Source organism: Canis lupus, chromosome 8 (assembly GCF_003254725.2).
Source record: "Canis lupus dingo isolate Sandy chromosome 8, ASM325472v2, whole genome shotgun sequence".
Lineage (NCBI taxonomy): Eukaryota > Metazoa > Chordata > Mammalia > Carnivora > Canidae > Canis > Canis lupus.
In genome coordinates, this window is record NC_064250.1 from 69,791,675 (window position 1) to 69,861,542 (window position 69,868).

At 58.3% G+C, this 69,868-nt stretch overlaps 2 long non-coding RNA genes across 2 annotated transcripts; both read right to left on the reverse strand.

Annotated features, from left to right (window-relative positions):
- Positions 1–9,791: 9,791 nt before the first annotated feature.
- LOC118355548 (uncharacterized) lies at positions 9,792–27,226 on the reverse strand. Its single transcript, XR_004818240.2, has 4 exons — positions 26,882–27,226; positions 26,573–26,643; positions 25,227–25,404; positions 9,792–11,450 (listed from the first exon to the last, which is right to left on the reverse strand). It is a non-coding gene; the product is annotated as an uncharacterized LOC118355548 (long non-coding RNA).
- Positions 27,227–30,227: 3,001 nt separating this feature from the next.
- Positions 30,228–32,457, reverse strand: LOC118355533 (uncharacterized). The gene is made up of 4 exons (XR_007412571.1): positions 32,380–32,457; positions 32,155–32,208; positions 31,321–31,447; positions 30,228–30,414 (listed from the first exon to the last, which is right to left on the reverse strand). It is a non-coding gene; the product is annotated as an uncharacterized LOC118355533 (long non-coding RNA).
- Between the last annotated feature and the right edge of the window lie 37,411 nt (positions 32,458–69,868).

Below are 69,868 nucleotides of genomic sequence, written 5' to 3' on the forward strand. Positions count from 1 at the left end.
GTGTTCGGACTAGAAACGGTCACCACTCTTGTCTGTACTGCCGGTGTCACCTGGGGCAAGCAAGCCACTCCCAAGCCTCTGTTTGGCCATCTGCAGAATGGGAATCATCCCAGCCCTCACTCCCTGGTGGCGTGAGGGTCAGAAGTCACCCGTGTGTACTCCCCGGAAAGCTGACACCCCCGGTGGACAGGGGCGGTCCAGGGAGAGGGTGTGATGCGGCTGGACCGTCAGCAGACGCCCGAGGGGGTGAGGCGGGGGCGAGGCGGGGGGGAAGGTGGCAGGTGCCCCGGTCGCCTCTGCAGGCCCAGGATCCCGCGGCGGGGCGGCCGGTGCTGCGCAGAAGGACGGCGGAGGCAGGGCCCGGCGGATCCCGGGGCGCAGCGCCCGCTCCCACGTGTCCTGCCTCAACATAAACACAGTCAGGGATATCTCAGGCTGTAGGAGCAGGAAAAACAAACCCGGGGCACCCAGACAAAGAGTGCAAATGCTAACTTTCATGTCACATCCAGAAACCACGTGTTCATCAAGCCACCTGCAGGCTCGGGGCTCGGCGGGAGGCGCAGGGCTGTTGTGTTTAGAAACCAAGCTCGCGGGACAGCTGCAGGCGCCACCTCCCTCCGTCCTCCCGGACTCCGCGCCCGCCACTGAGCCGCCCCTGGGCTGCCCGGGTCTGGCGTGGGGACCGGCACTGGGGCCTCTGGGCTTTACACCCCCCGGGGCCGGCGGGCGAGCGCGAACTCCCCGTCCCCGCGGTACCACCTGGGCACCTGGGCACGCACAGGAGGGCTGGGAACGCCCCAGGTCACCTGGCCAGGGCGCGGCAGACCTGGAGCTGGCCCCGGGCTCCCTAACCCCCCGGACACGCTCTCCTGCCGCGGCCCCCACTCACCAGCCGCCGTCCTGCTCGTGCAAACCCACTACCTATGGGCTCGGGGAGGGCTCCTTTGACACAGCGATGCTGATGCCGTGTTATTTTTATTCGTCCCCGAGCCTTGCCAGGTTACACCGTCAAGGCCAGCACTTTGGAGATACTCCCTTGGTTTCGCAATTCACGCAGTGACTAACACATGTGTTGCATCTGAAACCCTCTCCTGGTAAAAATTTAAGCTGAATTGTAAATACATAAAAGTCTCGATGTTAATGGGGCGCACGATTTCTCGGCGGCCGTTTTGTAATCCCGAGATTCCGAGAGGATGTGGAATTCTATAAAAATGGATAACGAGCTCCCGCTCAGAGCCGCCCTTTGAAACCGTCTCTACGGGCAGCAGAGCGGCCCTTCCATCTGCCCGTCGTTACAGAAGTTACAAAATCACTCGGAGTTTCCTGCCTCTGATGGGGGCCAGGATGCTTCCGTGGGGTGAGCCGAGCGGGGTAGCAGGAGTCCGCAGCAGAGGATGGAGGCCCTCCACGGGGCGCGAGCTCACATAGGCAGGTGGGGTGCCGGGCATACCCACCTGGGGCATGGGGATGCGAAGTCATGCTCAGGGACATACCCCATGATAACGGGTAGGACGGGACCCCACCCCAGGCCCCAGGCCTCTCTGCAGCATGGGAGGCCCCCGGCTGTGCCCATCATGCCCACCGCCCCTGCTCCTGAGCACCCGTGTCCCAGATCATTCACCACCCTGCACCCACCTCAGCTATTGCACCAGAGTGGTCCCCACCTGGGACGGTGGATGCATAGACGGACGAGCAGGGTCTCTGTTGGAGCATCCGAGCTAGGAGGGCAGCAGGACGACCCATGTGCCTGTGCACACCGGAGTTGGTATGAGAAGGTGACAGGGAGAGGAAGAAGGGAGGAGACGGGTGGAGAGTGGCAAGGAGAGGCCACCCACTGTGAGAGAGGCCCTGTCAAGAGTGGGCCCAGGGCCGCCCCGGGCCCTGCAGGCTCAGGTGGGTGGCAAGCTTCCAGAGTGCGGGCAGCGCTTTCTGGCCCCACCAGCACATCCCTCACACCCTCGATTTATTGCCTTGGTGGATAACACTTATCAGTCTGTAGTTACCCTGTTTCTTGTTTCACTTACCAACCCAGTGCTGGTCCCCACGCTGGACTGTAGACTCCGTGCCCTAAGTGGCCTGTCTGGCTGGCTCCCTGCCATATCAGCAGAGCCCGGCCCAGCGTCTGGGCAGAGTGGGCACTCAGGAACTACTTGTCGAATCCATGCACCTCTGGGAGAACCAGGGAGCCACCCTACTCTGCCCCACCCCTGCAGGTAACGTGGGTGGCTTTCAGCACGGAGACACAAGGGCTGCTCTTGCTCCTCAGACGGGCGATACGGTGTGGGGCAGATGGCTCCCCAGTTTGCAAAACGCTCACCTGGGTCATGCAAGGGCCAAGAAGCGGCTGTGCAACTCAAGACAGGTTGGTGATTCTGTCAACTCCAGGATGAACACTGACTTTTCTTCCAAGTTCATGGCCAATCTGTCTGGGTTCCTCCTGGGGCCCTGCCCACCTCCACCCCCGAGCTGCCTACCAAGCCCAAAGCACGGTCTCCTTGATGCTGTGGGACCCCCAGTCAAGGCCCTTGTTGCCAGCATTCCAGTGACCTGGACGTGTGCAACCCCACGGTTGTTGCAATAAAGCTAAAAAAAACCACGTCCAGCCAAAGATAAAACATTGCGAAGGTGCTTTCTGCAGAAACGTTTGCGGCTGTGGAAAAACTCAGTTCGGGAGTGTCACATGTGCCTTTTTTTTGTTGTTGATACCTAAGTGGGCAAGATGTAGGCCGAGCTCTCAAGACACACATGTGGGCGGTAAAAGAGTGTGAGACAGACCCAGAGAAAATCACAACACAGTGTGGTTGTGATACGAGCACAGAAACAGCAGCACGTGCAGGGCCCAGGAGGGAAGGATCGGCTCTAAATAGGGGTCTTCAGGGGGTCCCCAAAGGAAAGAAATTTCCATGGTCTCTTGCAAGTTTAATTCGGCATCTCTAGAACACCTGTTACATTAGAGCCAACTGGGTGCTTAATGGAATTACTCAGCTTTTGGTAATAACGAGTTTGTCTAGGTCATGTGGGGAAGTGCTCTAAAGTTATTCTTTCTTTTTTCATTATAGCAACGACGTACCATGCTTGAAAGGACATTTTCCCTAATTCAATTACCAAGTGAGCTAAATGCATTTGCCGGAGATAATTAAGAATCTTTATAAATATAAAACGATTATTCCATCAAAATACAGTGCTAGACGTTATGATTCAAGCTAACTTTTCAATCAAGCCCTCCCTCCTTTCAAAGCCATTCCTCGGCACTCCAGGCCCGTCTCTGCTGGTCTTCCCAAGCAGAGCTGCCTGTGTCCAGGCCACGTCATCCTGCGAGCTTCTCACCACGATGCGAGCATTTGCCCACGTCCACCTCGCCCCCTGGACCACGAGCCGCCGGCGGCCAAAGCTCTCCCCACTCACCTCTAGGGCCCTCGCCTTGGCCCAGAGCAGGTATTAAACACCAACGTGGCATGGACCAGAGGAGCCTGTGCTGTGGAGACAAGACTACCACATACAGTGCATCGGTGGGATAACTGGGGAAATCTAGATCAAGTCTGGAGTCAAATTAATAACAGACCAACGTCACCTTCTTGGTACTGGCACATGTACCATGGTGACGCAGGGGAACTGGCTGAGGGGTGTATGGGAACTCTGTACTCTCTTTGCAACTTCTCTATAAATCCGAAATTACTCTAAAACCACGTGTTTATTGGGGCACCTGGGTGGCTCAGTCGGTTGAGCATCCGACTCTTGATCATGGTCATGATCTCAGGGTCCTGGGATCGAGCTCCGTGTTGGGCTCCGTGCTCAGAGGAGTCAGCTTGAGGATTCTCTCTCTCTCTCTGCCCCTCCCCTCCACTCCTGTGCTCAAGCGTACACATTATCTCTCTCTCTCTTTCTCTCTCAAATAAAATAAATAATTCATTTTTTAAAGAGCTTTTAAAATTCAACATTTATTAAAATAACAAAGGCGATAGTGTGACTGAATGCACAAGTGGAAGGGCAGATTCTCTACTGCTCAGGACTCCCCATCTTTAGAAGCCTGCCTTGGACCCTCCACCCCCAACTCCAGAGCAGGAACTTCAATGTTATGTCGCGTGTGGGGGCTGGAAAAGGGGGGAACCCTTCTAATAGCGCGTGTTTGATGTCAGGGGCACCGGAGCCAGCCACAGCCCTGTAGTGGCAAGCATCATCCCCAGGCCTGTCCCAGACCTCCCGAGAACTTGGCCTCCAGAGGGGCCAGGCCAAGTTACAATCCCTCGGAGCTGCGCTATGACTTTCATGCCCACACTGTAATAATATCTATATTTAAAAAAAAAACAATCTATAAACCTTCAAATACATTTTTCTGCATTAGGCAAAATCGAACAGGTGTTCGTGAGCCCCAAGGAATGGCGTTGACACATTCTTGCTCCGTGCCTGCCATTCCTAATGGAGAAGCAGCGTCCCCAGGCCACACTTCTCAGCTAAGTGACCCGGAGCAACTTCCTTACCCGTCGCATCTTCGATCCCTCATGTGAGAACCAGGGATAATGATGCCCGCTTTGCAGGCTTTTATGAGGATTGCCTTAGTTAAGTTAATGGGTGTGAAAGCACTGACTCCAGCCCGGCCCCCAGGAGAAGATCGATAGGGACGAGCTGCCCTTCTGAAACATCCCAGCCGACAACGATATTTCCATCTTCTAAACGTTCCCAGGAGGGCCTCAACTGGTGTCTGCCAACAAGGCCTCTTGATTTTATTCCGCAATCTCTCTCATTACCTGAAACTGGAAGTACTTGAAAGGCGTCTGCTGCACCCCCTGCCCTGGGTGCTGTGTGGTGCCCCACTCACCACCTGAGGCCCCCACGCTAGTTTCCCTGGACGGTTGCCTCTGGGGGCCTTTCTGGATCTCATCCTTCCTGCAGGCCAGAGACTCAAGTCCCCTCCCGCACTAAACCAAGGGAGGGTGTTTATGAAGGAGCTCTGACCGAAGTCCAGGCTCAACCCAGAATTTCCCTGTTTGCTTTCTCTCCCCCCAGGGTGAGCTGGCGGGACGGCCCGGGGACTCGAGCCACCACGATGACAGTCTCGGCGTGGGCGCCAGGGCTGACCTCCCAGCTGGGTCCTCTTGTGCTGCCTCTGCTGAGAGCTCAAACAGGCTTGTCCTTTTAGGTAACTGCACGGCTGAGCCTGCAAGAGAGACTCACTCCCTGGCACTCCCACAAGTGCTTCCCGGTTTGTTTAGCTTGGGAAATTAGGCAAGAGCAGGTAGGAAAACCGTGGGTCAAACACGAGCCACTGCAAGAAACTGACTCACACTTTACCAACAGCATTATTCATCCTCTTTCCTCTAGCTGGCTATTTATGTATTCATTTATTCAGCAAATATTTATGGAGCGGCCAACATGTGTCTCTGGGTCTCTTCACACCCCGACCTCACATCCTTGCAGACCAGGTCAAAGGTTGCCTTCTCTGAGAAGCCTGCGCCAGGTCTCCGTGCCAGACACCATCCCTCCCTGTCCCAAAGAAGGCCAACGGAGGAGTTAGCTGTGGGGTCAGAAAGGCCTGGCTGAGAAGCAAGGCTCCAGGACCTCAATGTGTATCCTTGGGCAGGTTACTGAAGCTTTCTGCCTGTTTCTTCCCCTATAAAGTGTGGATAATAAGAAGAATATTTACCTCCTGAAATGAAATGCCTGGGAATGCTACATAAAATGCAATAAGCATCATTTGCAATATGCAACTGAGCTTACAGAAGGTAGAGGAGTCACCCAGGGACCCAAACTAAGGGGAACCGGAAGGGAGACTGACGAGCTGTCCCTGACACTGAAGCCACCGCAGGGCATCAGGCAGTCCCAGCATCCTAGCAGAGAAGGTCCTCAGGAACCGGAGAGGGCCTTGGGCATGTGCCAGGTGGGGTGTTGGGACCAGCATCCATGCCCAAAGCCAGGCTCAGAGGGCTCCCACTCCTAGGAATGGGAATCTAGGTGAATTCCACCTGCTGGAGCAAGGATGACTTCTAACGCCACCCAGGTTCAACATTCCTCTTACTACAGGTGCAGATGAATGGGCTTCCTGCCCCTTCCAGTTAGCCTGTTCTTGAGACGGGGTCTGGCCAAAGCGTGCTGAGAAAAAGAGATGTGATCCACTTCTAGACTAACGCAATCAACAGCCGATGCCAGACCCTCCTGCGCTATCTCTAACCCCTGTCCCCAGGTGCCTGGGGATGCCACACGCTCAGAAGGCAGAGCTGTGTTGAGATTGATGAAACCTGGATCATTGACTGGTCCCATGACAGTTGCCTGGAGAGTTGCTCAGATTCCCTGTAAACTTTCCAAGAACAAGAAATAAGCCTTTGTTCGTTTCATCAGTGAGAGGGCCTGTTTGTTACTGAAGCACAACTTTGACCACCCTGGCTAATACAGCTGGCAAAGAGAGACAGCAAGCAAGGGAGCAAGTAGGATAACAGGGTAACTTGTTCATCTCTATCTAGAAAACCAATGTCCTCTGACGATTCATATCCACAGTCCTCACTTCACAAGAGTTTGGGGGTTGGATTTGCATCACCTTTGTGATCCAGAAAACCCCAAACTGTCAAATCAACTTAGAGATATTTCTGGTAAGCTTCAGCTACTGGAAGCAAACTCAAATCCCCCTCAACCTGGCGCCATAGGATTTCCACAAATATAGAACCAACAAACAGGCAATCACAATCCCAAGTTTGAAGCCCTATGTTCATAAAATAAACACAATTCTGAGTAGGAAACTTAAACTTTTTTTTAGTGTTTTAAGAAGGGAAACCAAGAAGCCAAACTATAGGCAGTTGGCACAATACTATCAAAAAAGATTAATAAACTTGAAAGAACCAAAACAACTGGCTATGAAAACATTCCATAGTACTAAAACCTCAATTTTTGGTAAAACAGCAAATTAGATGTAGCTGGAAACAGAATTCATGAAATGAAAGATATAATCAAAGAAATTACCCAGAGACACACAGAAAGAAAAAGATATCAGAGAAAAAGAGATAACAGATAAGGATAGGATTAACAGTGTATTCTGCATCCAGTTGATGTTCCAGAAGAAAATAACAAAAGAACAAGGCTGTAGAGGGGAGGTACTTGAAGGTATAATGGCTAAGAATTTTCCAGAACTGGTAATAGACGGGAATCTTTAGATTCAAGAACCATGTTGAGTGTGCAGCAGGATACATAAAAATAAATTCATGCCCTGACACATCATAGTAAGATTGCAGGATATTAAAACCAAAAACAAAAGCATTAAGGTGGCCATATTTTCATTCCCTGATTTATAAAAGGGATATTTGTGAACATCTTCTAGGTGCCAGGTACACTGAGGACACTTGGGACACATCAGTGAAAAAAAACAATTTTTGCTCATTCTCACAGGAGAGAGAAAATGAAAAATAAGCCTACGTAAACTTCGCAATGTGGTAGCAAGTGATGAGTGCTATGGAAAAAGGAAAAGATTGACACACTGGAGGTGGATCCAGGGTATGTGTGTGGTTGGAGAGATCGGGACAGAGTATAGTAGTCACTGCTGGGGGGGTGGGGGGTGTCCCTGAGAAGGTGAAATCTGAACAAAGACTTCAAGGAAGGGAGAGACTTAGTGAAACAGAGCGTGGGGGGAGCACTCCAGGAGAGGGCACAGCTGGGGGATTGGTCCTTTGCACATCTTCTTCCGTGGAGTAGCTGTTCAAAGCTTTTGTCCGATGTTGCATTGTTTGTCTTATCGTAGAGTTGCAAAAAAATGTTCTTGTATTTTCTGATAAAGTCCTTTCTCATATGAATATATTGCAAACCTGGTCTCCCAGTCTGTGATTTGTCTCCTCGTTTTAACAGGTCCTTTGATATGCAGATGTTGTTCATTTCCATGACCTCCATTTTCCCAAGTTCTACTTTCATTTTTTTGGTTTTCTTTGGTCTTATTAAGAAACCTTCACTTGGGATGCCTGGGTGGCTCCGTGGTTAAGGGTCAGCCTTTGGCTCAGAGAGTGATCCCAGGGTCCTGAGACCAGGTCCCAGGGTCCTGAGATCGAGTCCCACCTTGGGCTCCTCCCTCTGCCTATGTCTCTGCCTCTCTCTCTGTGTCTCTCATGAATCAATAAAATCTTTAAAATAAAAAAGAAAGGAAAAAAAGAAACCTTCACCTACCCCAAGGTCACAAATATTTTTTCCTGTATTTTCTAGAAGTTTTATAGTTTTGGCTCTTATGTTTAGGTCTGTAATCTCTTTCAAGTTAATTTTTGTGTATGATGTAAGGTAGGGGTTGAGGTTTATATTTTTATATACAGATATCCAGTTGTTGCACCAACATTTGTTTTAAAGATTTTGCTTTTCCCAGTGACTTACCTTGGCCCTTTCAAGAAAATCAATTGGTCATATATGCATGGATCCCCTTCTGGATTCTCTATTCTGTTCCATTGATCTGGGTATCTATCCTTATGTCAATACCATAGTATTGCTTTATAATAGGTCTTAAAATTCAATAATATAAATCCTCCCACTTTGTTCTATTTGAAAATTCCTTTAGCTATTCTAGGTCCTTTGCATTTTCATTTAAATTTTAGAATCACCTTGTTAATTTCCCCAAAAAGACAAGTTGTAATTATAATTGGGATTATGTTGAATCTATAGATCATTGAGGACAAGATTGACATCTAGTAATATTAAAGTCTTTGGATTCGTGAACATGATATATCTCTGTATTTCTTTATCTTTAATTTCTCTCAGCATTGCTTTATAGATTTTAGCATGCAGGTCTTACATATATTTTGTTAAATAAATCCCTAGGCATTTCATAGATCTTATGCTATTGTAAATGGTATTATTTGTTAAGCTTTTTTATTTTGAGATAATTTTAAAATATCAGAAGAGTTGCTAGAAGAGTACAGAGTTATCATATAACCTTCACTCAGCTTCCCTTAATGTCAATATGCAAATCATGGTACAATTATGAAAACTAGGAAATTAACATTGGTATGATACTACTAACGAAACTACAGACCTTATTTGGATGCTACCGGATCTTCCACTAGTGTTCTTTTTCACTCCAGGATCCCACATCATATTTACTTGGAACATCTCCTTATTCTCCTACAATCTGTGGCAGTTGCTCAGGATTCCTGTCTTTCATGACTTGACACTTTGGAAGAGTGTTTGGTAGGTCAGGTGTTTGGTAGACTTTCCCTCAATTTTTCTTTTCACTAATAATTTTGGAGTGGGAGACACTTTGCAACTAATCAAATGCTCTGTTACTTCTTAAACTTTTGCTCACTAATTTTAACATCCACTGGTGTAGCTTGCCTTCATTACTTCTGTGGAACTCTGTGGCAATTTTTCTGTTTCCCTAAATCCTTTGATATTTATTAAGTAGAATTCTGTAAGGCGGTGTTGTTTCCTTTCTCCCATTTATTACTTTATTAATATATATCAGTGTGGACTAACATATTTACTTATTCTTTGGATTATACTTTGACATTACCATTGTTTATTCTCTTGCTCAAATTGTTCCAGCTTCGGCCATTGGAAGCTCTTTTAGCTTGACTCCAATGGCTTTTCAATATGCCCCCTTCCTTTTGTCTTTTGATTATATGAGTCTCTTGTAGTAAAGTACGTTTTTATTTTGATTACCAACTGTTCTTTTCTAGTATATATATACACACATATATACATATATATACATATATATTCATCTGTATACTATATGTACATATTTATATTTGTATGTATACTATATATATACACAATTGACTTTTGTGTATTTAAAATGGGTTTCTTGTAGGCAACATATAGTTGGGCCTTTCTTTTTTATCCTGTGTTACAATCTCTGCCTTTTATTGGAGTATTTAGACCTTTACATTTAATACAATTATCAGCATCACTGATGCTGTTTAATTCTAGCATATTTCTGTTTGCTATTTGTCCCACGTGTTCTTTGTTCCTTTTTCCATTTTTTCTTCCTTCTTTGGAATTATTGTGGGGGTTTTTTTGTTGTTATTTTTGGGGTTTTTTTAAGTATTGTGGTTTTTTAATTCCATTTCCCCCACTAATACCTAATAAGCTATATCTCTTTGTTCTAATTTTTAGGAGTTGCTCTGGGATTTAAAATATGCATATTTAAAAAAATAAAATAAAATATGCATATTTAACATCTCACAGTCTGGTTTCAAATGTTATACCATGTCATGTGTGACTCAAGTATCCTACAACAGCATTCTTCGTTTCACTTCTCCTGTACATTGTGCTATAGTTGTCATAGATTATACTTTTTAATATGCAATAGGAGCCACAATGTCTTGTTGATATTTTGTTTTAAGTAGTCACCTGTCTCTTAAGGAAATTAGAAATTGAGAAAAAATATTTTAATAAGTTTTTTCAATGTATATGGCAGAGTAATGTGAACATTTCACATACAGTAGCAATTTATAGTTCATATAAATTTTATATACTTATGTTTAATCTACAAAATGTGTAGAAGGATATGTATCAAACAAGTTAGAATGGTTTATTATTATTATTGTTTCTATTTGTATTTGGATGAAATGAGTATATGTGACATCTATAATTTAAGTATATTTAATCAAGTTTTAATCTTTAAATAACATTTATGAACCCACCGGAATGCCACAAATATCATTACAAAAAATCACACTTAAAGTGGGCTTTTGTTTAAAAAGAACATTTTTACATTTACTTTTTTTTACATATTCACCAGTTCCAATATTCTTCGCTACTTTTTGTAAATCCAATTTTTAATCCAGTATCATTTTCTTTCTACTTGAAGAACTTTCTGGGGCACCTGGGTGGCTCAGTAGGTCAAACACCTGCCTTAGGCTCAGGTCATGATCTCAAGATCCCGGGATAGGGCCCCATGGCAGGCTCCCTGCTCAGCAGGGAATCTGCTTTTCCATCTCTCTCTGCCCCTCTCCCCACTCATGCACATCTTGTCACTTACTCTCTCTCTCACACATAAATAAATAAAATCTTTTTTTTAAAAAAAAAAGAACTTTCTTTAACATTTCTTGTAGTACAGTATGCTGGTGTCTTAAAAATTCTTTATTTTGCCTTCATTTTTGAAAGATATTTTTGCAGAGTATAGAATTCGAGATTAACAGTTTCTTTCACTATTTTAAATAGTGACTACTGGCTTACATTGTTTCCACAAAGAATACTGCTATCATTTTTGTATCATTCTCTCTATATGTCTCATTCTTCTCGGGCTGCTTTTGGGATTTTCTCTCTAATTCTAGTTTCAGAAAATTCACTGTCATGTGTCTTGGTGTGGTTTCCTTTGTATTTATCCTAGTTGGGACTTGTTACACTTGTTGCATTTGTAGAATTACAGTTATCAAATTTGGATGTGATGTTTCAGCTGGGCTTCCCAGGAAGAGCTCTTCCATCTTTGAGTATATGGGCCAATCAATGCATTATTCGTGACCACACTTCTTAGAATGCTGTCCAGGAGCCTGAACAGATGATTAAAGCTCAGTGTTAATGGTGCTGCGGTATAGGGTGGAGCCTGGTGAGAATCTCTGAGGTTCTCTCAGTTACTTGGAGAGTTAGAACAGCATTGCCACTGCCTCTGGGTACAGCTCTGGTGATGGAAACACCACACACTCCCCTGGATTCAGGAAGAAACATGAGTTCTTTGGAAAAGAGGTACAGTTTGAGCTTGGGGGACAGATGTCTCAAGCAGACCCATCTTCCCTGGGTGCTGTGGACACACCATGGCCACACAGGCATGGAAAAGCCCAAGCAAGTAGGAGGATAAAACTGCATTGCCTCTGGGGTCTCCCTCCCTATAAGATCTAGATCTGTTGGCACACACCCAAGTACCCTCCTGAGAAGCTAGCATTGCTGAGCACTTGACTTCTCCTGGTCACTTCTGTGTACCACATTTTCAGCTGTTCTTTTACCTCTCCTAGGCATTGGCCCAAATGTGGAACTCAGCCCTTTGTCTTTCTTTTCCATAAGAAACCACATGTGGAAGGCCCATGTCTGAGTATAGGCTCTACTAAAGATTAGAGGAGAGGAGCTGCTACATCACAGCTATGAGGACACCAGGGGTCAGACCTTCCTCAGCCCTCTCCACCCTTTCCTGCCAGGCCCCCAGACCCTCTTCCTTGCCTGCTGTTCCCCTCTCTTCCAAGGAGCCGATCCGAGGAATTTCTTCCCCAGAAGACACAGGGCTGGAACCAGAGTGAGCAACGGAGGTACTCAGCTCAGGTGCAAAATTGAAGTAGGGCTCGAAAACTCTGTGATAAAGACAAGCCACATCTAGTGTGATATTTTTAAAGTCAAAAGTAATGCAGAACAATGAGCAGCCCAATTCAAGAACGGGCAAAGGCCTTGAATAGACAGTGCTCCAAAGAAGTTACAGAAATGGCCAACCATCGTGTGAAAAGATGCTCAGCATCATTAGTTCTCAGAGAGATGGGCAAAGCAAAATCACAGTAAAATACCAACTCCACACCCACTGGGATTGGGAGAATTTAAAAAAAAGACACTTAAAAATGGAAAATAGCAAATGTTGGCAAAGATATAGAGGAACTGGAACCCTCGTGCACTGCTGGTAGAAATGCAAAATGGTGCAGCCGCTGTGGAAAACAGTCTGGTGGTTCCTCAAAATGCTAAACATAGAACTACCATATCATCCAGGAGTTCCACTTCTATGTAGACACCCAAAATAATTGCGGGGGGCGGGGGGGAAGAAACCAACCTCACAGCAGCACTATTCACAGTAGCCAAAAGTGGAAACAAACCCAAACTTCAATCAACAGATGAATGGATAAACGAGATGAGGTACCTCCATTGTATGGAGTATTATCCATTCATAGAAAGGAAGGACATCCTGACACCTGCTATAACATGGATGAACCTGGACAACACTGTGCTAAGTGAAATAGGCAGTCACAAAAGAAGAAAGATTGTATGATTCCACTTGTCTGAGGTCCCCAGAGTACACAAATTCATGGAGGCAGAAAGTAGAACAGGGGCTGGGGAGGGGGTAATGAGGAAGCTCATGTTTAATTGGGACAGAGTTTCTGTTTGGCAAAATGTAAAATTTCTGGGGATGGATGGGGGTGGTGGTTGTACAGCAACGTAAATGGACTTAATGCCATTGAATTATACACCTAAGAGTGGTTAAAATGGTAAAGTTTGTGTTATGTATATTTTCCCATGACTTAAGACAACAGTAATGCAAAAACTCCATGGTTAAAAAAATAATAAAATTTTAGGGACTCCTGGGTGGCTCAGTGGTTGAGCATCGGCTTTTGGCTCAGGGCGTGATCCCGGGGTCCTGGGATCGAGTCCCACACTGGGCTCCCTGCATGGAGCCTGCTTCTCCCTCTGCTTATGTTTCTGCCTCTCTCTGTGTCTCTCATGAATAAATAAAATCTTAAAAATATAAAATAAAATAAATAAAATAAAATTTTCAATAAATACAAGACCCATGCTACGACAAGCCACATTAGAGCCCAAGACAAAAACCACTCAAGACGGAGCCTGTCTTTATTTAAAATTTTGGCATTTTGCTCATCATAGGTTTTTTTGCATTCCTTTGAGCTTTATTACCATAGTCAAACGTGATTCCTTTGGGGCACTGAGATCAAGGATGCACCTTACATTCTCCTTCCAGTGTGAGTGCCCCACTCCCTCCACCCCACCCAGTTCTAGCCTGAGGAATCCCACCTCAGCCCCTGAAACTGTAACTCCATCCCTGGTCCTCCCCCAGGGCCGACCCCAGGAACCCCGTCTTGCCCCAGGCAGAGGGCATGGCCACTCCCTTCTTGGCAGCCAGGTCGGGACCCATCCTTTTTCTGTTTTTGGATTCCCCACTGCCATTAGGCCTCGGAATACAACCAAAGCCCTCTCGGACTATTCTTTAGTCTTAAAAAAGGAAGGAAATTCTGACACCTTCTACCAGTGGATGAACCTTGAGGACAAGGTTCGCTAAGTTAGGTAAGCCGGTCACAAAAACACAGGCACTGTATGATTGCACCTGCACAAGATAGCTCGAGGAGTCGAATTCTTACAGAAGGGGAGCCCCAGGGACTGGGGGGGGTGGAATCTGGGGGTGTGGGTCTGCGTTTAATAGGAGCCCAGTTTCAGTTTGGGGAGATGAAAATGTCCTGGAGACGGATGGTGGGTGAGGGCTCACACAGTAATGTCAATGTGCTTAGTGCCTTAGAGCTGTACACTTAAAAATTATTTTTTTAAGATTTTATTTATTTATTCATAAGAGACAAAGAGAGAGGCAGAGACACGGGCAGAGGGAGAAGAAGGCTTCCCTGGGGAGCCCAATGCGGGACTTGATCCTGGGACTCCGGGATCACGCCCTGAGCCAAAGGCAGACACTCAACTGCTGGGCCACCCCGGTGCTCCTACTTAAAAATTATTTAAAAAGTAAATATTAATATGTTCTACCACAATAAAAAAAAAAGTAACAAGCAAACACACAAACAGCCTCCACCGTGGGCTCCTGGCTCTCCACGGAGGTTGTGCCCGACGAGCATCCAGGCGGGGCTTCCTCCACCCTTTGCCCTCTGAGCAACCTGGACCAACATCCCCGTCTCACCTGGCCACAGGCCACAGGCCACTGCTTGTAAAACAACAAAGGCAAATATTTTCTACCTTGACTTGGTAAAATATAAACAGAAAAGATCCAGTTTGATTTCTAGAGTAACTATGTTTTCTTCCTCCCAACACTGTTTCTGACCTTTGTGTTGTCAATCCTCCTTCATTCAGAAAACAGGCGGAGGACAACCCTCAAGCTTCCGCCGGGACTCACGCGCCAGTCACGGCTCCTGGGGGCCTGCGAGCTGTCCTCACACTCAGGCCCCCAGCTGCCCCGACAGGGAGCTTCCATGCCCATCGTCCTGAGGGTGCAGCGAATGTGCCCGATTTACCCAGCTGAGCCCTAGGTGTCCGAGTGACGTGCCCAATGTCACACAGCTGGCCAAAGCTCTGGCTTTGGGCTCTGGCCCTTCCTCCCTCCCCCACTGCCGCTCCCCACCCCCCAGACCTTCCGCCCTCCTTGTCCTAGTGCTGCTCGTGCATTTTAACAACACCCTCGGGTGCCCGGTAAGCCCACCTCCCTGCAAGCCTCCCCAGCCCTACGACAATCAATGCCCCCAAACAGGAGGCCAGGGCCTCCGCCTGGTGCCACCAGGGCCAGGGCCTGTTTCTTCCTGTAAATGAGGTTGGGGCCTTCAGGGCAGGGCCAGAACCCCCGATAATGAGGCTCAATGGGCCCCCAGGCTCCCGTCCTCTGCGTGGTCAGCGGGCCGTTCCCACAAGGCCCCACATCTCTGCTTGGTATGCGACGGGGGTCCCCGCCAGGGTCCAGCTGCCTTCCCAGGCCATTCAAGTCAACTCCAGCAAAGGCTTTTTGTTGTTATTACCACCCTCCGCATTAGCCGGGGCAGTTTTTGTCTTCCCAAATGGGAAAGTATCTTTTACTTTTCTCTTTTGACACTGACTATTTGGCCCAAAGCAGGAACCAATTAAATTAATTAATCCCCAGGCATTTTGCCGATGGAGAGAGCCGGCTCTTAAACTCGCAGTCGCTCCAGAGGGAGCAAGCGGACTCTGCATCCTTCGTGGGGCTCTGACTCCTGGGCTGGTCAGCAAGCCCGAGACCCCAGGGCTTTGGCACAGCCCTCAGCGGGCCTCCGGCGGGGGTGGGGGGGTCATGTTCCAGGCCCCCCCGCCACCCGCCACCTGCCACACAGGGGACCTCAGGCCCTCCGGGCTCTCACATCCTCACCTCGGACACAAGCCAGACTGCAGCTCCGAGGGGGACCGCTTCCCACTTCCATGTACAATTAGCACTTTCTCTTAGAAGGGGGAATAAAGAACCCCAAACTCAGAAAGAGCACGGCCAGCCGAAAGGAGGTCCTCAAGGTGGGGCTCAGAGGCCCCCGGGGGCCCCCGGCAGGGGAGCCTGTCCTTCGGGGCTTCTCAGCTCCTGCTAAAGCGGTCCCTCGTCAAATGCATTTTCTTTCTGGACAACAGCAGAATTTCTTTGGCTCCGGCAGGGAGGAGCAGCTGTCCACACTGTTTATTCAGATACCATTCTGGCAATATTCAGAAGGTTGTTTTTTCTCTTCCCTGCAGGCTCTGAAACTATCCATGGGGCAGTTGGATGCACGTGTCTACACATGGCTTTCCAGAGTGGTGTCTTTGAAGAGCACATAAATCCTCTTCCAAGAGCCCTTTGCTGTGTTTCTCCGGGCGCCCCCCCTCCGCCGCCGCCTCCCACCCCCGCTAATGGGCATGTTTCTGCGAACACTGAAGACGGAAAACACGCGATTTTTGAATGTGTCTCTTTCATGGTCACACATTTTTTTTTCCTTGTGCATCTTGGCTGATGCAGGATTTAAAATTCCCAGCAACTGCTCCCAGGTCGGTTTTCAAAGTGTTTTGCACCTTGGACCCCCACCCACCCCACCCCACCCCACACCCCCCAAAAAAGAAGAAAACCAGAGGACACTGGCCAGGGACTTGGAGCACGCCTCTGAAAGCATTTTTCAGTAAGTTTCATGGTTTTGCCTCTGGTTTCTCTTTGCTGCCTGGAGCCCTAGGCTCGCAGACCCAAGATTTGTTCCGCGGACTTGCACCCACGGTACATCTTGACAAGCACCAGCTTCCAGAACTTTGCACAACACTGTGACCACAAGCACTCGGGATATGTGAGGCCACGTCTCCCCGTTGTCTTCCGGCTCCTGGTCGTGTCCTGCACACTGCCCTCGTTGGGTGGCTCTTCCTCCAAACCAAGGGCAGACCCCGGGACGGGGTGCTCAGGACCCCAGCCTTCCCGGCCAGCCTCGCCCTACACGGCCCCTCCCTGGCCCTGCAGGCTGCTCTCAGAGGCTACTTCCCATCCCGCAAACAGCCCACACCCTGATTCTCGGCCTTTCCACTCGAGTTTCCTTCCAGCCAGCCGGCTGTGGCTCCAGCCCCATCTCGGCCCTCGGGCGGGAGTCTCCTGGCACCGTGCTCCCACAGCACCACAAACTTCGTGGCTCAAAATAACGCACATTCATGACCATAGGGTGCTGGATGTCAGGCCTCCTAAGGGGCCTCACTGGGCTAAAATCACAGCGTCAGCAGGGCCGGTCCTTCTGGAGGCTCTGGGGAGCAGCCACCCCCCTGCCATGTCCAGCTTCCAGAGGTGCCCGCATTTCCATGCTCATGGAGCCCTTCTGCATCTGCAAAGTGCATCATTACGACCCCTGTTTCCTCATCAAATCCCCCCTTCTCTGAGTCTGATCCCCCTTATAGGACCCTCGAGATCACACTGGGTCCACCAGGATAATCTGCCTCCCCATGTCACCATCCTTAGCCCAATCACGTGAGCAAAGTTCCTCGGGCCTTTACTCAGCCGACCGTGATGCACATCACCTGCCCCATTCCAGCTCACAGCCGACTCCCTTCCAGAACTTGCTCGATTTCCCAAAGCAACGCGTGAAGTAGCTGGCAAAAGCATCAACCCCCTGTCGCAGGGGGGCAGGCTGAAGCACGGTGCAAGCAGGACGCATGGGAGCCAGCCAGGCAGGAAGGGGGTGCTCAGGGACCTGCCAGGACTGTGGTCGGTGGCAGTGAGCCGTCGGCCCAGAGCTGCTCGGACAGCAGGCCTCCAGCCTCGAGGCAGACGGCCACAGGTGTGCAAGGGCGGGCCAGCAATTCCTTCTGAAACTAGTACATTCAAGCAGTTCAGCAGTTCAGAGTGCAGGCAGCTCATGGGTGGAAGGGAGGACCTCTCTTCTCCCCCCGGACCCACCTTTTTCCCACGGAGCTGCCTGAGGGAAGAGCACCGGACGCAGGGGCAGACAGACCCCAGCAAGGTAGCAGCTCTCATGCACGCATGCACACACGCAAACACACGCATGTGAGCAACTGGGCATCCTGAGCCTCAGATCCCGCCTCACCGTGGGCTATGCACAGATCCATACGTGCATGTTCCAAGCCCTGGGCCTCAGAGGAAGGGGCAGAGCATGTCCTCTGCTCCCTCTTCTCTGCTCAGCCCTGGCTGGAATGCAGACGGGATGGAGGGAGCTGCAGCAGCTGTCTGAGACCCTGAGCTCAGAGTTTCTCATTGAGGACAGCAGGGCAACAGGTGCCCCAGCATCCGGGCTTCTGACACTCAGTTGTCTCCATAGGACCCTGAACCACTTGTGTTTGGACTGTAATGTGAGAAAGAAATAAACTTGCATCGTGTTTAAGCCATTCTCGGGGGGTGGCGGTGGGGGGGATCTTTGTTCTAGCAGCAAGCCCTGACAGCAGCCTGACTAGTACCGATTCGGGTGCACAGGAGGGACAGGTGCTGCCCCCGTGGCTAGAGCCCCACAGGCTGGCCTCCATGATCCAGGACACGGATTGTGTGCACTCGAAAGCTGTAGAAATCTTCATAAAATCTTCCATAAAAGTGCTCCCACTGACGCTTAGAAGGCAGCCCACATCCTGATGGCCCCTGGAACTTTAGGACTGGTTTAAAAAACTCAGAATGTAGGTGTGGGGGCGCTGCTGTTCTCTGCCTTTGGGAAGTGATGTGGGAAAGCCACCCAGACGGCTTTGAAGACACAGTCTTGGTGGAAGAGAAGAGGCTGGTCCCAGGAGGAGTTCTCAGCAGGACGGGAGGCCCAGCCCCGGGGCCGTGATCTGAATGAGATGCTGTCTCCCTGCCCAAGCTGTTGGTTCAGGCAACAGACAGCAAGGCAGTTGCTCCTGAATGAGCAAGATGGGCCGAGAACAGAGGCCTGGAAATAAAAGGGGCCGAGTTTTTAAGAAAAAAAAGCCAGGTCTGGACAAGATCTTTAAGTGGGGGTTACATGCAACATGACTAACCAGCTGTAACTAGACCAGAGATTTACTAGTTTTCGAAGGAACTGTGTCCCCAAATTCCCTGGCTTTCAAAAGCATGCTGTTGTTTGAAAACTACCCCCTCCAAGCAATCCCTGGGCACCCCAGGAATGTGGACATGGAAGTTGAGGGCATGCCTGCTTCAGGTGTGGGCTGAGGGAGGACAGCGGGGCAGGTACGCGCTCCCAGGGGACGGAGCCGGGACGGTGGGGGACAGCAGACAAGGTGTCCCAGCGAGCAGACACAGGGGTGCCCAAAGGGCCGTGGCCATGCTGGTACTTCCCATCTGTAGCTGAGAGCTCCCTGCTCGGGAGGGGTCACGTGGGCCTCGGCGTGCATCACCCACGGATCCTGGGAGGGACTTCGGGGCTGTGGCCACTGAGTGTGCTCTGTGGCACGGGAATCGTGTGGCCCAGAGGGCTGGACCGTGGCCTAGACAGTCAGGGGTCCCTCAGGCCACCAGCCCTTTCTCTCGCTTAGAGCAGAGTCCCTTGAGCTCAGCACCGAGCCGCCACCTACGATGACACTCTAGGCCTCCCTCACGGCAACCGTGACATGTGACCAACTTCCCGCTAACAGGGAGTGAGCAAAAGTCACACGCGTGGCTTCCTGGGGAACGGGCCGTGCGCCCCACTCTCTTTTCTCACGTCTCCCTGGCGACACTGCGGTCAGCGGCGGCAGGCCCGAGCTTCCTGAGCTCCCCGGGAGATGGGACAGGAAGGCCGCAGAGCAGCCGTGGAGGCAGCCTGCACCCCGACACGGGCAGCGGCCACCTGCACCCCGCGGGGCTCGGAACTCCCAGGTTCTGCTCACGGGAGGCAGCATCTCTGGCAGCTGCAGAGCAGCAGGGTCTGCGGGGGGCGGGGGGCCCAGAGCGCAGGCCGCGGGGGTGCCTTGCCCGGTGCCTTGCCCGGTGTTCGGTTTCGTCCTCCTACCCAGGACCCCAGCCCTGGGGTTCTCGGTGCCCCTCAGGGAGGGGCCGCCCCATCGGTCTCCACCGGGCACACGTTGCTGAGCTGAGCCGTCACGGTCACAGCGCGAGGCTGCTGCCGCTGCAGCCCGGCCCCGGACGTCGGCGGGGTGAAGGCCTGGCCCCCCAGACCCCGGGCTCGCTGTGCGGGGAACTAGTCATCTGGGGCTCCGTGCTGTCGTCCGTAAACGTGGACGTGGCAATCCGTGCTGCCCCCCTCGGCTGTCGGGGTTCGGCAGAGTGACGCAGGTGGCAGTGATGTCGCCGACGGCCTCCCCACCCCCACGCTCAGAGTCCCGGGACCCCGAGCAGAAGGCAGGCGTGACGCGGCCCAGCCAGGAGACGGGGTGCAGCCCACGGAGCTCAGGAGGCGCACGAGGGAGAGACGCAATGTAAGGTGCCTGGAAGGGTCCCGCAGGGGGCACAGGAGAGGGGCTGGAGCACGTGGCGCCCGTGGCAGGGACAACACAGGTGGCCTGAGGTCAGCTAGAGGGGCCCCACTTACTTGGCTGGCAGGAGGCGAGGCCTCTGGCGCAGCCCTGGAGAGCTGTGACCTTGGGAAGGGGAGGACGATCCACACGGGGGATGGGGGCGGCAGGAGGCTGGGTGACATCCGGTCCCCCTCCTGATGCAACCAGACCTTCCCCCCCACCCCCCGCCTGGCTGTGCCCCAGCGGGGTCCTGGCGGGGCCGCAGGCTTTAGGGGAGCAGGGATGCATCGGAGGCATCTGTCCCTTCTCTGAGGTCTTTGTCCTTTTGGCGGCCTCCTGACCTGTGTCTCTGCCACCACGCACGGCAAGAGGACCTTGTCAGGCCTGTGCCGAGAGTCCCCCGATGTCTCTGCACCACGTGGTAAGTGCCTCGTGAACATTTGGTGGGTGAGGGCCTGGCACACAGTAGGTGCACAGTCTACGTGCGAGGGACGAACACAGTGGGCGCTCAGCATATGCTTGCTGTGAGGGCCTGGCACACAGTAGGCGCTTTCACTTTGGCCAAATCAGCCCTTGGTCTCCTGCCCGGAGAGGGTCTGGGGGCTCCCAGGCCTGACCCACTGTGCGCTCCCCCCTGGGAGACCTTGGTCACCTGGCTTATCCCTGCCCACCTCTGCCGGGATCGGGGTGTCCTCAGGGGACCCCGAGAAGCGGGTGCCACAGAACTGGGAGGCAGTGTTCCTTTCTGTCTTCACATCGGGCTAAGACTCAAAACAAAACTGTCAGATTTCAGAACATTTCACAGCGGCAAAAATAACTGCACTTGGGGAAAAAACATGCAGACACTTCTCAAAGTCATCTAGTCGCTTCAACAATGTGCCAAAAGCTTCTGGAATTGACAGGTTCGGTTTGCCACGCACCAACTGTGCCTACCCTGCCAGCCTCATCTCCCGAGGCCCCCCGAAGCCCCCGAGGCCCCCGTGTGCCAAAACCTCGGCACAGAAGACGCAGCGGGGGAGACGCGCAGAGCCACCTTTGTCTGGTGCCGGTTCAAACACCGTCCCCAGAATTCACAAGCCTCGGAGGCCGAATCCGAGGTGACAGAGGCGGGGCAGGGAGGAGAAAGGCCACACGGGGAAAGGACCTGATGATGCGCGGCACACCCACCGTTGACTATCTCCCTGGCTCCTCTCGGCCACCTTGCAGAAAGGTCTCCCCGTTTCAGAGACAGGCAAGTGACGCACAGAGACGTCACTCAGGCCAGGGGCCGCCAGCCCCTCCTGGGAAGGAGCTCCTGCCTTCCTCCCACCCTTCTCTCCTCCTAGTCCATAGTAAGGAAAGAGGGAGCCAGGCACGCACAGCCCAGACCAAAACTATGTTTCCAGCATCCTTGGCAGCCAGGTGTGGCCACATAAGGAAGTCTGGTCCTTGGGCACGACTGTAGCCAACTTCCTGGTTGTGCTCCCCCCTCCGTCTGGGATGGCAGGAACTCAGGCAGCCACCTTAGACCCGTGAGGACAGCAGAGCCACGAGGCAGAAGGAGCCTGGGCTGCCAACCCCGTGGAGCTGCCGGGGGAGCCTGGACTACGTCCACTGGCTCCTCGGGCAACAGAGGAGGAAACCCACCTAAACTAGGCATCCGGCAGCAGGTCCGTTGGGCCAGCTAGTCCTGTGGTTCTGTATCAGGAGGCCAACCAGGGGGAGTCTTACAGATGCTGAGGAGCCTGGATCTTCTCCCGGGCGTGGGGGGCCAGCAGAGAGGAGGGTTCTAAGCAGGGCACTGATTTGATCCCACTGGTGTCTTTCAAACGTCCTGCTGGCTGTTGTATCCACGCAGATTGCAGCAGGCAGTTTGGCCTCTGAAGTCGGGGCGGTGACAGTGCTTAGACCAGTATGGTGGCAGAGGCGGAGGGAGATAGATCCAGGACACATCCCAGAGGAGGGAGGGCACACATGGAGAGGAGACAGGGGGGCCCACACTTGCCCCGAGCAGCTGGGGCGACAGACACCAGCTCAGCAGGGCTGCTCCAGGTCTCGGCTCAGGGGGCGAAGTCTGGGGCGCCTGTGAGGTGTCCAAGGGGAGGCGTCCAGCAGGCAGGTCAGGATTCCAGAAGGTGGGGTGGAGGCATAAGCGGGGGACTTAGCAGCTTGAGGTTGGTTAGTAGTGAATGCCAGGAAAGAATGGGGTCAGAAGATCCCAACAGGAGGGCCTGAGGAGCGCCAGCATTGGGGGTGGCCGAGGGGTCCTCGGAGGAGTCTGGGGGAAAGCCGCCAGCAGGGCAGGGAAGCCACCTGAGGGTGGGCTCCAGAAGTCGAGAGGGAGGGGTCCCCTGTGTCAGGACAGCCAGCGCGGGCCATGCCGGAGGAGGCCTGCCGGGCACCTCCTTACAGAGCGGCCACCGGACCCCTTGAGACAGGGGCCACTGGGGAAGGAGGGAGCAGCAGTCGGGCTGCAGAGGACTGGGGAGCGGGGCTGCAGCGGGGTCGTGCCCTGCAGAGGCTTTCCCTGGGACAGAGCGGGTGTGGACAGCTGGCGGGAGCAGGTCCCCGGGGAAGGTCCTGGGGAGCCCTGCAGAGCCTGGGGTGCAGGACGAGAAGGCTGCTTCGGCGCTCCGTGTTATTCCAAGTCCCTGGTTTTCCTGCCATCCTCTGTTCCAGACTGATTTTTACCAGACGTTTTTCTTAAATGCAATCTTTCATAGTCTCGCTTTTTAAAACTCGCTTTTTTTTTTTTTTCCCTAGGCAATATTCTCAGTGAAATCGCAGGTTTGATGGGTTAACTTTTTTGGTGTCATTCGCATGACACCAAATCCACGGCTACGTGAAAGGTCCCTCGGCGCATCTCAGGGATGGTCTGGGGACCCACCGGGGTCGGAGATGGGAGGAGGACCACAGGGCCGTCCCTGGTGTCAGGTGACCCAGGGCGAACCCGCCTCACCTCTCCCCAGCAGGGTGACCTCAGGCAAGTTATGTAAGCCCTCCAGGCTCCACCTCCATACACCAGAGACAACACTCGGCTATCTCAAGAGTGGGCGTGAGGAGGGAGAGAAATAATCCATCCAGACCCTCAGCAGAGTGGGCACTCGGGCCGAGAGGCGCCGGGCTCGGCAGGATGGTCCCCGGGAGGCTTTAGGAAGATGCCGCTGAGCCAGGATCCCCTGCGCCCTCCCGGCGCCCAGCCCGCCTCGCTCCGCCCGGGCCTGCAAGGGCCGTACTAGGTTCCAGCCAGGCTCTGAGCACAATCACCCCCCAGGAGCCAACCACGAGCAGAGGAAGACCTGGTGTGCCAGTCTCTGCCACCCCCACGCCCGTTGCCATCGGCCTCTCGGAGACCCTACAGGGCAGGATGCTCGCCCCGCGGACCGGCCCTGCCAGGCGGGCCAGTGGTTAGACGGCTGGGCACGCAGGCCGGAGACCCCATCCCGCCCATTTTTCACCGTGTCTCAGTTTGGTTGTCTCTGAGCTACCAGGAGCTGCAAATAAAACCTCAGTCTTCCTTTCTGGAGCTGCCTCCTAAATTCTCGACTTGTAAGGCGCGGGGGGGGGGGGGGGGTTGGGCAACCGAGGCAGAGAGCATGACAAAATTTCAGAACAACCAGCATGCTCTGCCCCTGCCCGTGGAAAACGAAGCCCCGAGAGCCAGGGCCTCCGGGCCATCCCCCAGCAGTGACGACGTCGGTGGACCGGGTCTCAGGGAACCATCCTCCTGGGGTCTCTTCTCCCCAGGGAATACCCTGGCACCACGTAAAAGGGGATCCTGTCGGCCTCGCCTCTCTCTCTTCTCTGCCAAGTTGACAACTGGTTCCAGGGAAGCCGGGCACCCACGGGAGGTGCCGGGGCTGAGCTGGTCTAACAGGGACCTTCCTGCACCGGCCGAGCCCTTGGCACAGGGAGCCCCGTCCCGTCCGCCTCCGGTACCTGTGGCACCGGAGCCCCAGGCCAAGGGCTCCCGAGGGGCCGGCCCTCCACGCAGATAAGGAGTGTCTGCGATTAGCATGTGGTCATTTGCCCCAGGATGCCTGGCTCTTGGGCGCCGGGGACATCCCCTGCCCTCTAGGGCCTCTCGAGGCCTCTGGGGCAAAGGTGAGCCTCCGCCCAGCCCTGTTTCCATTCCTTCAGATTCTAAATTCACAGGGTCCAAAGAGCAGACCCAAACATACTTCTATAAAAATGTGTTTGAAAAGAACATTCTCTACTCACGCTGGCCCTCTGCCTGCTTCCACTTTGGGGTTCTGGGCAGACTTTTAGAAGCAAACCTCTCACCAATTACCAAGAGCAAAACAACTCCCAGAAGATCTCAGCTGGTGCCAAGCAGAGCAAGGAACAAGCCCCTTTTGCAGAGAGTTTCCGCTCGGCCTCTAGAAATCCCCGGAGATGCACATCGGGTTGGCCCTGGCCACGTCCAGAGCTGACCCAGTCCCCTCTACCCCGTGCCCCCGCCCACTCCCTGCCCCAGCCGTCTCTTGCCTTCCCCTCAGCTCCTGGACCAGAAGGAGCCCCTGAGCTGCCAGCAGCCAAGCCTGAGTACTCGGGACCCCCAACACATGAGTCCAGAAGTTCCACATAGACAAGGGTGCTGTAGCCAGCTCGGGCTCCCCCAGGGCCCACCCTCTGAGGTGCAATCGCCCCCCCTCCCATCACCATCACTGTGGCTCCTTGGGTTCTGAGCAACACAAGCCAGGACTCATTTCTACACCACACGAGGATGCTGAGCATTCTGGGGCAAGGCCTTGTACCCCGGTGCCCTGAGGCTGCCAAGGAGGGGAGGGCTCCGGGAGGCCGTCTCTCCTCATCTCCCTCCACCCTGTTGCGGAGCACTAAAGGGAAAAGTGGGAGGAAGGCCCTTCAGATGTGCTCTGCTCACGGCCAGGGCCGGGGAAGTGGGCCTCGCCGTGTCCCGGAATGATCCCAATATGCTCCGAGCTGGGCCTTTCAGGAGCAGATTGGAAAATCCCCCGGAGCGGGTGGGGCCTTACCAGCTGCTTGGGAAAATGTCTTTTCAGAGCTTCAGGGCGTCATCTCCTTGCTTCCCTCTCATTCAGGCTGCAGACTGCATAGCCCTGTGCTGCAGGCCGGAGGCTGGGGCCCCCGAGAGGAATCCAGCCCAGCCCCTCGTCCTGCTGGAGGAGCCTCCACCCAGAGCAGGAGACAGTCCTGACGGGAGACAGCAGTGGTCACGCAGGATAACTCGGGGCTGTGCACAGGGTGCAGCTTTGAAGGAGGGAAGGGGTCAGGGAAGGCTTCCTGGAGGAGGCAGCTTCTGAGGATCAATCGGGAGTTAACTAGAAAACAACTCGGGAGGGACATCCCAAGGGGTGGGAGCAGAGGCGTAAAGATCCCAGCTGGAAGCAGAAGCAGCCTGTGAGCAAAGCTAGGACACAGCCTGTGCAATGGTGAGGACAAAGGCAGGTGGGCGCCCGGCGGAGAGGTACGTTGGGTGGACTCAGGGGCCAGTCCAGAGGGCGCCTCTGTGTCACATGAAGGAGTATGGGCTGTATTTGGAGAGCAGCCGTGAGCCATGGAGGGCTTTCAGCCAGCGTTGACCCAGCCTGGGTTTATGTCTTGGAAAGTCCACTCTTACGGCTGCCAGGCGTCGGGCAGCATGAAGGGACGCACGCCATGGGGATGGGTGGGCGGTGGAGGACCGGGACCGTCCCTTCTGGATCCACAGCAGTATGTTCCCAGCCCTTCCCCCAAGCCCCTTCCCCAGCCTCACAGTCCTCCAAACTTGCCATGATTTCTCCACTTCTGAGCCTTTGCATATGCTGTTCCCTCTGCCTGGAGTGCCCTTCCTTGCCTTCTACCTGCAGAACATGTGCTCAGGAGCAGCGAGAATGTACATTCCGGTGTGCCTCCCTGCCCACCCCTCTTCTGGGAAGTCTGTTGCTCCTTTCGACGGTTCCACCGGAGGCCTGGCCGGGCCCCAGCTGTGATAATCCTCTGGTCAGGAAGCAACCTCCCCACCAGACTAGATGCCCATCAAGGGCAGGGATGTGCCTCATGTCCCTTTGGATCCTAAGTCCTCAAGCAGGGCAGGCACACATGGGGTGGACTCTTGGGAAGCACCTGGAAGGCTGGCAGGGCATCCTGGGAGACCTGAGTCCCGTGAGCTCAGCTCTAGCTCACCCCAGAGCAGTTCAGCCTCATGTGGGTGAGCTCAGTTGGTATGCCCTGCATTTCTCAGAGCGGGGTGGCAGGGACCAGCTAAGTGCTTGTCAAACCATCTCCCTTCCCCCTCGGTAAGCCAGATCTCAGCACTGTGCCGAGTTGTGCCCAACACAATGTGAGAACCCACCCTTCTAGCCTGGCCCCCAGTGCTCACCCAATCTGTCTCCTCTTCCTGCCCCTCACCAGCTGGCTGGATGGAGACAGTCCAGTGGGAGGCCCCAGGCCCTGGGAAGAGTAAAAGAAGGTACCGTCAGGTGCCCCCCAGCTTCCCTGAGGGAAAAAAAACATCCTCTCCAGCCTCTGGACATGTCCCAAGTGCCAGCTGTTGCCGTTCAGTCAAATAGGGCTTCCTCACCCCAGGGTGGCCCATATTCAGCAAGTGGTCACCAAGCGGCTATACAGGACCAAGCCATTCACCCCAACACGAGACAACTCTGAACGGCCATCCCAGCCTTAGACCTACCTCCTCGAGTCTCCTCCAAGGGTCGCCCTGGGACAGCAGCTCTTTCTGCCCATCCCCTGTGACTGACCCAGAGCACCCCCACACACCTTCCTCCACTTTGAAGTCTGGGTCCTAGGGAACAGCCTCAGTTCTCACAAGAAAATGGGAGCTGGGAGAGGGCTCACCCACTGGCTGGCTGTCTTTGAGGAGCTACTGCTGCCAGGAACTGGTGCCAGGAGGTAAAGGCCGGAGAACTGCAATTGTCCAGAGGATCACCAGGTGGACTGGGCTGGTCTGCCAGTGGGCGGACATGTGTGGGGGTGGAGGAGTCGGGGGGTGGTTCTCAGGCTCTGGAGGGGAATGGGGAGCTGCTGCAGGGGGAGTGGAAGCAGGTGGCTGATGCTTTGGGGAAACCTGACATCATATATGGGGAAACCACAAGCCCCCCCTGCCCCCCCGCCCCTGGCAGGCTGTAACTCCCAAGACTTAGTGATATGAGCAGTCAGGCTCCAAAGGTTAAGCTCCCAACACAGGCGGGTCTGCTCTGACAAACTCAAGGCTGTGATTGGAAAATACTAAGATCTCGACAAATGGTGTAATGGCTTCTGAGTTGATGCACCCGAAGCCTTGAGCCCCTAGCTCAAGAGTCCCCTAAGCTCTCCAAGCTGGCAAAAGTGGTCTGTTTGTTCCTACAAAGGACAAATGCTCCCACTTCCTTAAAAATGTCATTACAGGACAGCTGGCACTCCCCCAAAATTCACCCCACCTCCCCTTCTGGCCACCAGGCTAATGACTCAGGCTATGTCACAACATAACTCATCCAGGGTCATGAGAGAAAGAGAACGGGACGGTCTGAAGGTGCTAGACCAACGGGGGAAATGCCAAGTTGGATAAGGGAGAACTTATCTCTTTCGGAGCATGTTTGCAGGATGCAGCATGTCACATCCTGGCAAGGAGCGTGGGGGATGATGCCAACACATGGAACCAATGGCGCTCAGCAGCATGGGGGAGGGCTGGCCTCTGCTAAGGGAGGTGGAGTTGCTGTGGTGGATGGTGGAAGGACTGAGTGAAGGTTCAGAGGGGTGGATGTGCTACGATGGATAGAACAGGGAAGGCTAGAGCATCCACCAGATGACTGTGTTCCATGGAAGCATAGTTGAGAAGCTCCGTGGTGGTGCCTGTCCCCCACAAGCCAGGGCTGATGGTGGGAGGTGATGCCTCAGAAGCAGGCTCACTGATGGCAATGAGGGTCTTAGGGCCCTAGAACAACAGAGATGAGGTGGCAGGGGGTAACCATCGGAAGCTGGAGACAATTACTGTAATGAGCATTGGAGTCTGAGGGGCAGCCAGTGGGCTCTGGAAATGGTCAATCTGGCTAATGGATCACGGGGTCCCAGCTGGGCAGCCTATCAGGGTAGAGTTCAATCTGTACAATTAAATCAAGAATGAGTGATCAGGATGCTGAAGGCAGAGCCCCAACAAAAAGCCATGATTCCTTGCTCGGTTGCCATTCTGAAGCCAGTTTCCAGGCCGGAATCCATTGACAGAAGGTGAGCCAGTCTCCAGGAAGAAGGACCTTGGGCCACCGTGAGTGTACATGTCATGACACCCGTCCTTCCCCAGAGGAGTGAAAGGGCAACAACAGAGTATCCTTACATGGGAAAAGAACACCCAGTCACGTGGAAGGCTGCTGGACACAGGGTGCGAGTTGACGCTCTGAAGACTGGATGACTCCAGTGGGGGAATGTGGGTGGTGGGGGGCAGGTAGTAATTGGGGTCCCGACCCAAGTGTGGTTCCCTGGGTCTGTGGGCCTCTCCAGGCTCCCCAGTGGTTATTTCCCGGGTTCTTCAATGAAGAACTCAAATAGACCTATTTGGTAGTTGGTACAACCCCCACTGGGCCAAAAAAATAAACCAAAAACAATATCGCACACGAGACGATGGCACAGATGTACCATGAAGGGCCAAAAGGATGTGGGAGTGGTGGTCCCCGATGCATCTCCAACCAGTTTGCCCACCTGACCCCAGGACTGTCTGGTGATGGGTCTCGGATGGTGGCATGGATGGGTACCAGCTCAGCCAAGTCGTTGGCCCAGCTGCGAGCCCCGCGCCCAATATGGTCCTTGCTAGATGAACGCGGCCTCGGGTACTTGGTAGAGACCCATCCCTCTTCTCACCCCTGTAAGAAAAGACGATCCGAAATAGTTCATAGTGACTTGCAGTGAGTAACATACAGCTGGTCCTGCACCAGGGCTCCAACCCCTCTCTCTTCTCTGTCACCTTCTGGCCACAAGTCTCCGTCATATTACAGGCTGCACATGCCCTAGAAGATGACGTCGGTCCACTTCCACCTCTGGCCCAGCCGACGCCATCGCTGGATGTCCAACCTGCCAGCAAGAAGGATCAATGGTGCGTCCCCAGGGCGGAGGCATCCCTAGGAGAAACCCATCAGTCTCCGAGAAGCAAGCCAACTACCCTGGACCTCTTCCCTCCCGGAGGAGGCGATGATGAATTTTGACAGGAACTGAGAAATATTATGGGTGGGGGTTGCCTTTTCTTGCCACAGGGCCTCCGTGAGCATCGGAGAGCTCACAGGACTCAGTCCGCTGACATGGGACCCCGTGTAATGTCACGTCAGACCAAGGACCTGCGTAATGGGAAAGGCGGAGCTGGAGGGGGGCGAGGACGGTGGCATGTGCTCATGCTGCAGATGAGGGCACTCGGAGGCTGCCACCTGCTAGAGGGATGGCATGGCCCGGCCGCCGCAGAGCCTCCCGGGACGCAGCACACGCTCTCACTCAGTGACCTTTGCATCATTCTGTGTCCCCACTGGATAGAACATGTGGGTCCGAGAACGAAGAGGAGGGAGCAGGAGCCGCCACGTTTACTGTCACTCCCCGGACACATTTGGGGCATCTGTGTTTCCTGTCCATGCGGCTCAGGGCTCTGTTAGAGCTGCCCCTGGGGACACGGTACGAGCTCCACTGAACTCTAAGCCACGCCGATGCCACACTTGGGCTTCTTGTGCCAAAGGACCAGCCGGGAAGATGAGCCGGCGCCTCTTGGAGCACCTTTGCCCGGTTTGGACGGCGACATGGCAAGGGCAGCCTGGAAGGGACGCGACGACCTGGGCCCCAGACGCTCCAGGGCTGACAGTCAGGGGAGCCCACAGGCAAGCCCCCAATAGGGCAGGGCGCTAGCCCGGGCTCAGGGGATCTAGAACAGAGCAGGGAGGGCGAGGATGAATGCGCGGTGCGGCCTGAAGACCAGCGTCGGCGGCGGGGCTACAGGCTCCCCGCTGCCCTGCCTCTTCCGAGTCTCTGTTAGGGACACAGGCTCCTGGATCCTGAACAAGTGGCTCCCAGGACTTCTGTGAAGAGGCAGATTTTTTTATTATTATTATTCATGAGAGACACAGAGAGAGAGGCAGAGACACGGGCAGAGGGAGAGGCAGGCTGCCCATGCGGAGCCCGATGCAGGACTCGATCCCGGGACCCCGGGACCATGACCTGAGCTGAAGGCAGATGCTTGGCCGCTAGGCTGCCCAGGCGTCCCTGCAAGGAGGCAGATTTGAGCAGCACAGGAGCCGCCTGCGGGAGAGGCCGCCACGCACTGCCCGGGTGCCCCTGCGGGACAGGATGTCTCCCGTGGACGCCTTCAGCCCTTAGCCGAGGGAACATGGGCGCCGAGAGAGCCTGCCCTGGGTCACACCCCCTTCTGGAGGGGCAGCCCGCCCGCACCCCACGACTGGTCCTGGTCGGTGTAAGAGGAGGAAGCCGCCCTGCAGACTCAGGGCCAGCTCCTCACCCCCCGTGGGCCTCGATCACAGTTCAGCGTCCTCTCTCCCCTTCCACAGGTGACTCTGCTCCCCTCCTGTCCCAGTGTCCCAGTGACCCCATGGAGCACAGCACCGTGCCCCGCACACCTGCATGGCTGCTGACATGAGCAAGGAGAGACCCGTGTCCTGCCGAGCTGCTGAGCCAGGAGGTTGGTTGGTAAGCAGTGAGCCTGCCCTGACTCCTTTCTGGGGGAATGCGGGACTCACCCCGCAAGCAAGCGAAGGGATGCCTGGGAGCGCTCAGGGCTGGCACTCCCCATCCCAGCCAGGTGACGAGCAGGGTCCTCTCTGCCCCTGGCAGGGAGTTCTCAGCCCCCGGACCCCCAGAGCCCTCGCGGGGAGGGAGGCCTGAGTGGACCCCCGTCTACGCCTTTCCCTGAGCTGCCCCCCCTTCCTTCCCCACGGCGCTGTGTGGGAGCCTCTCCCCTGGGCGGCCAGCACCCCAGCCCCCCCACCCCCGCAAGGAGCCAAGGCAGGCCGCCCATCCACCCAACAACAGTTCAGGGGCGAGGTGTGTCTGGGTCTGTCTCTCCCACTGAGAGCAGGAGCCCTGAGGGCTGGGGCTGTGGCAGATGCATCTGTGGGACCTCAGCACCCAGGACGGGGTGAGGCACTCAATTACCTGTGGAGGAATCCAGAAAGCCTCAGTTTCCACATCTGTGCCCAATGCCCTCAAGCAGCAGACCTCTCAGCAAACACACCCAGGGTCTGGTCAGGGCCAGGATGTCCTCTAGGGCCCGGAGAAATGCCTGCAGATTTGGGGCAGGCGTGCAGATGAATGGTTGGGGGGTCCCCAGCCAGGCCCCCTGGGAGCCAAGGTCCCAGGCCCCCTGCCCGCCCTCCAGCCCAAAGCCTGGTCATTCCTCTGACCCAGAAATGTCACCCTAGCCTATTGTACAAGACAGCACCAGCCCCCAAGGTGGGTCTCCTGGTACCCCCCAGGTCTTGGTCCAGCCCCAGTGTCCCCAGTAGCTGGATCTCCGCCCCTCCCTGAGTCATGGAGGTGTAAAGTCACTGCCCAGGGGCCGGGGGTGAGTTGGGCAGCTCCTGGCCACTTTCGGAGGAGCGTGCTGCATAAACATTCCCGCCACTAATGAGGCCTTCCAGAGACGCTGCTCCCAGGGGACCCCAGCTTCCTGCTCCCACTGCTCTGGTGTGGGAACAGGGGCGCCCCAGAGACCTTCTTGTCGGGGAGAGGTCGGAGTCGTGGTGGGCAGGCCGGGCGGTGCGTCAGGCAAGGCGGAGGGCTGCTACCCACCCCTCCCAAAGCAAGCCCACACCGAGCGCCTGCTGTCTGCCAAGCCCCGGGTGGGTACAGGTGGGGCAGGCGGTCACAGAGCTGGGGGACGGAGGCGGAGGGGCTCGGACTCGGCCTGGCTGGTGTCCCCCTCCCTCCCTGCAGCTCCACGCCGGGATATTGGAGTCCCTTCCACCAGGACACCCTGGAGCCCACGACCTTGGAATGAAGCAGAGGATCAATGTCCCATCTCCATCTGCAGCTTTGATTCTGCTGGAAAAAACAAAAAACAAAAAACCTCTAAGCCTTGAGTTTCCGTCATCCGCTTGGGACCCCTGCCTGGCAGATATGTGGGGACCCCGGCTATGCCTCACACAGCTTCAGTGGTCCCGAGCAAGGGCCTGCGCCTCTCTGAGCCTCAGCCCCCCACCCATGGAGGCTCACCATGGCCCCAGCGCACGAAAGCATCAATAGGCACCCTGCGTGGACCGAATCTTCCTCCAAGTAGCACCCGGTTTGCTGAGTGGATTGGTTGGGGCAAGTCTGGGACGGCAGCTGGGACTCATCACACAGGGGGAGGAGCCCTTTCGATTAGAGCTCACCCTCTAAAGGTGGTAAGTTCTCCAGCTCGGAGCTGGAAGCACCCAGCGAGGAGATGGGGACGGGCACCAGGCCCCCTGGGAGAGCACCCACGGAGCCCCGGGCCCACGCTGGGGCTGTGCACACCCGGTCCGAGAGGTGAAGGGACAAAGCACGGAGGAGGCTTTGGACTCAGCCGCCCCCTTTTACTGACGGGGCCACCCTCTCTTCGCCTCCAACCCTTTCTGTATCCAAATATCGCTTCTTTTGTGGAGTGATGGTAACAGTAGACAGTAGCTGGTGTTTTGTTTTTGTTTTCAATGTTCGTACTTGGCAGATCTAAAGTTGGCACCCTATGACAGGAACTAAAGTTGATTTTTGAAATTTTAATTGTTTGCGAAATCCACAGGCCTAGGACTTTGTAGGAATCTCTGGTCTAATTCTTACAACATGCCCACGGGACGGGGTTCATCGCGCCCATTTTACAGATGAAGCATGGCTGGGAGAGGACTTGCCCGAGATCTCAGCCTGTAGGCTGGGGGGGGCGGGGGGGGACGTGAACCTGCTGACCGCCCGCCCGCCCCTCACTTCCTGACCCAGGCCCTCCTCCTCCCTGGATGGAGGCCTCTCTGCTCCACCGGCCGTGGAAGAAGGGGTCCTTCTCCAGTCCTGGCATTGGCCACAGATCAGAGTTGGCCTGTCCCTACCCAGGGCTCCTCCCCCCCCAGCCCCCCTTAGCCTGAGGCCACCCCCGGAAGCCCCACTCCCACCCTCTCCCAGCCAACTAAACAAGCAGGGCTCCCTGGAACAGGCCCACTGTCCAGACTCCCCCAACCCCCCCAGCCGGCCCGTGAGCCTCCCCCAGAACCAGCTCGGGCCCTTGGCCATGGGGGCTTGGCCTGGGCCGGTGCGGCGGGGGGTCCCTGGCCACCCCGCCCGGGGCCGCCGGCAGCCCGCTGTCCTGAAATGGCTCAGACCAAAGACCCAACTGCAGTTTCTCAATGACAATGAGGACACGTTGTTTTCAGTGGCCACAGGCCAAGGGCTCCGACTGTGGTCTTGCCTCGCCTGCCTGGAGAGACATCTGGGAAGGGGGTGTGGCTGCACCAGCCCCTCCTGGGCAGCCGCGTCCTCAGTGCTCACTGTCCCCAGGACGAGCTGGCCCGGGTCACGCTGCCCTCCCTCCAGGCTCTTTCAATTAACACCAAACTCCGCAGGTTGGCATCCGAGGCCCTGGCACGTCCCTTCACCTGATTTCCCACGCTCCCCCCGATGCCGCGCATCCTGAAGTCAGTCGGATCCCACCCTTCCCCTTGTTCACGCTGTTCTTGGAGCCCGCGTGCCTCGCTTCCCACGCAGCCCGTAGATCTGCGAACTCCGGCCGGGTCCGGGTGCCCACCGCAGCGGCACCACCTCCCCCCTGATGCCCTCCTGGTGCCCCCTGGGGCTTCTCTTCATGTTCTGAGTCCCTGTGGCCCTTTCTCAGAGCCCCGGTGCTTTCACCTGTAAAACAGGCACAGTAATAGTACCTAGCTCGGCAGGTGGTGTGAGGCCTGAGTAAACGAGACCGCGGAAATCCTGGTCCATCATGCTCAGTAGCTGCTCAATAAACGGTGGATTTGTTACTGTCATTGTCACTGTGCTTCCCCGTCACTGTGGGCCACCCTCTTCCTTTTCCACCTGCCCCACGAGGGCTCCATCTGCACCTGCCGGCCTCCCCCTCCCCACCCTCCCTGAGCAATGCCACCCAGCCCCACGGCCTGAGCCACCACCCGCAGCTGGCCCCAGGGGCCGCTCTCCCGGGCTCTGCGCTCGCGTGTCCAGCTGCCACATCCACCCGGAGGACCCTCGGGGCCTCGGAGCCAGCATTTCCAACACCGCCACACTCCCTGCCTCCTCCCGTCCCAGCGGGCTCTGCTGGTTAGGTGCTGGTTAGGTGCTGGAAAATCGTAACCAGCCCCAGTCTTGCCATGAGATCCTCTACGACTTAGGAATGCCTTTGGCTGCAAATAACAGAAGGCGCGGCGAACGGTGACTTAACCACAGAGGGGTTCGTTTTTCTGGCATAGCGAGGGGTCTGCAGGCTGTGGCTCCACGGCCCGAGGCCAGCCCCTGATGATCTCATGTCACACTGACCCCACTGTTGGAAAATGACTGCCCCAGCTCCAGCCCCTCGAACGGTGTTCAAAGGCAAGAAGCAAGAGAAGGCCCAGGGAGGGCGGTCCTCTTCACACACCTTCCCTTACCAGGGAGGACAAACCCTTTCCCAGAAGCTTCCAGTAAACGTCCCCCTCGCATCTCACTGGCCGGACCCGGGTCCTCGGAGTGGCCGCCCCTGCTGCAGGGGAGCCTGAGAGGGCCGCTGGCTCCCCCCACCAAGCACCCAAGCACCGGGCAGGAACCTGGACCCTGTCTCCGCCGCCCCAGCCTCCCGCCAGCCCTGCACCCCGCCTCTCTGCCCTCCTCCCGCCCATCCCTCCCGGCTCAGCACTGGGCTCCCTCGACCCCCTGTCCCGGCCCCCCTAGACAGGCAGAGGGGTCTTTTAAAATCCAAACCTTTCCATGACTCCTGACTTCTCTAGGAAACCCTCGAGCTGCTTCATGTGTCCCCCAAGGCCTCCTGACCCGGCCCTGGCTACCTTTCTAAATTTACCCCCCACCCTCTGCTTACTGAGGAATCCCCAGATGGACCCTGGCCGGGGAAGGAGCGCACGTGGTTCCGGTGGGCGGGGATCCCAGGACACCAGGAGGGGTGGGGAGGTCAGCAGGGCGGGGAAGGAGCCCTTGGAGGGTGGCCGCCGCCGGGGAATACACCGGAACGCTGGTGTCCCGTCCCAAGGGCCAGGAGACAATGCTCAGGTCTGCTTCTGGGGTGGACAGGGTAGGCCTCAAGTCTCCGGAACTTCTGGGCCGAGCCGCCCCCTCGGGCAAAGTGATTCAGGCCCTGGGAGCCGAGGCCGGGCCTGTGGCACCCGGGGAGGCAGGAGTCAGAGAACAAAGCGAGAAAACACGGCCCCTCCCCGCGTGCGGCTCCAGCAGGTAGCAGAGGGGGACCCCAGGGTGGCCCTCCCGCTGCTGCTGGGGCTGGAGGGGGACGGGCTGGGGGCGAGCCCGCGGCTGGGCAGGGAGGGGGGCGGGGGCACACGCCCACAGCCCGGATGGAGCTGCTAGCCCAGGCAAGAGGGAGCCGGGTCTCCAGAGCCACCGGGGCTGAGGCCCAATCCGCCATGGGCCATAGAACACCGCCCCGTCTGGACAAGCCACGTCACCTCTGGGGCCTCGGTCTCCCCAACAGGAGAATGGGCACCACCACCCCTACATCACGGCCTGGCTCCGAGGAGGGGGCATGGGGTGCACACACTCAGGAGGCAGAGCGCGGCTCGGGCGGGTTCACAGGGGACGGGCCGCCCGGTGTCCCCCGCGGGTCCCCCCCCTCGGGCCGCCCCTGGCAGCTCTGCCTCCCTTCTCAGCCTGGGAGGCCCAGCCCAAAGGCCATCTCACCAGGCGCCAGGCAGGGCGGGCAGCTTTCTGCCCAGGCCCCTCTCCTGTGTGCAGCCGAGGCTCCGAGCTGCGAAGGCCCGTGTCCTCGCCAGTCACCCCGCCAGACCCGCAGCTCCACCTGGCAGGCCCGGGCCTCCCCCACACCTAGGGGGGCTCCCTCCTCCCGGCGTCTCTCGGGCTGCCCCTGCTCTTCCTCCAGGCCCTGGGGGCTCCTCCCTCGGGCCCCACTCTGCAGGCAGCCCCAGCTCGCAGTCAGGGCACAGGACAGGGCCCGGGGGTGTGGTGGGGGGTCATGCAGGCTGGAGCGTTGCAAACGTCCTTTGGGGGCGTCCCTCAGACTCCCTCTCATCTCACCGCAGAGTGGAATCCAAGATGGGATGTCCCTTAGAGGCCATCTGGAGGCGGGAAGGTGAGGCCCAGAGAAGGCACAGATGTGTCTGAGGCGGCACAGCAAGCTCATGCCGGGGCCAAGCACGGAGCCAAGCCTTGCGCCTCGCGGATCAGGAGGTCTCCTCACCCCCACTTCACCTGGGGGCCTCGGGGAGCAGAACCGGGGCTGTGGGAAGGGGCCAGAGCTGGGGGCTGAGCCTCCAAGCCACTTCCCTTCACCAAGACTCAGTTTCCCCTTCAGAAAGTGGCCACTGGGGGCTCCTGGGAGACTTACAAGCTCCTGCAGTGCACATGGGGGAGGAGGGTCAGTGGGAAAGGGCATTTGTGGCCTGAGTGCCCCACGATGGCAGAGAAGACCCCCGCTGCCCCCACCCCACCTGCTCCAGGCCGGCTAAGCAGCCTCTGAACTCCAGGTGATGGGCGGGCAGGTGGGGCAGAGAAGGGGAGGCAGGCATGAGCTGTCAGGCCCCTCACCACCCCCCGAGGCCCTCCCCCCGTGCCCACCCCCGTTCCCTGGGGTCCAAGGGCCCATGGGGGTCCAGTCCTATGGCGACCTCCCCTGCCGGGTGGAGCCCGTGTGTGGGTGTGGGGCGGCTGCCAGCCCTCCGGGTGTCTCACTAATTGTACCCTGGGGTGTGGTCCACTGTGGGCACCGGAGCCCACGAAGCAGATGGTGGGGGCAGTGACTTGGGCGGAGGCGAGGCCGGGAAAGCCCCAGGCGGCAGGGCTGGGTCGGTGACAGGCGGCCCAGCGCCCAGGCCGAGGACAGGACACTGTGTTTTGATTATTTCCAGTTTCCTGACCCCCAAGTAGTGATTTAATGTTCCTGTTTACTCCAAGGGTTAGAACAGAAGGCGGGACGGCTAAGCTGGCCTCCTTGGCCTCCCCTGGCGTCACCCCTAAACTCCCAGCAAAGAAGCAGTCGGAGGGAGCAAAGGATCTGGGGGGACAGTGCAAGGCCTCTGGGTGCGTCGGGGACCTCGGATGGGCTCAGGGCTGGGCCCTGCACAGCGCAGGTCCTGCCGGGGGTTGTAGGGTGGGACCTGTCCATAGGAAGCGCGGCTGGGTGACCCCCGGAGCTGGCCCGAGAGGCTGCCTGGCTGTGGGGCCCAGGGGCCAGGGCTCACCTTCCCAGCTCAACACCGATGCGTCCACATCCCTGGGCCTCCCTGACACGATCCAGGGCTTGGACTTTGGCTGGGCCCCTGTCCCCACTCAGAGTCTGAGTACACTTCAGGGACTGCCTGGTAGGCAGAGCCAGGAGCCTGTGGCTGGCTGGGAGGGGCTCCAAGAGGTCATAAGCCCAGCTCCTCGTTCCGGAAATCTTGGCACAGAGGAGCGGCTTGTAAAAGCACTCCAAATGTGGCCTCCCATAAGCATCCTCTGAGGTCGCGGCTGCGCACGGCAGAGTGAAGGGGGCTGCTTTTCACAACTGCATGTAATCCCATGCCTTTGTTTAAATTGACACCCGTCCACATCATTGCTGGCCAAAAGTTAAAATGCTGCTATATTTTCTGTGCAGGGACGTCCAATCCTAGAGGGTCTGTTCCTTTCTTCAAGAAGCATCCACCAGCACCAGGCGGGCGCTGGGACCACAGACAAGTGTCGGAGGAAAGGTGCAGGTGAGGGAGGGGCAGCAGCGGGGCCGGGCTGGGGAGAGCCCCTGGAGGGAGGACCACGGAGGGAGGGGGCTGCAGAGGCAACGGGGCTGAGTCCCACAGAGGCAAATGAGGGCTCAGCACGAGAGGCTCCCCAGACACAGCCTGGGAGGCCTTGAGGTCCCAGGGGCGCAGAGCCCAGGCGCGCTACCTAGAGGACCCGTGTGCACCCAGGGTCACTGCGCCACCTTTTCCCCCATGAGCTACCAAGGGGACAGCAGAGTCAGGGAAGGTAGACGTGGGACTCACGGCTCCTAGGAGTTCAGGGTCCCCGGGGGCTAACAGGGACCAACTTCCCTATGCCATGTGGAGTCTTCAGTTGGCCTGGAGCAGAGACCAAGATGCCAAGCTTAAGGTCTCCCCGTTGCCAGGTGTAGCAGTAAGATCCTGGGGTGCAGAGCCAGGCAGGCCCAAGAGATCACAGCTCCCGCCTCGGCCCCGCCCCTGAGGTCCTGTTCAACCAGGGACTCAGTTGCTCCCCCACTGAAACCAGAGTTGACCCCGAGGACCCCACGAGGGCTCCATCCCCGCCACGGTGCAGGCAGGTGATGGAGGAGCTCGTCTCTGGAACCGGGCCCTTCACGTCCAGAAAGGTCACTCCTGAACGCCAGTCCACAGGCATGCACGAAACTGAGGCCCTTTTGTTCACGCGGCCCTGGGGTCAGGTCCCTGCCCCACCGCTAACAGCTGTGTGGCTTCAGGCAAGCTTCCCGGCCCCTCTGAGCCTGAGTCCCTGAGCGTCAGTCCTGATGGACTTGAGAAGTCCGAGGCGGCATCCAGGTGACACCGAAACCGTGAGGAACCATGCCCTTGGGAGGCATCATGACAGTTAGCAGCAGGGCTCCTGCTCAAGTGCTCAGCGACAGGAGGGCAGGGCTAGGGGACGCACAGACTTCACTTTGAAGCCAGTCCTGCCATTTGCCAACTGTCTCCTCCTTGAAGACCCCCCCCGGGTGGGGCCGGTGACAGGAGAGGAGGAGACAGAGGGGTGCCCGGCACATAGTAGGTGCTCAGGAAACATCCCTCGTGGGCCTGAATGCGAGCACGGATGAGTCTGAACGGACTGGACAATGTGGCCCCAAAGGCGGAGACCCCACGCCAAGGGTGAGCGCCCCCGCCCCTGCCCACGACCCCGCTTCACGGTGACCCCCCGTCGCTGCCATCTGGGGGAGAATTTGGCTGGGGCAGCGGGGTTCGGGGGGGCGCAGTGGGGAGAGGGTGCTGTTTGTGGAAAGGAGCAGAACAATTGAAGCCAGCTCGTTCAAAGTTAGAGTCCCTTTTTCCAGAGTGGTTGTTTAGAAGGAAAAAAACATCATCCAAATCACAGCCGAGAAAACCTGCAATTGCCAGAGAAACGGGGGTCGGTGGCCAAGAAGGATTGCAAAACAGCGGCCCCAGGGAACCGTGTGCTTGTGCCAAGCCCTGCAGGGCCGCGGCTCGGGGCACCTTCCCGGGTGCCCGCCTGGCCTGGAGGCCGGGAACCCGGACCCCTCACCCTGGCCGTCCGTGCCCTGCTCCGGGCCGGGAAGACACACAACCCGAGCGGTCACAGGGCTTCACAGTTTGCAAAATGGGCCTTTGCAGGGAGGGTCCCAGAATCAGGAGGTGGGGAGGGGGTGGGACGCGTTGTGGGGATAGTTTGGGGGCAGCTCTCGCCTCAGCGCTAGGTCCCAGGGTCCAGGGCTGTGCGTGAGAAAACTGTAGAGTCCGGTTCACAACCACAAGGAGAAGGGGGGGAGTGGGTCACTGCATGCCTGAGAATGGGACCCACGGCTCCCTGCCCCCTACACCCCTGCATCCTGCCCCGCTCCAACAGCCCACCCGCCACAGGACATCCCTGCCATCCCCCGGACCATGCAAGCCACGCTGCCAGGCCAGCCTCACTTCCTGGATCCACTAATGCAGGGGATCATGTTCCATTTCCCCAACTACAGCTCAACCCCAGGCGATCCGGGCCCAGGAGCCCTAGCAGCTCCCACCCTGCTGCCCCACCAGCTACCCGGGGTCTCAACAATGGTTGTGGGATTTAGAATGGCCCCCACAGCTGCTTGCTGCCCACCTAGTGTGTGCTGGGCTGGGGGCACTCGGGGGGAACAAGGCAAGGGCTCAGGGAGGACCCAGGGCCCCCCCCCAACTCTGTGTGTCATGTCGGGTGCCCACAGCCCTCCACAGAGAAGATTCGGGAGAGGAGGCGAAGGAAGAGGCTGGGTGCTGGTTTGGGAGTCTCCACCAGCCCCAACAGGACGCACCAGTGGGTGTGGTGTGGCCCAAGTCGGGAGCAGGTGACCTCACAATTGGGGGTTGGGGACCAAGAATGCAGCCTCAAGCGCCCACCACGCCAACACCCTGCCATCCACGGCCCCTGCGACCTGGCCTGGACATCGGAGCTCCACTCTGAGCCTCCGGGAGGGGAGCCCGTGTCCTGGATTCAGCCTGACGCCCCAGTGAGGCCTCAAGAACCGTCCACGAGTGGGCAGCAGCCACAGCGGCAGGGCCTCCAGACCGCAAGTTCCCCACCGTGGCCCCCCGCCACCACCGCCTCGGGAGGGGAAGCCTGGCTTCCTGAGGCTCATGCATTTGTGCAGGGCCACAAGGACAGCAAGGCCAAGGGGCCAGGCTTCCCTTTCAGGTGGAGGGCCCGGCATGGTGAGCCAGACCAGTGGTGGGCCGGTGTGCCCAGTCGGTGCCTCGGTGGGCCATAAAGATGCCCCTCGCGGCGGGGGGGGGGTGCAGGCTGCATATCCCAGCACCCTTGTCCTCACCCCAGACTTCCCCTTGGCACAACCCCAGGAAAGATGCCAGTCACTGTGGCTGCCGTCTTAGTGCTCGCTGTGGGCCAAGACCCCGACATCGTCCCTACAGAACCTACCTATGGGTTTGATCGCACCTTTCCAGGGGTGACTATTTGAGCAAAGCTGGTCTCCCCAGCAGAACAGTAAGCAACGTGGGGGCGGGGCTGTGTCTGTTTCAGCCACCAGCACCAGACCTGCTTCCTTAATAAATGCTTTAGCAAGTATTCATAGAATGTTCTCTCTCAACCCTAAAACAACCTGATCGACTGCATTGTACAGATGAGGTTGGCGAGGTGATGTGGCCTGCGTAGGGTCACAGGGCCAGAAGTGGGCGTTGGTGGGTATGGGGCTCCCCAGAGCTTTCACTCCTCCCTCCTCCCACGGCCCCACCTGCTCCAGGCCACTGCCCATTCCCCACACGCCACGTGCAGTGACCCAGCCGGAGATCCCTCCCCTGACTGGGGCAGCCTCCCAGCCAGTAGGAAAGGCAAGCGGCACAGGCCGGGAAAGAGCCTGACGGGCCGGGGCTCAAGCCTCATTCTGCCGTCGGCTTGCAAATCCCTGCTGTTCCCTGAGTCCCCGTTTCCGAGATGCCCAAGACCCTGTCCTGCCTGATAAGTCTGCGATCTGCAGTCTAGGCCAGGAATCTGCTGCACCCGAGCCCCGGCCTGTGAGTCCGGTGCCCGTGGCAGACATCACTAATCCATTACCGATCAGGCTTTCCCACGGAGTTCATCTTGACCATCAGGAACCTTCTCAACACAGGACGCGAGGCAACCATCTGGATCAAAGCTGACAAGCGAGATCGAACCTCTTTGCTCTCCCTGGTCTAAGGAGAAGCTGGGCTGGGAGCAGGCCCTGCGGAGCAAGCCTCACGCTACTGGCTACTGGCTCCTGCCTTCCCAGAGGAAGCCACCGTGAATGGAGGCCTCTGACCCGCTGGTGGGGAAGCATCAGGAGGCCTTGTGTCCAGACCAACAGCCCCCTGACCCAGCCTGACCCAGGCCAGGCCCTAAGTGCGTTTGCCCAGTGGTGGTCTCCTCAATGGTCCCTATTTCTGGGTTTATCTCATGCCGACTCCTTACGTCCCAGAGCTCAGAGCTCACCTCCTCCAAGAAGTCCCCCTTCCAACTCTTCCTCCCATTCCAGGCCGGCGTCCCTGCGGTACCCCTGCTGGTTACGTACTCTCCCTTAGTCACCCAGCAAGCACTCGTGTCGCCCTTGCGTGAGTGTGTAAGCCTGAGCCCTGACTCCGGGCCCGGCGCCCCGGAGCAAGCCTGACAAGCTCGCAGCGCTCATTCCTTCGCAGGTGCATCGGGCACCCCCCACGGGGTGCAGCGCAGGTGCGGTCCGTGCCCTCCGGAGCTCGCTGTCTAGTGAGAAAGACGGACACTTACAGAAGAGTTAGGCGTGTAATTAAGCGGCAACGAGCGGAGGACCATTCGGGGACACGGCCTTGCTGTGCTCAGGAGGGTCTCCCTGAAGGCCCGACAGCGAAGAGAGCCCCGAGAGGCGGGCAGAGGGTGGGTGGGCATGAAGGCAGTGGGGCCCCGCTGCCCCAGCCCCCCTCTGCGGAGGTCAGCTCGAGGCCTGGGGGCACTGAGGCCAGGCCCTGCCCCCAGCTGTTCTCATGGCTGCTTCCCACGTACCCCAAGGACGGGAGCAGCTGGCCTCAAGCCAGCCCCATGGAGGCCACCCGCGGGAAGCTGGCCACCCGGGGGCTGCAGCCGGCCCCAGGCAGCCTGGACCCGGGGCCGGGCTCCTGGTGAGCCAGTGACTTCGGCTGGGCCGGGAAGAGGGGGGCAGGAGAGGGGGCAGGATACAGGGTCCATCGGGGCCACACGTCACCAGCCCAGGGGCTAGGTGGGACGTCCCCCGCCCTTTCCACCTGGGCCGCCGTGGCTCACGCTCACATCGCTGACAGGCGCGGTGAGGGGACTGTCAGCTCCCCCACCCATCCCCCTGCCAAATTGCACTTAATTATGATGATAAATGATGGCAGGCGTCCACAGCCACATCGCAGAACATGACAAACACTCCACGTCGCCGAGCCAACGAGCTCCGCTCCCCCCACCGCCGCGTTCCTAACAGGAGGCTGAGGGGGGTTATCTCGGGCCACCGGCAGCCCCCACGACAGGCTCCGGCTGGACCCCGGGGCCGCCACGGGGTGGGCGCTGCCAGGCAGGGCCCAGGCCCCACGGTCACCAGGGATCCGGACCCGAGCCCTCGCCCTGCCCCGTGTCCCTGTGCGTCACCTGCTCCTTGTAGCAAAGCATGAAAACAACAACCCACCACCCTGGGGGAGGGGCTGCAGACACAGGAGCCGCGTCTACAATCAAGACTCCGGTCACGCCGGCCCTGCCAGCACTAGCAGCCACCGGGGGAGACTGCGAGGGCTGGAGAGGAGGCCCCACAGCCCGGCGCCTGGCGGGGGTCAGGCAGGGTGAGGCCGAGAGCCCCCAGGATGAGCAAGTCTGGACTGTAGGAGGCCTGGGCATCTCCTTGCTGGATGGGGGTGCGGCCTTGCCGGGGCCCCAGAGGGAGGAGGGAGCCCCCTGATCCCAATTCCAGCATCACAGGACAGAGACCGGAAGAGGCCTTCACCTTCTCCTAGGTCTCTATCACGGGCAGGGCTTTGAGACGGCGTGCCAGAGTCCCTGTCCCAACATGTGGCCCTCACATGACCGATAGGGCAAGGGCTGTGTTCAGGTTGTGTCCCCCAAGTGCCCCCCTCCATCTGCACGGCTAACCACAGCCGTCTGAGTGACAGCTGGACGTGTCAGCTACGTGGGGGTGTTAGGCCGCAGACCAGCAAAGCAGGAGAAGAAGGGCGACGCAGGCAGAGGGAACTGCATGTTGAAGGTCTCATCTTAGGATCGTAGACTCCCCTGGACTTGGACACAAGAGAAAGCAGCTGGGAGTGGCTGTAGCCTGGAGCTGCAGGGGCGGGGAGGGGAGTGAGCTGCTGCCTAAGGGGGAGGAAGACCTGCGTGTGAGGGAAGGATGGGGGCAGTGGGAGCAGAGATGATGGGGATGCCGGGGCAGTGGGAACAGATGATGGGGGTGCAGGGACAGTGGGAACAGAGATGATGGGGGTGCAGGGACAGTGGGAACAGATGATGGGGGTGCAGGGACAGTGGGAACAGATGATGGGGGTGCAGGGGCAGTGGGAGCAGAGATGATGGGGGTGCAGGGGCAGTGGGAGCAGAGATGATGGGGTGCAGGGGCAGTGGGAACAGAGATGATGGGGGTGCAGGGGCAGTGGGAGCAGAGATGATGGGGGTACAGGGGCAGTGGGAGCACAGATAGGGGTGCGGAGGCAGTGGGAGCCGAGATGCAGGTGCAGGCCAGGGACTGGGCGGCAGAGGAGGTTGTGGCTGGAGAGAAACCTGGTTGGCAGGCAGTTGACAGTTCCCGTCCTGAGATGGGGACAAACATGTCAGCAGGTGTTTGGGGCATGTTTCCCCGAGGTGTCCCAGCAGCCGGGTCTGGGGAGCTTGGGCACAGAGGGCTCAGAACAGAGGTGCTGGTGCTCAGCAGTGGTCAGCGTCCGTTGAATTTAGCTGTGGGTAAGATGGCCCAGGCAAGCCGAGGGGTGGCCCCTAGAAGAGGGGAGTGACTCAGTGTCTAGAACCCAGAGCCAGAGGGTAGAGCTGGGTGCAGAGGGCCCTGGGAGGAGTAAGGTCCTTTGTTCAGGGGTCCAGGCAGCCCACAGCAATCTTGCAGGGAGAAAACCAAAAAACCAACACACCACCTTGCTCTCCTCCCACACTCCACGGCCTGGTGGTACATTGGTACATGCCATGGGCGAGCCCAGGTGGAAGCCAGTGGGCTACAGAGCACCCCCTCTCATGTGGCCCATTCAGACTCACATCCTGAGACACATAGCAAGCAGAGTGTGCACGAGCGCCCACCGCACCTAAGGAGAGAGCCGCAGAGGGGTTAGAAGCCTCTTGTGCCCAGGAGCCCTGAGTGGGGGTCCGACGGCAGTGTGGACACTTCCACAGATTGCTCTACAGAGAGGGGCTGGAAGGAGGCTAGAGGAAGCTAAGCATTAAGGGCAGGTTTGGTTTTGTTTACTAAGAGCCTCAAGTTGAGTCCTGGATCCAGTATGCAGGACAGAGTGAGGCTGCAGGAAGGGGAAGATGAACAAGTAACAAGACGCAAGAGAGTAAGGACACAGGAGAGTACGGATGCAGGACAGAGGGGATGCAGGAAGTGGATGCAGGAGAGAGGGGATGCAGGGGAGAGGGGATGCAGGGGAGAGGGGATGCAGGATAGAGGATGCAGGAGAGAGGAGATGCAGGGGAGAGGGGATACAGGGGATAGAGGGGATGCAGGATAGAGGATGCAGGGGATGGGGGATGCAGGATAGAAGATGCAGGCAAGAGGAGATGCAGGGGAGAGGAGATGCAGAGGAGAAGGGATGCAGGGGAGAGGGTGGCAGTCACAGGCAAGAGCAGGTGGGTCTGACCCCAGGGCTGGGAGAGCCGAGGTGGGTGGGAAGGGGGTTGGCAGGAGGGGCGGTTTCCTCCCACCCCTTGCACAGAGGCTGGTGACCCAGGCATGGTCTGTTATCAGAAGCACGTCTTGCTCATGTGCGGAGGCCCTTGGGGCCCCGAGGCTTGGGTTCGTCCAGAGGGGCCGAGTGGGGAGGCTGAGGACACTCGGGGGGGAGTATGGCTGGGGAGTAGTTGCTCAGGACCCAGCTTTTCGAGGCAGAGCCAGCTGGGTGTGGATGGAGTCAGGGTGCGCCGTGGCAGGGTCGGGAGGGACGCAGGGAGGGTTTTCGATCCATGGGGCGCAAGGATGAGAGACCATAGTGGTGACTGGGGCCCCCCCAGGGATGTGGAAACTGATGTGGGATGAGAAGGAAGACTCTGGAGGGGTGGGGGACGCCAGGGGGGCGGTTTGTCATGGAACCCAGCGGGAGAGGAAGGTAGAGGGTGGCGGTGGAGTAGGGGTGAAGAGTGGGGGAGGCACAAGCAGGTCTCCTGGGGCGGGTGAGAGAGAAGCAGGTCGGTCACCGTCAGCCAGAGGAGGATGTGGAGCTATGTGGCGGGCACATCCGGGCCCCCTGGGCATCAGCAGCCCATTGTAAATGGGGAGACTGAGACCCAGAGGGGAAGAAATGGGGTGCCCGACCTCAAGGCCTGGACCTGCAGGACTCAGAAAGGCCTCCCTGAGCTCTACTGCATGGCTCCCAATCCAGGTCAGTGGGGCTCACTTTGGGGGTGGTGGAGGTGGGTGTAGGGGCAGGTGGTCCATCAAGGCCCCTGGAAAGCCCACCCCGGCTCTACCAGCCCACAGGGACCCAGACCACATGTGGGGGCTGGGAAATGGGGGGCGTGTCTGGGAGGGGGCACATTTGTGTGGAGGCGAGTGGATGTGCTCACCATGTGGGTAATTATGACCACAGGGGTGACAGGTGCCTACGGGGAGGAGACAATGCAACTGTCTCCAGGCAGTGTGGGCGGATGCGCAGTGGGAGTTGTGGGGGTGCGTGGGGTGGGCTGCTGTGGGGGCTGTCTGCAGAGGGCGGCTCTGGGGGTGCTGGGGGTATGGGGGTGCATCAGCAGCATGCACGTGAGCCTGGGTGTGGGAGGAGGGGAGGATGTGGGTGGGTGGGAGCTAATTAGCTGGAGCCTGGTCTCCATGCAGAGCCTGGACGTGAGCCCGTGTCTGGCAGCCTCATCTCAGCCCACACCGGCCCGCCTCGGGCTCACTGTGGTTCCCCATCTGCCCCAGAACCCCACAGTTGCCCACCAGACGCGGCCAGGCAGTGTCCCCCAGAGTCCTCCAGCGCTGTCAACTAGGTCAGGGCAGGGCGTGAGCACGAAGGCCCTCCCTCGGGGAGGGAAAGAGCAGCTTCTGTCTTACATCTGAGGTCCCCACCCCACCCTGGCTCCTCTGGGGTACAGGAGGACTTCCTAACCCAGCCTGTGAAGGTCAGGGCAAGCAGCCCGGGTCCAGGGGTGGAGAAGCAGTATCCCAAGTCATGGAGCAAGCAGCAGCAGAGCCAGTTCTCCAGCCCGCACCCCCATCCCAACCCATCCCAGACTCTGACACAGGCTCCCCTGGGGTTTCCAAGCTCCTGGGCTAGCCCGGGGCAGCAGCTGTGCTATCGGCCTCCCGGTGGTCCTGCCCTCTGCCCCCAGTGATCTGCACTCCGCAGCCCCTCCCGTCACCCCCAAAGCCAGCCCCACGTCCAGATCCCCAGGCCTACCAGGCCTGCAGAACAGGCCAAACAAGGAGCTTTAAGAAAGGCAGGAAGCACTAATCCAGAGAACTAGGTGCCAGGCTGAGTGCCTCCTGAGCCCCAGCTCTACCGGCCACCAGGAGTGAGATCGGGGCTTGCCCTGGCCCTGGCCCTGGCTGCCTGCTGTCCTGGAGGAAGCTCCACGGCCTAGGTAGACCCAGAGGACACACAGGGCCCTGGGAAGGGCCACCTGCAACCTACATCCCCTCTAGCCCTGCACTCCATCCTACCTGACCACTAGGAATTCCATAGCCAACGCAAGAAGCTAAGAGGCCGCCCCATCCATTCATCCATCCCCATTGGCATCAGCCCGTCAGTTCATTGACAAGGAAGCCAGCCAAAAAACATCCGTGGATGTATCCAACTGACTCTACCTGTCCAGCCATCTGTCCTCCCATCTACCTGTTCAGGTATCATTCAGTCCATTCATCCAGCCAGCCAGCCATGGTCCATCCAGCCACCCAACAATGCAACCACTTGTCTGTGGATTCCCACTGATGACCCATCCACCACTCACACGCGGTTCGCTCACCCAGCCCGCCAGCCGTCAGAGCATTCACCCACCCGACGACTGATGGGTCCAGCCCCCTGTCCACCTGTCTACTCACCCATCCTCCCACCCACTTGTTCGTTGTTAACATCAAGTACTTCGGCCCTTCCGAAGTCTGAGGGAGGCCAAACCCAGCCTCCTTCCCCAGGCCTTCTCACTCGCTGCCAACCTCAGAACCTCGGGGGCCAGCAGTGACGGTCCTGTCTACGTGCACCACAGTGCTGTGTGCTTTACGTGTGTGGTGCATTGAAGCCTCACGCCATGGGAATCCCTGCCGTCATCCCCCTTTTACAGCTGGGCCAACTGAGGCCCGATAATTCATCCAGGGTCACAGAGCTAGAAAGTAGAAGCACTGGGATGTGAACTCAGCTTTCTGACTCTAGAGCCCGGGCTGCCGGCCCCCCGGATCCTGCTGGTGGTGGTGCTGTGGCTGAGCTGTGCCCTAGAAATGGCGTGGGCAGGGGGTGGCCAAGAGCCCGGGCACACAGGAGCTTCAACCACCCCATCCATTGGACCTGCAGGGGACAGAGTGGGTCCATCAGACCCAGGACTGGGGAGCGAGAAGGAAGGGCTGAGGACTCAGCAGGGTTGAGGCAGAGAAGAGGGGGAGAGGAGCCAGTCCCGGGATCCAGGGCCGGAGGGCCAGGGGGAGCGCGGGGACCGAGCCCAGGCCGAGTCACAGAGTCCCAGGCCGGCCAAGAGAGGAGAGTCCGTCCCCCCCGCCCCGCAGGGTGAGTCTCAGAACTGATTCTGGTAACGGGTTTGAACAGAGATGAGGAGAGGGGCGAGCATGGATATTTATGAAACGTGCTCCCAGCCTGAGCACAACGTGTAAAGTCGCACACACGAACCTTAGGAGCTAAACCAGCCGGGAGGCTTCTGAGAGCATTCGGGAGGTGCTCAGGGGGAGCTGGTCACAGCCAGGGCCTGGCCCCCCAGGGCCACAGGCATCGGAAGGCTTGAACGGGGCGCTTTCTCCGATCACTACATCCCAGGCGCATTGTATCACGGCACAGAGTTGGGGGAAATGAAGGAAAGGAGAGGACACGCGAGTCCTGGGTGAATCGCTCCAGGAAAGCCGCAGGCTGTGGAGACTGCTGTCGGTGTTGGTGTGCGCGTGAGCGGGCACATGGGCCTTGTCGCCTGGCACAGACTCCAGAGGGGTGCATGGAGGCCACTTGGAAGACGGGAGACGCCTCTGGTTCTCGCTCATTCGCCTGCTCCCTAGCGAACGCTCATGAAGCATGACTCTGCGTGCAACTCCAGGGCATGGGGACACCAGGGAAGTCCACTGTGGCCGGGACAGGGGATGAGCCTCGGCCCCCTAGAAGCTAGACCCCGACCCCTGGAAACTGGGAGTGCTCCCCTTTCTCAGGCCAGGCATTTGCAGACAGAATTCAGTCAACGGTCTTGAGATAAGGAGATGACCCTGGAGCAGTCAGGTGGGACCTCATGCCACCAAAGGGTCCCTCTCCGTGGGGCACGAGAAGGTCAGACTTACAGATGGACAAACAGACGGGAAGGCAGAAGCAGATGCTGGAGAGAGGTGGCCGCAAGCCCAGGTCCCTGGGGCCACCAGAAATTGTGAGAGGCGGGGACAGATCCTCCCCTAGAGCCTCCGGAGGGAGCGCGGTACTGGCCACAGGGTGATCCCATGCAGGCGACCGACTTCAGACCTCTGGCCTCCAGCAGGGGAAGAGGGCACATCCGGTTGTCCTAAGGACCTGCGTTCCTGGTACCTGGGGACGGGAGCTGTGTTGCCAGGCCTCCCGGGGCGGGGGGGGGGGGGAACAGAGGGAGCGAGATGGGCCCGGGCGCTGCCAAGGGAGGCCAGCCCAGGACTGCAGGGGAGCGGCCCGCAGCCTCGGTGCCCGCCCTCTCCCTCTGCTGGGGCTGCTGCGACAGGAGACCACGGACCGGGGCTCGTGAACACAGGAACCCACTCCTCACAGCTCCGGAGGCTGGAAGTCTGAGGTCAGAGCGTGGGCGCCGGCCTGCGAGGGCTTCTGGCCGCATCCACACGTGGTGGAAGGGACCAGGAGCTCCCTGCGGCGTCTCCGCAAGGGCACCAAGCCATCTCCCTGCGAGGCTGGCCTCCTCATAGCGTCACCTTGGAGGTTAGGTTTTACCATATGAATTTCGGGGACACACGTGCAGAGGACAGCACTGTCCTCCAAAGGCCTGAGGCCCAGGCGAGCTAACGGCGTAGTGTCCTTCCGGAAACCAGGAGGCTCAAGGCCCCGGGAAGACTGACGTGTCAGTGGGAGTCCAAAGGCAGGAACCAGGCGGGGTCCCAGTTCAAAGGCAGGCAGGCCGGGGAGGTCAGCCTTTGTCGTCTTCAGGCCTGTGACCCGCTGCATGAGCCACCCACCCCCCACCTGAGGTCGGGAGGACCGTCTGCAGTACTCGGTACTCGGTACTCAGTACTCGCTTGACCCGTGTAAGCGTTAATCTCATTCAGAAACACCCAAAACAATGTTTGACCAAATTCCTGCCTCCCAGCCCCGAGGTTCAGTCCAGTCCACGCGGTAAAATGAAGCATCACGGGCCGGGGGCCGGAGCTCCGTCTTCGTCTGCGGCCACGGCGAGCTACAGAAGAGTACTGAGCACGGAAGCATCAGGGTCCAACTGCCTGTGCTGAAGACTCTGCACCCTGATGGCAGGGGAGCCCCGAGGGGGCCCGGGCAGGGCTGTGGGGGCACAGAGAGGGAAGTGTGCATGGTCCAGCAGGAGGGGGGACACGGAGGGAGGCCAACCGCCAGGGAGCCGGGGCGGGGGGGGCGGAACCCGGGGCTCCACTTAGCATGGGGTGGCAGAGGTGCCGCCGTGTTTGCTATCTGTGCCTCGTCCACACCGACACCCACAGCCACGGTGCTGGAGACAAGGCCCCCGGCCCACACCGGGGGCGCAGCCCCGCAGAAATGACCTCAGCTCAGCCACACTCCTGACTCTGTGTCCCTCCACAATCACAGGCCCCATGGGGGGGGGGATAAAAAGCATCTTTTTTACCGAAGCAAATGGAAGCCTCACCTCGCCTCAGCTGTACTAAGCTAACTTTCTCTGCTAAGTGGGGCATAATCAAATCCAGCCCCGTAGCCTCATTTCCAGGCAACTTTATTCATTGTCATTTTTATTCCAAGAATTCCTTGGCATTTTCTGGGAGCCCTGAAGTGTTTAATGGCTGCCTAAGTAACAACGTATCCTGTTTGGAGCAGAACCCGGGAGCGCGAAGTGGCACCGGGGGTTATCCTGGGAGGGCACGTGAGGTCACCAGGCCCAGGCCCGAGCGAGGGGCACCTGGCCGGCTCAGGGGGAGGAACGCGGCTGAGTGGGGGGCCTCCAGCTCGCGGGCAGGGGGACTCCTAAAACACCGGGGAGCCCGGACAGAGGAAGCGGTCAGGGGCCTGTGGGTGGACAGGGGCAGCATCACCCCTGGGATGCTGAGCAGGAGGGGTCCTCAAACCAGGGCGCTTGGCTGTGACAACAGGGCTCTGAGGACTTGAGGGATCTGCGGCCACAGCTCTATCTTCCTATATTAAACAGAAATTCAGGGGCAGCCCGGCTGGCTCAGTGGTTTAGCACCTGCCTTCGGCCCAGGACGTGATCCTGGGGTCCAGGGATCAAGTCCCACGTTGGGTTCCTGGCATGGAGCCTGCTTCTCCCTCTGCCTGTGTCTCTGCTTTTCTCTCTCTCATTCTCTCTCTCTCTCTCTCTCTGTCTATTATGAATAAATGAATAAAATCTTTTAAAAACTAAACAGAAATTCATGGGGGCACCTGAGTGACTCGATGGTTGAGCATCTGCCTTTGGCTCAGGTCGTGATCCTGGGGTCCTGGATCGAGTCCCAGGAGGGAGCCCTGCTTCTCCTTCTCCCTCTGCCTGTGTCTCCGCCTCTCTCTGTGTCTCTCATGAATAAATGAAATTTTTAAAAGAGAGAAAGGAAGGAAGGAAGGAAGAAATTCATTGTCCTCTGGCTTCCCAGGGTGGCCCCAGGACCCAGCAAGGATGAAGGGCACCCGGCCCCTACTGTACCTTCTCGGGGCCAAGCCCGAGGTCTCCCTGCATGGACGGGCAGCGAGAGTTGGGCAGGGTCTGCATCTCCTCTGTGTCCAGCGCGGGGACCCCATGGAGGCAGGAGGGGGCAGGGAATGAACGGACACCAGAGAGCACAGCCAGAGGTCAGTGAGGAGGCCTCGGCCGAGCAACATCAGGACTGGCGTCTGGGGACAAGGAACATACAGAATGGACACACAGGTGGAGGCCAGGCCGAGGGCCACCTGGAGGCAGGCAGTCAACACAGTGATGGGCAGATTTGAGGCTGGCGGTGAGCCACTGGAGCAGGGATGGGAGGTCAGCCCTGGGGCCTCCAAGAGGCCTGAGGGGATTTGGGGTGCTGGAGACAAGAGACAACCAGGGGAGGGTGGTCAGACGCACCTGCCATGGGCACCCCGTACAGCCCCTGCGCTGACCGGGTCCCTCGGCCCACACCGCACGTGGCCGCCGAGCCTCTCCGGGCCTGGTGAGAATTGGTGAGGCCCCAAGGAGGTCGGGCCGGTATGTTTCCCATTCTCGTTGCTTAAATCATTAAATGGCTCTTTTGCAAGAGTCACTTGATGCTCAGGAAGTCTTTTGATGCCTTCAAAGGGCTTTTTAATAAGCGTTTCTAATCCTTTTCTCTTAAAAACAGGAAGTTACACTTTGCCAACCGTAAACACCAGAAGGTCCGAGTTTGGTTGGCGATGCAGAAGCCACAGAGTCCCCATGGCTGCTAAACCCACCCAGGCTTGGCCAGGGCCCCGCACCCCGTGAGCTCTCCAGCTGGACAGCCCAGGCGCCCCCTTGGGGGTCCCGGAGCCCTGGTGGGCAGTGCTCGGCCACAGGCCAGGTGACCCTCCCAGGCAAGGATGCTGCATGCCTGTGACCCGCGGAATGTTTCCTCCAGTCCCTCCTCTGAGAGCGGCCTCACCACTGCCCACATCAGGAACCCCAGAGTCACCCTCAGTGACCTCTCTTCCTCAGCCCTGTCTCCCTGCTGTGTACCTCCTACTCTCTGTATCTGGCCTCACCGCTCCCCTGCAGAGACCCTGTCCTGAAACAGTGTTCTGGAGTCTTCCCCTGCCTCGGGGGGGCGGGGCCGGGGGTGCTGGGCACACAGGACCAGGCTGAGGCCAGCCCGTGGAGCCCCTCTTCATGCCCCAGGCGCTCCACTCCAACACCACCATAGAGACGGCGACTCCCTAACTACTCCATACTTTTTCCTCTGCCTGGAAAACCTTCCTTCCACTTTCCCACACAGCAAACTCCTACCCATCCCTCAACGCCCCTCCTCTCTCAAGTCTTTCCTGGCTCCCAGTGCAACCTTTCCCCTTGGATCCCAGGCCATCCTTTAGGTTATGCTCCCCGCACACCCTGAAAGTCACTGCAGAAGTATTGATGTATTTGTCACCCCACTAAACAGAGAACCCCCCAGAGGTGGGACTGTGTCTTGTTACCTCTCCCTCACCAACCTGGCCCATAGCAACCCCTCAACCAGCAGAGTCACCGGGCCATCCGTCAGCAGGGCCGTCTCCAGGCTCAGGACTCAGGCTCTGACTCCAGCCACGGGCTTGGACCTCCCTAGAGAAAGGGCCAGATCTGTACCCACCAGGCCAGTGGGTAGGGTCCAGCCCTGGCCTCTTCCCTTCCACGGTAGGGTGTAGGGGAGGGAAAGCTCCCCCTTCTAGGTTCTCTGGCTGGTCTAATAATTGAATTGACATAAGACACATTAAAAAGAGGAGAAAAAAAAACAAATTCAATTTCGTATATATAGGAACCTCAAAGAAGTGATGCTCAAAGAAATAGCCAAAGGGAACAGCTTTTATACCTTTTAGGAAAAGAAGCACTACATTTGTGAAGAATTGACAAAACAAAGGGGTTTGGGCTCGGGCCAGATGGTGAAGAAGCAGCAAGGACTGTCTGCATGGCCTCCTCGGCCCCCCAGTCCCCGTCTCTGGTTATAGGACGCCTCTCTTCCTCCTCGTGCAGGGAGGGCACCTTTCCCATGGGAGACTGATTTCCTGCTTCCAGGGGAACAAGGGAGGTCAGAATGTCCTTCCTGTACCAGCTGTTTCTTAAGTAACTTTAACTCAAAATCATCAATATGCCAAAGTGGCAGGTTTGGGGGTGGTCGATTTTGCTCCCCCTCAGGGGGCTGGAGCAACCAGCCCAATTCATAAAGCTTAGCAGAAACAATTTCACCAAAAAGATTTGGCAGGAAACAAGTTCAGTGGAGAATTCCTCGCCTGGGCCCACACCACCCCTTGCCGCCAGGGGCCAGGAGCTCCTGGTCACCTTGTCTGGCTGGCCTGAGGCAGCACCCATCAGGAAGCAGCTCTGGCCCAGCCTCCTCCCCGGGGCAGTGGGGACTCACCCCTGACCCCGAGTGCAGGTCTTGGGGCCTGGAGGTGAGTGGAGCCGGCAAGGAGAGTGTCTGGGGTCCCCTGAAGCCCAAGAGAGAGAAGGAAGGCCACGCTGTCTCAAGAGGTGTGCAACCCGCCCCGTGCATCAGGGACACGGTGGCCGTTCAAACCCTACCTAGGAGCTGGATCTGGACACCCCTGGGCTCCCGTAATAACTTGGGCTTGTGTCTCACTCCTTCAACAAGGATGTTCCACCCACTCTTGTGTGCAGGGGGGTACAGAGGTGGCCTTGGGACATCCCTGCCCTCCAGGGTCCCCCAGCCCATGGGCACACACATCCAAACATAAAGGACCTCTCTCCAGAGTGCCAGAGCCATCTTGTTCACCCCTGTGAATGCCCAGTACAGGGCCTGGCACGCAGAAGGTGCTCGGCAAAGGTTTGTTGAAGCCCACAGGGCAAGCAAGGGGAAGCCCCAACCCCAAAGGCATAGGCAGGCTATGCGGGGTGACTGGAACCCATGCAGGGTGCAGCGAGACCCTGGCAATATGGACAAGCAACATGGGAGACGTACCAGGACTGGGACAGGGGACACTACATACGGGGTCATGGTGGGTGGGACTGTGTGTGATAGTCGCCAAGATGACCGTGGCTTCAACAAATAAAAGCTCAGCTCTCACTTAGAAGTGTGGGCTAGAGAGACTTCAGAACCCACTTCCAGCAGGGCCCAAGACGACTCTCCAAATGAGACCACAGCCACGAATCATAGACGCAGCCACACCTCATCCACCGAAGACCAAGTGAAAATCCCCACTAAGGCCCTTGACCGAAACCCTTAGCCAGGTTGTGCTACCAAACAAAGACTTGCTTTAGAAGCCAACACTGAAGAGTCTAGAACCCAGACTTGGTTTCAGAATCAAAGAGAAAAAAAAAAAAAATCAGAACCTGATGAGGACTGAGAGCCAAGCCAAGACCAAGATCATCCCGCAGAGGAGACTCAAAGTGGAGAAGTCACATAAAAAAAAAAAAAAAAAGCGGAGAGGTGCCGGCTACACTTCCTCACAACTACACACCCCCTTCGAGGCATTCACGAACACCCTTCACCCGGGCATTGATACCAGAGGGCAGCCTGCTAAAGCCACTGGCATTGAAGAGTCAAGAGCCCAAAAAGCAACCAGTGTCAAGGAAGTAGCTGAAGAAGTAGTACTGTCCGGTTCCACCCGAAGGTTTGGTTTCAGAACCAGAGACCCAGATTCCACGTCCAGAGAGAAAGAGAACCTGGTGGCAAAGATGTAGACAGACCGGGAACAGGATCTCGGGGAGGAGAGAGGTCGAGCAGGCCCCACACCCAACGTGGCCGAGAACCCACGACCCCAAGATCGAGAGTCACGCGCTCTACCCACCGAGCCAGCCAGGCGCCTCTGGAGCAGGTATTTTAAAGAGTGAAATACTGTGGTCAAATAGGGATTTCTACGAGGAATGTGGTCCTTTTAAATATCCTAAAATGTCACCCCTAGTTAATGAAGTTACATTCCATAAAAATTAAAAGTAAAAGAAAAAAAACAAGAAGAAGCATGGGCTAAAACAGGAGTCCGCCCTCTGCAAGGTCCTGGGGGTCTGGCCTCCTCGCTGGGCGGTGACTTCCCCAGGGCGTGGCCCCTCCTGTGACAGGTACAACCCCAAAGGTGTGACTGTGCATAGACAGTCTCCTGGCCACAGCCGGCTGGGAGGGGAACTGGGACACGCAGACGTGTGGGGAGCCCCGGCTGTCTGAGGGCAGCCAGCGGGCTCTGCAGCTCGTGCTTCCCTCCTGGCCGACGAGGTGGCAGCGGGAGAGAAGGTCCTTTAGAGGAGCTGCTAGAGGGGGACCCGCCTGGGGGGTGTCCTGCTGGGGAAGTCGGGTGACCCTGCAGGCAGGACACAGCTGCAAGGAGAGGGCAGTCCTGCATGGTGACTGGGCCAGGAGGGGACACGAGGTGGGCGGGGGCTCAGACAGGACCCTGGGGCACAAGGGGAGCACGCAGTGGGGATGAGGGCAGCACCCTATGGAGGCAGTGGCCGCTGACAAACGTGCAGCCCTACAGATTCTGGGATGGGACAGTCTCCCCTAAGATGGGTTCGGGGACAGTGATGCTCCAGAGGACAGACGAGGGGGAGGCCAGAGGGGCAGGCCCAGGGGCAGACCCAGCCACCCAGCCCTGAGGACAGCCAGCCCTCTGCCTGAGGGGTGGGCGGTAGCCTGGGGACACCGGGGCCCCTCCCCGTGCCTCCCAGCCCCAGCCCCGACCCAGGCCACTGAGCAAGGGCAGGCGCTCCAGCTCCAGACCTGCCTTTTCTTTCTCCAGCCCCCTCGTTCCTGCTGAGAAGGGGGGGCAGGCGCTCCAAGCAGGATCCTGTACAGAAGGTTCGACCTCTGTGATCTCACTTAACCCTGAAACAATCCGTCCTCCAGGAGGGGAAACAGGCCCAGAGAGGTGGCTGCGAGGGAGCCTCTGCCGGGTGGCCGGTGCAGGACAAACGTTCCCGCTCCTCTTTTAAAGACCAGAAAGCAGAGGCTCAGAGGGGCCAGCTTCTCCCGAGGTCACCCAGCAACAGGTCACTTCTGTGCCAGGGTTGGGCCCTCTTCCCGGAAGGGCCCTGTCCTTGTGCTGTGTGGCTGCCACTCAGTGACCAGGAGAACAGAGCAGCTGGGACAGAAAGGGGGGACCCATGGCTGCAGGAGCCCCAGGGAGGCCCAGCTGCTGCGGGGACTCAGCCCCGGAACAGGGCAGGTGGGACCTTGCCCATCCTTCTTCCCTCCCCACTGCTCCCTCCCCTGCTGCCAACGACTCCATAACCTTGGCTGCCCTGCAACTCTGGGGACCCGGCCAGCCACTGACTGCCAGTTCCTGGAAAGGCCGCAGGAGCACACCAGACAGAGGTCAGACCAGCAGCCCTGGGTCCCTCTGGAATCCCTCACATTTCCAGGAAAATTGCAAAACATTTGAAGAACAAATGGTCAATTCCTTATAATCCTTCCCCATTGTCCTGAAAAGAGGCATTTGGTTGGGGATGAGGGGAGGCCTCCTGGTCCCCCCTCAACCAAGCCCATCCCCAGGCAGCCCTGGAAGGGCAAGAATGGCCACAGTGGTCAGGGTGGGCTGGGGCCCTGGAGCTGGGGCGCCTCCGAGGGGTGGGCGGGGGCGGGGCTGTGAGGTTCTGGAACCCCTTAGCTGCTACCCAGAGCCTTCTCCAGCTCTCTGCCTGCCACCGCCCCCTCGCTGCCCCCCACACACCCCAAGTCACAGTGCAGCCGCAGCACGGCCTCAAAGGGCAGGAGCCACAACTATCACTTCTGTTTGCCCCATGGGGTGGGGGCGGCCTTCAAGGATGGGGCCCCACCCCGGGGTCCACCCCCTGCGGAATCCCCTCCCCTTGCGTGTAGCTGGACCCTGAGACTCACTTCTAAAAAGTGACATGATGGCATTCCCACAAACAGACTGGAAGGCTGGGACTCCAGGCGCGCGGACCCTGCGGGCTGGCACGCTTTGACCAAGTAAGCTGCCACGTGGAGGTGCCCAGGTGGCACCCAGGCCCCAGGAACCCAGGGCGGCCTCCGCCATCTGCCTGCCACGAACCCTGCCGATGGCCACCCAGGACAGCTTGGAAGCGGGTCCTTCCCCGGCCGGATCCAGAGACCGATGCCACCCTGGACAGCACCTCGATGGTAGCCGGGCAGACCTGGAGCAGGGCACCCAGTGAGGTGACGTCACAGACACTGTGAGATCACGAATGCGCCTGTTTCAAGCCGCTACGTGTGGGGGCACGTTGTTACGCAGCTTAAGTAACCGATACACGTAGTGCGGGACAAGGTAGGGTCCGAAAGGCGAGCTTCGTGATCTTCATGCTGTTCCGTGACCTCAGAATCACCGGCTACTGCCATCCCCTGTAAACTGTCAAGCAGCCAGCGCAGCAAATAAGTCAGAGACCGTGCTGCACCCCTACTCCTCCAGGAAGCCTCCCTCAGCCCCCCAGTGGGAATTCACCCCCCTCCGGGTGGAAGCGGCCTGCGTCTCCATACCTAGTGCTTTCCTTCTGCTGAGCTTCTAATCCTCCATCCCTGAGCCCCTCCTCCAGACCCCGCGCTGCCGGGGTGTAGGCCCCTGAGGATGAAGGGGAAAGAGGTGAGGCCAGAGCGGTCGGGGCCCCAGACTGGCCGGCCACAGACACCAGACCCAGCAGCCCAGCCAAGGCCAGCGTGGCCGCAGCAGGGCCCAAGGGAGCCTCAGGGTGCAGGACAAACTGGCCAGGGCAGGCGGGGGGCAGAGAGCAGGGTGCGTTCCCTGGTGACTCACTCTGCCCCTAAAGTGCTCCCCCGGGAGGCAGTGGTGCAGCTCCGGGGGGGAGGGGGGCAGATGGCCCGGCACTGGCCAGCTGGAGCACTGACTCTCAGATGCTTACGCACACCACATCCCCTCACAGAGCCTCAGTTTCCCCAAATACGTAATTCAGAGTTTCTCAAAGAGAGGTAACAAGTGATTTTAAAGAGTACCCAAAGGCAGAACATGAGAGACTCCTAACTCTGGGAAACGAACAAGGGGTGGTGGAAAGGGGGGTGGGCGGGGGGTGGGGGTGACTGGGTGACAGGCACTGAGGGGGACACTTGATGAGATGAGTACTGGGGGTTATGCTATATGTTGGCAAATTGAACTCCAATTAAAAAAAATATGTAATAAATAAATAAATAAATAAATAAATAAATAAATAGTACCCAAAACTTTTATTTTTCTATGTCCATACGTATCGAGAAAAATATGTATAACGACTAGTAGATCAAACCCTGAGTTTCATTTCCTATTGTTTAGGTCATAACCTTTTTTTTTTTTTTTTTAAGATTTTGTTCATTTATCCATGAGAGACACAGAGAGAGAGAGAGAGAGGCAGAGACACAGGCAGAGGGAGAAGCAGGCTCCACGCAGGGAGCCCGACGCAGGACTCGATCCCAGGACCCCAGGATCACACCCTGGGCCGAAGGCGCCCTAAAGTAAACCACTGAGCCACCCAGGGATCCCGGTCATAAGCTTTATTATTTTTTTTTTTTATTTGTGATAGTCACAGAGAGAGAGAGAGAGAGGCAGAGACACAGGCAGAGGAAGAAGCAGGCTCCATGCACCGGGAGCCCGATGTGGGACTTGATCCCGGGTCTCCGGGATCGCGCTCTGGGCCAAAGGCAGGCGCCAAACCGCTGCGCCACCCAGGGATCCCCTGGGTCATAAGCTTTAAAGCTTAAAAAGCAAGTCGATTTAAATAAAAACATTCAGTAAATAATAAAACTGATGGTACAGGGATAAGACATAAATCATGTTGTGAGATCCTGCTGACTGGTGTTTCCTGACCAAGGAATAAACTTCTCTAAGAAGCTACTGTTATTTTGTATCTTTCCATGGCAGCCAACGCCCCCATAGGAGTAGCCGTGCAGCCAAGGAAAGATGTTCCAGGCAGAGAAGAGCAGGTGCAAAGGTCCTGGGGCAGAGAAAAAAATCGGTTCCTACCTCAAGGCCTCAGGGGCTTTGCACTTGCCACGTGCTGTGAGTGGAGCACCTCCGAGCATAGCAGTCTGGCTGAGCAAGACTAGGGCGCAGGGTCTGGAGCCCGCCAGCCTGGCCCGTCGCCTCCCTTTGGTGGCCCATTGACCCAGTTATTGTGAAAAACTGTGTCTGCAGAGGCAGGAGTCCCCGGGCCAGAGGCTGTGTTCTCTGTGTGTCCCAGCACCCAGCCCCCACCTGGCAGAAAGGAGGTCTTCATGGGTGCCGCTGAATAAAATAAAGGAGGGGCTCTGATGACCTGTGACCTCTGCATCCAGGCCCCCGGGGGGCAGAGGAGCAGCCTCGTTCAGAGGCGCCAGGGGACAGGCCGGGAGTAGGAAGCCAGGGTGGCGCTGGGCTCCCCACTCTTGGGGGCGTGCAGAGCCGGGGCTGCCGTGGGGCAGGACTGGGAGCCTGAGGGCAGTGAGGGGGGCAGAGGAAGGAGGGAGCCGGGATGAACCGAACAGACGCCCTGCCAGCCGGCAAGCCTGGGCCGCAGCTCTCCACAGGGACCCCACTGCCCCCCACCCAGGCCCGAGCTCTCCGCAGGGACCCCACTGCCCCCCACCCAGGCTCCAGCTCTCCACAGGGACCCCACTGCCCCCCACCCAGGCTCCAGCTCTCCACAGGGACCCCACTGCCCCCCACCCAGGCCCGAGCTCTCCGCAGGGCCCCCACTGCCCCCCACCCAGGCTCCAGCTCTCCACAGGGACCCCACTGCCCCCCACCCAGGCTCCAGCTCTCCACAGGGACCCCACTGCCCCCCACCCAGGCCCGAGCTCTCCACAGGGACCCCACTGCCCCCCACCCAGGCCCCAGCCCTCGCAGGAACCCCACTGCCCCGCCTAGGCCTGGCCTGTCCACACTTCCTACTGTTGACCCTAGGAAAATTACCACGCCCAGGCTTCGGGATGCCACCTGGGCCTCCCCCCACCAATGGATTCAAGCAGACCCCTGACGGGAGCGGAGGGGGGGTTGGCTGTGGGACGATGCACCCACCCCTGCCCCCCCCTCCACTCTGACAGCCCAACTCGGTCCCCAGCCGGGTGCTGGGGGCGGCATGAGGCCAGGCCAGGCTCCGGGTGCTCCCAGCACGGGGCCACAGCCTCGACCGCAGCCCGTGCAGGCACTAGGGGCTTCCCTGGAGAAATGCGGAAGGGGATGAAGGAACCTCAGGAGATGCGCTGGGTTGGGGGAAACCCCTGGCTCGTGGAGGCCCCCCGGGGCCAGAGGGTAGGCACCAGCAGAACTTGCCCACCCCCCGCATGGTCCCTTCCACCTGCACACACACCTGTCCCTGCTCCCCTCACGTCTGAGGCCCTGTCGGACAGAGCCCGGGGGGCCACGTCACAGATCCAGCCCTGGACCCCAGCCCTCGGGGCAGGCGCCCACCCTCACCCAATCAGAGGGCTCCCTGGCTTGTGGCTTAGCCCCAGGGCTAAGCAGGAGTGGGGGGGGGGGACTGGGCAGGTGAGGGCGTGGGGGCGTGGCCAGCTGGGCCTGCACTAATTGTGGGTTTTTAGCTCGGGGAAGCCTGCGGGGCACCTCTCCATTCCTCTGCTCAGTTGCAGAGCCTTCCTAGGGAGCACAGCCCGACTCCTCCCCTGGCAGCCCTAATCACCACCACCACCACCCCCCACCCCTGCCCTTCACCACCTCACACCCCTCCCACAACTCCATTCTGTTTCTTCATCCAGGCCCCTGTTGCATGCCAGGCGCTGGAAGGGGGCTGGGGTTCCAGCCATGAAGGGGATGCACCCCCACACTCCGCGGGCGGACATCTGTAACAGCCATCTGACCCCATCGGCTCCCACAAGGGATGTTTCTCAAACCCACATGTGACCATGGCCCTCCTCTGTTTAACACCGTCAGTCTCCCCATCACCTTCCGGAAAAGGCCAGAGCCTGTGGTTGGGAGAATAAAGCCCCCCCCAAAATGGCCCGGTCCTCACCCTGGGACCTGTGCACCTGTCATCTTTCCTGAAGACCCAGAAGGGATTTTGCAGAGGTGCTCAAGGGAGCAGAAGGGGAGACGACCCTAGGCTACCTGGGTGGGCCCAGTGTCATCAGGAGGGGCCTTTAAACGTAGAAGGAGGCAGGAGGCCTCTGAAAGCTAGAAGCAGATTCTCCCCTGAAGCTTCCAGAGGGAACACAGCCCCGTCCACCCATTTGGACTTCTGACCTCCAGAGCTGCCAGGTAATAAAATGTGTGTTGTTTTAAGCCACTACACGGGTGGCGATTTGCTGTTAGAGATGCAAGGAAGCCAGCACAGTTCCAGCCCTTCCCTGGGCCCCTGTGGCCGGCCTGCCCTCCAGCCTTGGAGGAGCCTCTCCCGCCCCCGCTCCCCTGGCCTTCGCTCATGCTACCCCTTCTCCCTGACGTAAGCCTGGCAAGCGACTCTTCCCCAATCCTGACTTCATCTCAGTGTCCCTTCCTCAATGGAGCCTTCTAGATCTTTGGGATTCTCTACTTCAAACAAATGAGGAATTGTTGGGAAGGTAGAGTCACCTGTGGCCTCCTTGAAAGGGACAGGCCTGGGGTTTCTAAGGGCCCCGAGCCTCAAGAATGAAAGGACAGTTCTGGAGGGGCCCAGCGGCGGCTTGGCAGTGACTCTCCCCTGCCCCTGGGTCCTACCCCTCAAGATCCAGGTTCTGGCTTATTGTGGGCCACATACCCACCCGGGGTCAAAATGAGGTGGGACACCTGAGCTGATGATCCTGCCCCAACTGAGGCCCACAGAAAAGGCTGGAATTTCAGAAATGTAGAATTAACAGGGGTCCCCTGCCCTTCTGGTCTACCGCCCCTCGCCCCCCCAGGGCTGAGTCACCCCTATCTGGGTACATCTCACCCTGGCAGCCCCACGGTCCCCCACTATGAGCCCCTTAAGGACAGGCAGTTGAGTCTGTCCCCCACTTGAGACCCCGTATTGGGCGTTGTGCCCTGCACCTTCCCGAGCAGGCCCGCTGGGGAAGAAACCAGATGTGGGCACAGAAGGAGGGACACCGGGACTCACCGCGTGGGGACGCGGGGAGCTCAGAGGCTGAGGGCTCTCGGGCAGGGCATCTGCCTCCCCACGGGAGGACACAGCCGTGCAGGGAGGACAGAGGAGCATGGAGACCAGTGCTCCCTGAGTGTCGGCACCCCACACCCGCAAGCAGCCTTCAGACCGGTCCCTCCCCTCGCCGGGTCTCAGTTCACCTCTAAAAAGGGTGGCTTGGAGCACCTCACACCCGCTGAGACGGCTATTGTAAAATAAAATAAAATTCAAAAAAACAGGAAAAAATCAAGTGTTGGTGAGGATGTGGAGAAAGAGGAACCCCCGGGCCCTGCTGGCGTGACCTCCGAGGTAGAGAGCAGCGTGGAGATTCTTCCAACATTAAGCACAGAATTACCACGTGACCAGCAGTTCCACTCCTGGGTGTGACACCTAGAAGCCCTGGAGGCAGGGACTCGGTGAGACGTTTGCACACTTGTGTTCATGGCAGCCCTATACATGGTAGGAGCACCCCAAGTGCCCGCCGACGGGGTAGTAGATAAACTGTGATCCGTCTACACAACGGAGGACCGTTGAGCCATAAGGGGAAGGAGACTCTGACACCTGCTGCAACGCGCATGAACCTCGGGGACGTTATGCTGAGTGACCTCCGCCAGCCACGGAAGGACAAATACCATAGAGTCCACTTGCCTGAGGTACCCAGGGTCTTCAAATTCAAGGGCACAGTAAGCAGAAGGGTGAGGGGGCGCCAGGGCCTGGGGAGGGGGCTGCGGGTCAGCGTTTAAGGGGGACAGGGTTTCAGGCTGGGGAGATGCGAAAGTCCTGGGGACGGACAGTGGCGGCGGCTGCATGACTGAGTGTGCCTCACGCCAATGAACCGCACACGTAGAAACGGCGAAGATGGGGACTCTTGGAAGTGTCTCACCACAATTATAAGCGCTGGAAAGGGGGTAACTGCGAAGGGCACCGTGTGCTCCCAAACTGTATCACGCTGAAGCCAGAAGGGACACCTGGTTCCTAAAGCTTCGAGAGCAATGCTGCCCAGTTTGGGGTAGGGAGGGGGCCCCCAGAGCCACTTTCTCAGCACCCCCTCTCTCAGCACCACCCTGGGGTTGACCCCAGAGCTTGAAGCCCCAGCTCAGCACCCCACCCCGCCCCAGGCTGGTGGAGCTTGGAGCCCCAGGCTCCAGAGTGGGGACCGGGCTGGGCCAAGTTGCAGGGGCCCTTTATTCTCACCTGGAGGTTCCTGGGGGACAAGGGCTGGCCTGCGGGGGCACTGGGCTGCCCCAGCCAGGTGGGCAGAGGGCTCTGGGGGGCCGGCCTCCTGCAAAGGGTCAAGTCAGGACCGCCCCCGGGGGAGCACGGGGGGCTAGAAGGACGCGTGGGCAACCTTTGGGCACCTGCAGTTGTGCGAGATTAAGAACAGCTTCCGGGAAGGAAATTCTCCTTCCTCCTCTGCAGGTATTTCCAAAGGTTCCCAGAACATTAATTCAAGACCTGGAAAAGTCCAGGGGGAAAGCGGGCGTCGCTAGAAGCTGAGTGTTGGGGCGGTGGGGGGCAGGGGGGCTCATGGGACCCACCAGCCACCCTGCCCCAGGGAAATGCAGGGCGGCGGAGGGGCATGAGAGCAGGGGTGGGGCGGGGGGCAGGCAGGAAGAGGGGTGACCTTCAGCTCTCACTGAGGCCGACTGAGCCCTAGAGGGAACCAGCTCCCGTGAGCACTTTCAAAACCAAGCCCTTTAAGTGTGTCCTCCCACCTGAGCCTCCTGGGGGTGGACTGTCACCCACATGTCCCGGGAGAGACAGCGGAGCCACCGCCCCATTAGGTCCCCTGCCCGGGGAGCCACGACTACAATGCGGCAGGGCCTGCGCTCAAACCTGTGGACATGGCTCTTCCATCACCCCAGAGCCCCGCAGGCCCCGACACGCCGTCCCCACCCCCTCGGCTGTGGCTACTGACCTCTCGCTAGTCATCAGTCATCCTGCAAACAGTTGGCCAACTCCTCTCTGGATCCGTACTGATTAGGGTACATTTTGGCGGCTTTAACAAATGCCCCCGAAACACTGGATAACACAAGACAGCAGGGTTTCCCCCTCGCTTTGGGACGTGGTCTGTGCGTCGGCAGTCTTGCTGCTGTGCTGGTGACCCAGGTTCTTTCCACCTTGCTGCTCTGTGATCCTCAACACCCACCCTGCACCCCATAGTCAACGTGGCTGCTCCAGCTCCTGCCATCACCACTGACATCCAGCAGTAGGTACACAGAGAAGGAAAAAGGGAAGCCACCGCTCTTTTCTCTGGGGACAGGACCCAGCAGTTACATGGGTCACTTCTTACATGTCACTGGCAAGGATCTGGCCGGATAGCTACACGCAGCTGCAAGGGGCTGAGAACTTGAACGGGCGGCCGTGTGCCCCGCTGGAATTCAGAGTTCTTTTACTTTAGGAAAAGAGGAGAATGGATAATGGGGTGGGTGGGGGGGACTAGCGATCTCTGCCACTGGAACATAATCTCTCCTCCCTCCCAGGACCCTGGTGAAGCAAGGTCATGGGTGAAAGGCAACAGCAGGCTTCAGGGGGAGGGGCCGGAGATCTGAGGAGGAATCCGAGGCGGCTGCCTGGGGGAGGCAACATTTGGGCCATGCCTTGAAAAACAAGGAGGGATTGGGATGGAAGGGAGTTCCAGAAGGAGAAGGTGGTGGAACTAGTGGATGGAGCACGTTCGGAGAAATTGTGGTTGGGTGTGACAAGCGTGCACTTGGAGGCAGGAGTCCTGGGTTCAAGGTCAGACACTGAGTCCGCCTAGCGAGGCGCCGGGGCTCCCTGAGCTTCCGCTGGCTCCGCATGGAAAGGCTGATGCCTCCATCACACCTCCTCGCGGGCCCAGGAGGAGGCAGGTGCGGGGACGTGCCCGGGCCTTGGGGGGTCACTGCTGTGATGTTTCGTGGTGGGGCGTGGGGTCGCCGGTGGGCAGGGGCGGGAGACGAGCTGCGAAGGGAAGTGGGGGCCCGCCCAGAGGCCAGCTGCACGCCGGACGGCAGGCTGAGCAGAGAGCGGCTTGGCCAACGTGACCCTGGAAGATGGAGAGGAGGGGGTGAGGTCGGAGACGTGGAGGCCGGAGTCGGGGGGAGCTACAGGGTCCCCGGAGAGACAACACGGTGAGCAGCAGCAGAGCGGGAAGCCGTGGGATCCGACCAGGCACCTGGGAAGGCCCCCCGGAGGAGGCAGCCCCAAAGTCGAGCCCGCCGCACGGGGCAGCAAGGAGGGCTTGCCCCCAGAGGACCAGCAGGGGAAGGAGGGGTGATGCACGGGGCAGACAGGCCCTGCCTCCACCTGGAGATGTCCCCACCCCTCAGAGCACCCCCCAACCGGAGGGACACTGTGCCTGGCGCCCCACCCACATCCCTGCTGACCCCCCGCCCCCAGCAGCCTCCAAGGTGCAGATCCTTGCTCCCGGGTCACAGAGAGGAAACTGGAGCCCAGAGAAGGCTCCACGCAGCCAGGACTTAGGCCCCAGAGTCAGACCCAGAGTACCCAGCGCCATGGGTCCTTCTGGGGCTCTGAGACGTCCTGCGGAAGTCCATCATCATCCCGGACTCAGGAAGGCTCTCATCCCGAAAAAGGGATGAAGACCGAGAATCGCTTTATCCACATGACGTCCTCAAGACCTCCCTTACGGAGCAGCAAGTCACCCCATTGAACAGAAAGACAAACTGAGGCCAGAGAGGTGAAGTCCTGTGCCGGGGTCACGCAGCCAGTGGGCGACCAGCAGGATTTGCACCCAGGTCCCTGACGCCCCCGCTCCCACGCTCCTCCTCCTCCCGAGACCTCTCTCCCCTCCCCCTCCCCCTCCCCCGCTGCTTTCCTGGCTCTCTCTCAGGGAAGAGAACATGCTCTGAGTCTCTGTTTCCCTGGGAGAAATCCATTTTCAGAATCTGGAGGTGTTGAAATGTGTTCTTTTTTCCTCTCTAAAGAGCCCTTGGTGAGGACAGAGGTGCCCCGAGAATCCCTCTGAGGCCACCGTCAGCCAGGCTAGGGCCTGGGGCTGCCCATCCTGGAGGGCACGGCCCCAGCGGCGGGGTCCCCAACAGGGTCTCGGGGAGGTGACCCTGTCCATCCTGGCACAAGGGGCGGCCGGGCCGCTCCAAGAGCTCGGGACGTGCCTGTGACCTCCAGCCCTCGACCCCGGAAGACCCCCACTTGCCCTCCCGCCTGGCTGCTGGGCAGGGGTGCTCCTGTGTCCCCGGAGCAAGGTGGGTACCGAGCCCCCCTGCCCAGCGGAGGTGTCCGGGGCCATTCCAGGCTGTCTCCACCAGACTCTCCCTCTCTCGGTGACAGCTGGACCCACCACGGTCACAGAATTCTCATGCTGTAAAGGGCACAGGCATTGCTGGGAGCATCTGCTAACCCACACAGCCAGCCCTGGGGGAGCAAGGATGCGGGCACAGGGGGTCACTTGTGGAGGGAGGGAGGGAGGGAGGGAGGGAGGGAGGGAGGGAGCGGGTGTGAAGGAGCTATGAGGGGAGGCAGAGAGGAGGAGGAAGGAGGGGAGGAAGGGAGGGAGGAGGGAAGGAAGGGGGAGGGAGGGAGGAGGGACAGGACAGGTGTGAAGGGGAAGGAGGTAGGGAGAGGGAGGACAGAGGGGACGGGAGAGGAGGAGGGGGGAGGGAAGAAGGAAGCTGGGGAGACTTGGCTTCCCCACAGGTGCACATGCTTTGCCCGGACACACTCCCGCTGCGCCTGCCCAAACCCTGCCCAGCCCGCCCCTTTCAAAACCTGTCCTAGTCCCGGGTCTGGCATCTCCCGCTCCATCCTGGCACTGCCCACTCCACGGGCGTCATGGACCATGGCTTCCTCTGGCGGGATGGGGCTCACCTGGGCTTCCAGTCCCTCCCCTGGGGTCTGCAGAGATGCCCGCCCGCTGACCACCCACACCCAGTGGGGACCCATGGCAGGCCTGGGGTCCTGGGGAGCAGTTCCTAGAGTTCCTAGAGCCTATGCCCCAGAATCGTGGACTCATCGACTCCTGGGCTGAAGCCTGGAAGGGACCAGCAAGGCCAAGCTACCCATGGCCCACCCCCAGGCCCCCACTGCACCCCAGGAGCAGTTCCCCAGGATCCAAAACAGGCTCCTGTTCCAGATAAAGCACCTTGTCCAGGAAGTACGCCCCCAGCCCCCCGGCAGGGAAGGGAGGCAAGGCGATGGGCCCTGGCTCAGAGGGACTCCCATCCCTACCTGGCCAAGTTCTTCCCAAGGACTTGCCCAGCAGGCCAGGTGAATGGTCAGGTCACCAGAGTCACAGAAGGAGATCACACACCCACCACCCCCACTAAAGGAAGCTTGTAGAAGCTTCTGGAAAGAGGCAAATGTTAGAGGCAGAGACTTTGCCTGCCTCCCAGACTCTCCTGTCTCTCTTTCTTTGTCCCTAAGACCCCCTGACCCCAAGCCCTGGACTGGAAGTTCCTCCACAACTCACCAAGCCCATCCCCATCAATCACATAGGTGAGGACAGAAGCCCGGGAGGGCAGGGTGTTCCCCGAGGGACTTGCCAAGCGCACCGCACCGGTCAGCCCACTGTGACTTTTGGACCTCAGGTGCTGTACCCCCCTCCCTGTCCCTGGAGCCCACGGGCCTCTAGCTCTGGGCTGCAAGCAAGGAGGGACAAAGGAGAACCTGAGACCCTCCAGGAACACGTGGTCCCTCAGGACCGGGCTTCCGAGTCAGACAGGCCTGACTCTGGTCCTGCATGGGGGGGCGTGGACCCCAGTGGTTGGCTGGGGTACAACCACCTGCAGCCCCAGGTCCCAGTCCTGCTCCATCCCTGAGCTTTGCAGTCGCTCACCCAGGACTTCCCGGAGCCGAGGGGATGTGAGCAGGGACTGCACACAAGCTCGTGTGCGGGGCGCTGCTTCCCTTCTGTGCCCCTGCCACCCCCACAGGCCTGGGCAAGCCTGCCTGAGGATGAAAGTCACGGGGCGGAGCCGGGCCATCCTGGATCGGCCAACACCAGCCGACAACCGGGCGGCCAGGGAGCCCGGCAAGGCCAGTGGGCTGCCCACCCCAGTCCGCCACGTCCCACGGCAGGTGAGAAACAAGCACATGTTGTCACGTGGCTACCCGCTACCCCGCGTTACTCTGGCAACGGATGGCCGTCAGAGCCCTTCGTCACCAGGCGAGGCCACCTGCTCTGACACACATCGCTATGCCCCCTGGAGCAACGAGCTTCAGAGAGGCCACGCTGGAGTGGGTGCAGATCCAGAAGCTCTCCTGGGACCCGCCCCCACGGACGAGTCGGTGGGTCCCAGCCTGCCCTCCCTCAGGGAGCCCGTGGTCGGTGAGGGAGACACAGGTAACCAGAGGACTCCGATCCGGTGTTTTAGAAGGTAAGGAGGAGGGGACAGGCGTGCAGGCCCTGCAAGATCAGGCCAGTCTCTGCAGCTGGAGGAGGAGGAAACAAGAGGGCCTTCCTGGAGGTGGCCACAGGGTCACCACCCCCACCCCCACCCAGTGGCACCCTGACCCCAGCAGTGCTGGGGAGCTTCCCCCTTGCTAGAACCAGACTGCTGCTGCCACCAACCACCAGATCTACCAGACGCAGCGAAGGAAAAGCAGGCGGGCACAGCCGGCTGCTGCTTCTCGAGCCCTGTGGGCCGCCTGAGAGCCAGCGAAACCCCCTGACGGAGAAGCACCAGAGACCCAAGCCGACAGCCGGGGTGGGGGAGCGGCGCCCTGGCGGCAGCTGTTGAGCACCTGGACACAGCTGTGCCTGAAGGCGTGGCTTCTCCTGGACTCTTGTCAGTGTCTAGAGCCAGTGAATTCCTTCTTAGCTCAAGTGAGTTGGAACTGATTCGGCCCCGTGCAAACCTAAAGGGCCCTATGGAAACACAATTACTGGGGACAGGGAGGTGTGTCCCGGGCCCAAATGGCTTCACAGAGAGGGGCTTCTGTGAGGAGGAAACCCCCAACTTAATGACCTGGCTGTGTCCAGGCAGCGTTCGTTCCAGCAGGACCCTTCGTGTGGAAGGAGGAGACCAAGCTGGTGGGCACCTCAACACGAGCTCCTGAAGTGCCCCGGGGAGCCCCCCGGCCATCCCCAGGGGCGACTGTAACACCAGCGCCCAGGGCCTGGCACGTGGTGGGGCTCGGGGCTGGCTGCACAGCGTCCCCATGCACTGGGCTGTGTACGCACCCCCAAACCTTTCTCATGATAACTCTTCGGCGAGCCAGGGCTGAAAGGTCTGCCCATGTCACA